The 65,905-nt window shown below is 43.8% G+C and overlaps 1 protein-coding gene across 1 annotated transcript; it reads left to right on the forward strand.

The window, feature by feature from the left end:
- The first annotated feature begins 33,143 nt into the window (after positions 1-33,143).
- Positions 33,144-36,728, forward strand: LOC306943214 (sialic acid-binding Ig-like lectin 5). Its single transcript, XM_079529423.1, has 8 exons — positions 33,144-33,243; positions 33,461-33,868; positions 34,163-34,495; positions 34,738-34,998; positions 35,094-35,381; positions 35,538-35,649; positions 35,796-35,862; positions 36,039-36,728. Exons 1-8 carry the CDS (start codon positions 33,168-33,170, stop codon positions 36,384-36,386), a joined length of 1,893 nt encoding a protein of 630 aa, XP_079385549.1. The 5' UTR covers positions 33,144-33,167; the 3' UTR covers positions 36,387-36,728.
- The last annotated feature ends 29,177 nt before the right edge of the window (positions 36,729-65,905 follow it).

The following is a 65,905-nucleotide window of genomic DNA, read 5'->3' on the forward strand; positions in this document are numbered from 1 at the left end:
GGCCCGGGACTCCAGGGGCCCGGCCTTCCAGCTGTCAGATGATCACGATCACACAGAGTTACACAGTCACAGACAAGCCAGGCAGTGGGCCCATTCAAAGCAGTATCTCAGGGTGCTAAAATGGTAAATGGTAAATGGTGCATTTATATAGCGCCTTTATCCAAGGCGCTTTACATAGATTGTGCATTACATTCACCCATTCACACACACATTCATACACCGATTGTGGCGGCCGAGCCATGCAAGGTACCAACCAGCACATCGGGAGCAATTTGGGGTTCAGTGTCTTGCCCAAGGACACAGCCGGGATTCGAACCGCCGACCCATGGATCATTGGACAACCTGCTCTACCTCCTGAGCCACAGTCGCCCCAAATGTTTGTGCTACAAATGTATCTACATCCTGTAAGGAGACTTAAGAAATAAAATTTGTGTTGCTAATCATTACAAGTAGCTCTTATTTTGAAGAGGAAGAGGAAGTCCGTTTCGGTTGTAGCCAACTGCCATGACAGTTTTTTATGACGCCGGCAAGCGCTGTAGTCTAACCAAGAAGTGGATTAAACACAAGCTTTTAGCCAAAGTGCAGGCTACCGTACAGTACTGTTACTGTCACCGCTCGCAAGAAAGTACTTGGAACTGTTTGGCCGCCGAGCCAATTCCAATAAACATTTTAGTTTATTAGTTGAAGTGGGTTCGCCGTGCACTGTATGTGGTAGCCTACTGAACTCTTAACTCTCAAATTTAATTTGTGTGAGAGAAAACTGCAGTAGCCGAGACATGTAAGATCTGCAGTTGCGGGAATGTACGTGTTTGTTTAAAGTGACGTAACGTCAAGCTTTGTATTGCACCATAATGCATCATGTCGAACGGGGGGGGGGGGTCTAGGTTCGGGGGGCCTGGTCAAACAGCACAATTGCTTGGATTATGTACTGTAGCAATCATGTGTCCTCCTGATAGCATGATATTTATCATTACATTCCCAGTTTTTAGGGATACCTTCTTCTGTGTTAATGTCATTCTGAACTGTAAGTTGCACAATGTTATAGCATACCATAATTAGTTCCCTGGCCTTGTGCTTCTTTCATCTCCTTAGTTTCCAAGTTGGCTATGTGACCTTTTCTGTCTTCTACTTCATTTGTTTACTTAAAAGCAGGGGTTTGTAAGTAGAGTGCTGTAACCTATGGCCCATGTTCCCTTGAAGGAACAATGATGGATCGTTATGAAACTGCTTCAGCCCCTCAGCTTGTTGTCAGCGGTTTCAAAGCAGTGATAAAGGTGAAGGCAATTACTTTCCTCTATAACGACTTCTCAGAAATGCCCTTTTATTGTGACGATCTCTTCATTGTACACATGTATCCATTGTAGACATCCAAGGTTTTACTGTGCACTTGCAGTGCTGCTGATGCTGCTGTTTTGCTGCAAAAGTCGATTTTCTTTTTTGTTTGGACCGGAGGTGCTCTGCTAAGTACAGTAGTTGGATCAGAGACACTGGAGTTTTGCATTTAAAATATTCTGATGTGTTTCTGTTGTGATACTTGTGAAATATAATAAACAGGATGTCCAATTCCTGGCACCACTCAGTAAATTGTTGAGTTTGAGTTCCTGTAAGCAATCATTTGCGTGTCTCCTTATAGCCTGGAATGTTTGTTTTAGTTATTTTTATTTTTTCCACTTAGAATCCGCCGAACGGAGCGAATCAGTCTGGATTCCTGGCTAGTTTCCCCTTTTGAAGTGGGAAGTTTTAGGTTGAGATTTGTTTTATGATATTCATACAAGGAATTTGTTTCGGCACCATTGCAGAGACAACATATGACATAAGAAGGGCTGACACAGGACTACTGACAGCACTATAGCCTACTGTAGGACTACTGACAGCACTATAGCCTACTGTAGGACTACTGACAGCACTATAGCCTACTGTAGGACTACTGACAGCACTATAGCCTACTGTAGGACTACTGACAGCACTATAGCCTACTGTAGGACAGTGAAGGGCTGACACAGGACTACTGACAGCACTATAGCCTACTGTAGGACTACTGACAGCACTATAGCCTACTGTAGGACTACTGACAGCACTATAGCCTACTGTAGGACAGTGAAGGGCTGACACAGGACTACTGACAGCACTATAGCCTACTGTAGGACTACTGACAGCACTATAGCCTACTGTAGGACTACTGACAGCACTATAGCCTACTGTAGGACTACTGACAGCACTATAGCCTACTGTAGGACTACTGACAGCACTATAGCCTACTGTAGGACTACTGACCGCACTATAGCCTACTGTAGGACAGTGAAGGGCTGACACAGGACTACTGACAGCACTATAGCCTACTGTAGGACTACTGACAGCACTATAGCCTACTGTAGGACTACTGACCGCACTATAGCCTACTGTAGGACAGTGAAGGGCTGACACAGGACTACTGACAGCACTATAGCCTACTGTAGGACTACTGACAGCACTATAGCCTACTGTAGGACTACTGACAGCACTATAGCCTACTGTAGGACTACAGTGAAGACCTAGACCTGCGACTATACTGGCCAATCACAGCGGGCCTACGCGCAGCAGTCTGTCACTCCCAGAGCAATAGAGTATAGACAGAGTTACGCAAACTCTGTTCACTTCTTGGGGCCAGTCAAATGGCTGTAACCCGACTCCGCCAGATGGGGTAGCAGAGAGAACACTGGGTTCCCCCCCTCCTGCTCCCATCTGGGAACTCACAGGCAGACTCGATGCTCCGCCAAACGGCCTGGCCAATCAGCGGCAGCTAGAGGCGGGATCAAGGCAGGACTGTGTAGGCCGGAGTATCGAGTCTGCCTGTGAGTTCCCAGATGGGAGCAGGAGGGGGGGAACCCAGTGTACTCTCAGAGTCAGGTTACAATGGCTGCTCTTCTACATAGACTTCTATTGGTTTGTCCCTAATTGAAAGCTCCACATAGGGACAACCGGAAGTTTACGGAATGCATTGGAGTCTATGGGCTTGCGCAAGTACATGAACCATGTGACCAGGCTGTTTTCTGCCCCCTCAATATCGCAACTCTTCTATTAGATGGCTCTGGTCGCTCCTAAACAACAACACCAGGGACGCACTCGGAACAAGGGAAAGCAACAACACCACATGGAGTATCTCTGTCTCTCTCTCTTATTCACAGAGAAAAAACAACACCATGCATGTAACAACACAGTCAGTGGCCAAACACATCGCTGTCAGCCTTTGTGACGATATTCACTGTGACACACTGTGACGTACGGCGTGAGAACTGCAAAGTTCTAGTTTGGTCACATTTGTACACTGTTTCTGTGATAGATAGAGGAAAGGTCGGTTTTACATATTGGTTCAGGTGAGGCCAGGGACCTTATTTATTTTTGTGTGAAATCGTGACTTGGCAAACAAAACATCTACTAAAAGCGCCCCAATATTCATGTTTCACATGAATATTTGATATGTTTGGGGATCTTGGCTCATTTCATGCCAGGAAAGGGGAATAATAAGTCTAATAGCTATGTGAATGTATAGTACTAGTGAGACACAAGCTAGATCAATGATGAAACTCATTTTTTTCCCAGTCTGTGTTTTATTGGATAAAATCATTCTGTTATGGCTTTAAACTCATATCTGGATTCTGGATACTATATCACACACTGCCCTGTCTGGGTTTAGCTGTTTTCTGAGCTTCGAAGGGAATTGAATTGAGAGTAGGCTGTTAAAATGAAGGCACTCAGGTGGAAATTGCAGGGAGCTATATTGTATTGTGCCTCTTTTCAACCTCCTATCATGTAGTCATTTTATATGCAATTTAGCACGTATTAGAGCAGGTCTACTGCCAGCGCCCCTGTGGCTACAGAGCCACAATTTACATATGCCACAGACAGACAGACAGACAGACAGACAGACAGACAGACAGACAGACAGACAGACAGACAGACAGACAGACAGACAGACAGACAGACAGACAGACAGACAGACAGACAGACAGACATAACATATGTTCAAATTTGTAGAGCTAGCCTGGCCTCTTTGTTGCGATTACAATCGTTATTAAATCTTTTGGGGCAATGATACCAGCACTTATTAAAACATATTTTACCCATATGACAGGACTGTTCCTTTTTCCTACTCCCTCCCAAATTGATGTATACTGTATACATATTTAATATCTTGAGGAACATTGGGTTTAGTTGTGCTCCCTAATGCCTGTCAGCACGCAGGATGAAAAGCTACACTGCAGCAAACAAATCATATCAGCATATCAGTTTGGATGTCTGCTTTGCATCATTTATTCATGTGAATCGATTTCAAAGCGATTCCCATGGCGAAGCTTCAAAAGGAGCCTTCATGCTTTTAAACTTTTCTTTTCTTTTCGAGGTTTGGAACCTTTAATTAGAGTCAAGACTGTTATTATTTTTATATGTAAGTACCTCCAAATAAAAATAACATCCTGTTCCATAATGGTTATGACTCTTCTAATTGGGATTACCATGAATTCATGTATTATATTATAAACCTGCATCTCCCATCAGTCAGTCACGCCTCGTGATTCAACATGACATATGAAGCATTGACATGGTGACGTGATCTGAGAGGCTGAATGTCATAAAAAATCACACCCGTGTGAAGTAAGTGGTGCAACTCCGTGTGGGGGTCCCCGGGGAGGGGGGGGAGTTCCAGACCCACAGGAACGCACCCAGGGTGCCGGCCCGATTCCGGCACCCTTGCCGCCCCGCGTCCGAAACGGTTGAGAAATGACAGAGTTACCGTGTGGGGGTCCCTCTACTGTACCCTCTACTGTACTGTACTTACTGTCACTGTACTGTACTGTCACACCCAAAATCACCATATATACAGTTAATATGTGCGTGTGTGTTTGTGTGTGTGTTAGGTTGCGCACCATAGCCTACACACCATACAATATATTTATTAAAAATAAAGACAAAATCACAATGTAAGTCTCATCAGCTTTTTAATCAAATTTTATGTATTGCTTGAATTACTTGTGTAACTTGGGTATTCTTGTGGAGTCACACCGTTTACTTATTCTACCACTGAACAGACCACATAGTAGGGGGAATGGCATTTAAACACGTATTGTTACTAATTAAAATAATGACTTTATGTGAAAATAAATAGCCAACAAATTCACAAGATTATAAGGTGTATTACCTTGCATGATACTGTGCAGTAACTTAGTAAGGATCCTACTCCAATCCAATGTATTCTCAAAAGGTCACTTTAAAGAAGAGTGCAGCCTGAAAGTAGTAACACCTCCCCTTTGTCTTGGAGTGGTGAAAACCCTCCTCACAGCTCTCCTCCAGTTAACTGCAGTCAGGCTCCATTTCAATGTGAAAGGCTCATAAACAAAGACACCTAGATGATGATGGGCCATCATCAGAGATCTGTTCATAGACACAAGTTTCAATGTGCTTTTCTTTGCAAACCAGTAGTTAACCAGCAGTTAATTTCGAAAATGATTGATCAAGTTCTTCACTGTGCAATATAACTGTCATTAAAATTATAAAAAGGTTTAGCCCTATGTGAATGAAATAATGTTTTTGATTATTGGACATTAAACTTCTTCATAAGAAGTGTGTGTGTGTGTGTGTGTGTGTGTGTGTGTGTGTGTGTGTGTGTGTGTGTGTGTGTGTGTGTGTGTGTGTGTGTGTGTGTGTGTGTGTGTGTGTGTGTGTGTGTGTGTGTGTGTGTGTGTGTGTGTGTGTGTGTGTCCATTTGATGGACTAAAAGCTTCTCCACACACATTGCAATGAACTTCTCTCTGAATGTGAATTATCTGGTGTATTTTGGACATTATGGGAAAGTGTAGAATAAAGCTTAATGAAAAGCATATGAGCCCAAATGTTTAATGTGTAATCCTGTTGCAAACTTGCAATCAATCCAATCACAGACCTTCATGTTCAGTTTCTACAAGAACATGGAGCCTATTATTAAATGGGACCCATGTTCTCGTAGAAACTGAATTTGAACAGGATTGCTTCTTCCAAGTGTGGCCTAAAAATAAAATGTGTGTCTGAACAAGTGTGAACAAAGTTAATCTAAATCTAATTTACAGAAACTCTGCAGGTCAAATGACAGTAAAACAAAGAATAAGGTTGAGAATGAAGTTGAATATCAAGACTTTTATTTCTATCTGCAGCATAACGAAACGGACCAACTAGTCAAACTTCAAGCATGTCTTAAAGACATAAAGAGTTGGATGACCCGTAATTACCTACTCCTCAACTCTGACAAAACGGAAGTTATCATTATTGGCCCTAAGCCCCTAAGAGACAAACTAGCCGACGAGAACTTTTCCCTAGATGGCATTACCTTGGCCTCCAAGGCCACTGTAAAGAATCTGGGAGTTATCTTTGATCAAGATATGTCCTTCAAATCTCACATCAAACAAATCTCAAAGACTGCCTTTTTTCACCTGCGTAATATTGCAAAGGTTAGGCACATCCTGTCCAAAAATGACGCAGAAAAACTTGTCCACGCATTTGTTACCTCAAGTCTGGACTACTGCAACTCGCTATTGTCAGGCTGCCCAAGTAAGTCTCTGAAAAGCCTACAGCTAGTTCAAAATGCTGCGGCGCGTGTGCTGACAGGTACCAGAAGAAGAGACCATATCACTCCTTCACTGGCCTCTCTACACTGGCTCCCGGTTAAATACAGAATAGAGTTCAAAATTCTTCTCCTCACCTACAAAGCTCTCAATGGTCAGGCACCACAATATCTCAAAGAACTCATCGATCCCTACAAACCAAATAGAACAACAGTGCGTTTACAGTATGCAAAAATGCTTACTGTCCCAAAAATATCAAAAGTTACAATAGGAGGCAGGGCGTTTAGGTCCCAGGCACCTCAGCTGTGGAACCTTCTCCCGGCTTCGGTCCGTGGGGCTGACACGCTCTGCACATTCAAGACCTTTCTCTACGACAAAGCCTATAGCTAGACCAATAAAGTCATAAGGGTGAGAACTGAGGGGAACCTCCCACCAAACCCCGCACCTGTGTTGTGTGTCTGCTAAATACCATAATTGTACATTGTTTGTGTGGGAATTGTCTCCCAGCAGTGCTTATAATATAGCCTGGCTAATAAGCCAGACTAATATCACACAACACTGTCGCGGTATATCAGTCTGGGCTGGCTCCACTTGGATTTCATTTCCCGGGGAACATTTTCTCTTTGACGCAATTGGTCAGAGCTACTGTCAGTCAAAAGTCTCAAGCATTGAACGTCACTGTACCAAAGCCCGCCCATATTGCATACCGTGTCCCGATTGGTCCGACCTGTTCTCGGTTGTAGGAAAGAGGCGTGCTACTGAGCCTCGCCAGACCGTAATCCGCTGGTAGGCAACTTTTTTTTGCCAACGGCTGATTCGGTCTGGTTTATTAACCAGGCTACTTGTAATATACACCGTATAGGCTCCATTAAGGCCTGCCACTAACCCAACTCCTTCCCCGGAGTCTCTTTTTGTCCTCCACTTCGAAGTTCCGTGGACCTCTAATATTAACCCCCAACTGACTGCCGAGTGTGACCGTGGACCAGGCCACTTCATGGAGCCCAGCAGTCTCCCAGCAGTGCTTGTAATATACACTGTATAGGCTCCAGTAAGGCCTGCCACTAACCCAACATCCGGGGAATCCTTCCCCGGAGTCTCTTTTTGTCCTCCACTTCGCAGTTCCGTGGACCTCTAATATTAACCCCTAACTGACTGCCGAGTGTGACCGTGGACCAGGCCACTTCATGGAGCCCACCAGAAGTGTGACCGTGGACCCGGCCTCACAGTGCACGACCTGGACCAGATGTGGACCAGGCCCCTCCATGGAGCCCACCCTGTCTATCTTTCTTCTATTCTTTCTTCCTATTCCCCTCTACCCCCCCCCCCCCCCGACACGGTCGAGGCAGATGGCCGCCCACCCTAGAGTCGGGTTCTGCCTGACGTTTCTTCCTAAAGGGGAGTTTTTCGTTACCATTGTCGTAATATTGCTTGCTCTGGGTGGATCTTTGTTGGTTGTAAAGTGTCTTGAGACAACTTGTTGTGATTTGACACTTTAATAAAATTGAATTGAATTGAATTGAATGTTGGTGTGACATGTTCAGTATACAGTATAACAGCAGTATCATAATAATGAAACATGTAGGGTCATATGTAATGAAGCAAAAATAAATTGTCAGAAATAATGTAGATATATTGATGCAATGGGTGGAAAAAAGATGCTCTAACAGACGCACCCACCCACCCACCCAGCCAGCCACCCACCCACCCACTTAAGGAAGTGGTTGCACCACTTAAAAATCACACCCGTGACCTGTGTGAAGTGAGCGGTGAAACTGTACCGCGTGGAGCTAGCCTGTTCTGACATAACAATGATGACTCGACCAGCTCAACAGAATGATTGATCTCCAGAATGATATTTCTATTAAACTATGTTCCCTTTAGTCTGAAAATAGCTAATTATGTTGTTGTTGTTTTTTATCTCATATTACCAGTATCTTCCCCTGCTTAATTAGTCAGTAGGCTGCTGATCTCGACTGTAAAACACATTCTTGAGGGACTGCTTCTTCTGGGAGATGACCTTGATTCTCTTGCTGAGGAAGACGCCTATGTCGGAGCTGTTCCCATAGAACATCTTCACTGTCAACATGAAGTGTTTCCTTTTGTCCGAGTCACTGATATACAGCGTCTTAGCTGTAAAGAAGTGCTTCCCTTCCAGGTTGAGTTGTTGCATCTCCTGTTCGCTTCTACTGCCCTCTATTTGTCATTTTTGTTACATTATCACCACAACAGAACCATAATCATACTTTCCACTTATGCCGTATATTGTACTTCATTGTACAATGAATATAGCAATATAATAGTCTTATCTACAAACTTGCACTCTACGAATTTGGAATGTAACACATTGTGACCTTGAAGATTGGCAATTTTTTCTATTTCTTTTCATATTTGTCCAAAATGTAGGGACATCAAGCTTACTGTCAGAGCTATGCATGGAATTAACAGCTGTGATTTGCTCCTGAACTAAACTCCATTCAGGATAGTTGGATAATGTGAACTGAACATGGTAGTTGTTCCAACATGATGAACATGCAGCATTATGCTGATGTCATCTCTGTTCCAATGGTCATGGCGAACAGCAATATGTTGATGTCATCTCTGTCTCTTTCTGCTAAAATGTTCTGCTAAAATGCTGCTAAAATGTGTTCCTACGGAAGGGATCAATGTTACTTATCTCCACTTAGGATACATTTTCCCATATCATGCATAGGCCTATCTGTATTTACTCTGCAGTGCTAGATGGATATTGATGGGTATACAATGACTGTAAAATGTATCTCCTATAGCTGTCTTCTCAGTTTGCTATAGCTACAGGTCCATGTTGCTCAATTTGTAGGCCTACAGTAAAAAAAAAAAAGAAAAAAAGAAGGAAAATAAAAGTACTAAAAATGAATTAAACCTAAACTAAACATTGGTAAACATTGATAATTAAACAGAAATGAGCAAAGCCACTGTGGAAACTAACTGAAACTGAACAAGATTGAATACAAATGAATACCAATACTAAACATACTTGGATGTGAGTACTGCATTAAGGTGTGGGTAAATCTCCCTCTTAGTCTGAAGAGAGGCAGGTATCTCAGCGGCTGCGAGGTGTGGAGGGAGACTATTGTTGGGGTTCTATCAGGATTCTGTCAGAAATGTCCTTCAGGTCCTTTCCTTTGATTAGCACAGGTAGCACTAGCAACCAGGACAAAGCAGTTTCAGCAATCAGCACAAAGCCTTCCTCACTACTAGTACCATAACTACCATTACACCAATACCATGGAATTATAACATCTGAAACCTTCTTCACTACCGTTATAGGCCATTCCATTCCATTTAAAACACCTGGAACCCATGCTCAATTTCTGTGAGTGCTGACAGATCATCTTGACTGTAAAATAACTTTTCTAGACCATGTCCATGCTATACAAATAAAGTTGTATTATTATTATTATTATTATGTCAAGCAGTCTGGGTAGTGTTCACATCCCCTTAATCCATTAGGACGTTCCCTACCAAATCCATAGCAAAACATTGAATTTCACCCAAATGTGTAGGAGACGGCGCATTTGTCCGACATCCCGTTAGTCCGACTATGTGGCTGGTTAAGACTCACCCCATGGCTTCCGCGTGCGGTTATGGTTAGGATTTAGGATAGGGTTAGTATGGGTCGGACTAATGAGCGGTCGGAAAAAATGAAACATTACCAATGTGTAGCCTATAAGTAACTTGAACTTTAGAAGTGAATGCACAGATCTACAGTATAACTATGATCTACAATGACTCAAATAACCAATAGCATTCATGTAGGCCTACTGTACCTATACAAACTGCAGCGATGTTGGTTCAACTTACTGTAGACAACGATATAGTACGTATACATTTTTAATTCAATTGCACAAACTGGTCTGTGTTTCAGGAGTGTTTAAGGTGTTTCTTATATTGTTGAACTTACAGATGTTTGCAGTTAAAGAACATCTCCTTTTTACAGCACATTATTGTCGCATATTCTTAGTAAAGGAGTCAGGATCTTTCCTAATAACAAACCATGGGTTTCCAAATACATTAAATGGTCTGATATGTAAAAGGGGAAATGATTTTAATGAAAGTGATGTCACTACAGAGAGAGAATTAAATGAGGCGGTTAGGGCTAAAATAGAAAAGGCTAAACTATACCATTACGGCAGAGATCATCAATAGATCCTCAAGAATGACATGATTACAAGATAAGGGCAGAAGTGGGGTCGCTCTGGATGGCTTTTTGAGTGGTGTAAACCACTCCTACAACTGGCTTTTGTGTGCAGAAAAAAATGAGCATGGTTGCTATGTTCAAAATAATTTCTGACGTAATTAAATCACACCCGGGTGAACTGGATGACCGTAGCAACCATGCTCATTTTTTCTGCACAAAAAAGCCAGTTGTGAAATCACATCCGGGTGTGATTTCATTACGTCAGATCAGAGCTGATCAGGCTATATAATACCTTACACCACTCAGTTCACACGGGTGTGATTTTATTATTTTATTAACACATGATGAATTAAATGGTTTTCATCTAAGATTTGATCATTTTGAGCTTACTGCACTGATGCACAAGATAAGACCACAGCCTCCCCACATCATTAAGTAATTTGAGAAGCTCATAAAGAATGATGTTTCCAGTCTGGGCCATGGCTCAGTGGTCCAGGTACCTTGGCTGGTAATCCGGGTTCGACTCCCGATCCCAACGGCCTTTACTGCATGTCTTCCCCCCATCTCTCTCCCCATTTCCTGTCAGCCTACTGTCTGTCCCTCCATAAAAAATATTAAAAAAAAGGCGAAAGCCACAAAAAAAAAACATATATATAATAAAAAATCACACCCGTGTGAACTGAGTGGTGTAAGGTCTTATATAGACTGATCAGCTGTGGTCTGACGTAATGTCTGACGTAATGAAATCACACCCGTGTTAACTGGGTGACCATAGCAACCATGCTCATTTTTTGGTACGAACAGACAGACAGACAGACAAACTAACAAAGCCAGTTGTAGGAGTGGTTTACACCACTCAAAAAAAGAAAAAAAAAGAATGATGTTTCCATGTGCAGGTCGAGGACAGCTTGATCCATGGCCTGGAAGAGGTGTGGAGGACGCAGACTCTTATAGTATCTTATTTGGCATTCAGTACCAGCCATTAAATCTTGCTTGCAGAGACGTTAAGTAATTTTTAACTTGATTGATTGATTGATTGATTGATTGATTGATTGAAATATTTATTAACAGTTTGCAGAATTACAGTACATTTCAAGCACAAACTCAATACAAAGCCTGTTAACTGTGAGTGGACAACCCAATTAAGCATTACACTTGTTTACAAGAGGGTCCACCTTGTTCAATTCATCAAAACATTTAGAGACGTACAAATAGACACTTCTATATAGTCAAAGAACAGAACAGGAATTCATCATAAAGGAGGTAAAAAGGGAAAAGAAACATATTGTAATCATATACATATACAGTGAGGGGAAAAAAGGGTGGGCGGTGGGGGGGATTCAGATTTTAACGGGGGCCAGTTTCGAATTGCAGCCGTCCGTAGGTGCCCTTTGACAACGGCTTTGAAGGAGTCAAGGGATTCGCATGTCTTAATGACTGTTGGTAGGGCGTTCCACATTTTGGTGGCATAGGAGCGAAAATAATTTAGTCCCTTGTTTGTGCCGAATCTGGGTTGTACATGGTTCGTTGCACTTCCTCTGATGTTGTGGGTGTGGACTTCGTTAACATTAAGGAAGTATCTAGACAGGTACATGGGTATCTTGGTGTTGTATCGAATCTTGTGGACCAGACCCATTGCAAGATGCTGTACTCTGTCGTCGACCCTAAGCCATTCCAGCCTGTCAAAGTGGGCAGGGGTGAGGTGGGTTCGAGGGGTGAGGCCAAGTAGGAGCCTGACCAGTTTGTTTTGGGAAGTCTGGAGCCTAGTTTTGAGGGCCTTTGAGGTGCTGTGGTACCAGGAGGTGCACACACCAGTAATTAGCCACCACCATGTCAGCAAATTTGCTAATGAGTAATAATTAGTAAGAGAAGAAGAGTTGTTAGACATACATTAATGAGGCACGTGTGTGTGTGTGTGTGTGTGTGTGTGTGCGTGCGTGCGTGCGTGCGTGCGTGCGTGCGTGCGTGCGTGCGTGCGTGCGTGCGTGCGTGCGTGCGTGCGTGCGTGCGTGCGTGCGTGCGTGCGTGTGTGTGTGTGCGTGGGTGTGTGTACTAACTAAATAAAGGGGATAGAAATCATTGAACTGTGGAACAAAGATGGAAATACTACAAAGAGATATGAGCTACAGTAGCATAAGCGATGGAGAGAGTCATACTGACTAAAAGAGGACAAAAGAGAGATGAGGATTGCAAATGAGGCGAGTTGTTTCAGAAGGCAGTGACACATTGAAATAGTGAATGTTGATAGCTGAAACTTTTTTCCACAGTGTATGATCTCTCTATTATGTTACTATTATGGCAAAAGGACAGAGATTAGAATGGTCTAAATAAAAGAGTAAAGGACAAGTGGAGACAGATAAAAAAAAGAATGAGGAGCGATCAGTGAAACACAAAGTGTGATTAAGGAAGAAAGGGATTGAGAGACATGCAGAGAATGTGGGCAAGTCAGACAGGATGGAGTTGGAGAATACTCTGACTCTAATCTGGCTCTGACCATTCCTTTTCAGAATGGTGCAAGGGCCGAAAAAAGCTTCCTGACATTTGTGTCACTCGGTGGTGAGTGTGTGTGTGTGTGTGTGTGTGTGTGTGTGTGTGTGTGTGTGTGTGTGTGTGTGTGTGTGTGTGTGTGTGTGTGTGTGTGTGTGTGTGTGTGTGTGTGCGCGCGCTAGTGCATGACACGTGTGTGTGTGCACATGCATAAGGGAAGTTAGTAGACAGAACATTTAACACTTACAACCTGCAAAACATACTAGTAAGTGCATGCAGTACAGGTACCTATCCTCACCGGATGCTATGGTATGTACTTTGTACCCTTGGCCGTCAGTACTCATTTGCGGGTGCCTGTCTGTATGGACTGTGCTCAATGGTTCCTGTCTGTATGGACTGTGCTCAATGGTTCTGTCTGTATGGACTGTGCTCAATGGTTCCGACACAAATCTTAAACCAGGAAACATATCCCTCTTTAATCCCATTCGAATGTCAATGCTTTATTTTAAGATATTCTTAAATTGCACTATAAATAAAGTGTGGAGTCGGCCAGAGATCAGAGAACCTGGTATTGGTTTGCTAATATGTGGGTAATTTGGGCATATTGGTTGGATCGGCGGTTCTGGCCTACTGGATACCCATTATGTCCATATACACCAGCTTTGAATGTTATAATAGTATAAGATTTAGACTCGTAGATGTAGATGTATTTATCGATTCTGACATTTTTATTCATTACCCATGAATGCATGGTTCAGAGGATCGGTTATTAGTCATAGAGACGTGGTCCGTAGTCCCCTTTATAATATGTTTTTAAAGACTGCTTTTTGCGTGCGTGCGTGCGTGCGTGCGTGCGTGCGTGCGTGCGTGCGTGCGTGCGTGTTATTTGTGGAAGAGTGCATACAGCTGTCAGCGAGTTTGTTTATATGGTTGATGAATAGACATAGAACACATAAATGTTCCTAGCTCTTTCAAGGCAGAGTGAATGTTGTGCTTTAATAGTTCCCATCAGACGTAATGGAAGCAGCATCCTCTAATGGTGTGGTGTCACATTAAGGCCCCTCCTCACAAAGCTAAAGTACACAACAAACATGTGTACACTCATATCTCACAATAAAGACGTTCTGCATATTCCATTAGTATTGTGTTGCGCTTTGCACACAAGTTGACCATGAATGGCCTACTTGTGCACGAGCAGAGCGCGCAACTTATCTCTGACTCTTGTCAACTTACGTCATCAGCCAATACCTGATTGGCTGAGCGACGCCATTAACATACGGAGCCAATATAATTGGTCGAGGGGCACCGGCATACGCAGCAAGCTACCAACTTGCGCTCTCATTGGTCTGACATTGGTCTGACGTAATGTCTGACGTAATGAAATCACACCCGTGTGAACTGGGTGACCATAGCAACCATGCTCATTTTTTGGTACGAACAGACAGACAGACAAACTAACAAAGCCAGTTGTAGGAGTGGTTTACACCACTCAAAAAAGGAAAAAAAAGAATGATGTTTCCATGTGCAGGTCGAGGGACAGCTTGATCCATGGCCTGGAAGAGGTGTGGAGGACGCAGACTCTTATAGTATCTTATTTGGCATTCAGTACCAGCCATTAAATCTTGCTTGCAGAGACGTTAAGTCATATTTAACTTGATCGTTTTAAACTTGATCCTTACATAAATGCATATATACAGTATATATATAATTAAATAACAGCAGACATTCGGGAGTAGGACCACACCTTAATCACGCTACTTCCATTTCCATATAATGTATACCTATATCCCTCTCTCTTCCCTTAATTACGCACGCACGCACGCACGCACGCACGCACGCACGCACGCACGCACACACACACACACACACACACATACACACACACACACACACACATACACACATACACACACACACCAGTAATTAGCCACCACCATGTCAGCAAGTTTGCTAATGAGTAATAATTAGTAAGAGAAGAAGAGTTGTTAGACATACATTAATGAGGCACGTGTGTGTGTGTGTGTGTGTGTGTGTGTGTGTGTGTGTGTGTGTGTGTGTGTGTGTGTGTGTGTGTGTGTGTGTGTGTGTGTGTGTGTGTGTGTGTGTGTGTGTGTGTGTGCGCGCCGCATAAATTGTTCCGTAAAAAGTCCATAGACTTGGCTGCCACATGACGTCACGCAGGGGGGGCACACACAAAACCACCTAATTTTAAAGAATAATGGCACACTCCATGTCTCAGAGGGAAAGAGTGTAGGAGATGCAAGGAAAGGTTGGTCACGACGCATAATATTTACAACCAAAATAATATCTTATTTCCATTGAGATGGAATTACATTTTGAGATATTAGAAAATGTAATGTCAAAGGGAGATTTCAAGATGTATTTTTATAATGTGTATGTTTTCTTCCAGATAGGTCAGTGTCAGTGTGTGGAGGTTGGTCACGACGCACAATATTTACAACAAGAAAATGATCTCTTACTTCCACTGAGATCTTTCTCTGAGATTACATCCAGAGATCTGAGGAATGAAGGTGGTAGAGAAAGTGGAATGGAGAGGAATGGAATGGAAAGTGCAGTCGACTCGTTAGTGTGTTGAGAGCATAGAGAAGAGGGGAGACTGAGCATGCAGTGTAAAGGTTAGTGTGTTGAGAGCATAGAGAAGAGGGGAGAGCATGCAGTGTAAAGGTTAGTGTGTTGAGAGCATATAGAAGAGGGGAGAGCATGCAGTGTAAAGGTTAGTGTGTTGAGAGCATAGAGAAGAGGGGAGACTGAGCATGCAGTGTAAAGGTTAGTGTGTTGAGAGCATAGAGAAGAGGGGAGAGCATGCAGTGTAAAGGTTAGTGTGTTGAGAGCATAGAGAAGAGGGGAGACTGAGCATGCAGTGTAAAGGTTAGTGTGTTGAGAGCATAGAGAAGAGGGGAGAGCATGCAGTGTAAAGGTTAGTGTGTTGAGAGCATATAGAAGAGGGGAGAGCATGCTGTGTAAAGGTTAGTGTGTTGAGAGAGAGCATAGAGAAGAGGGGAGAGCATGCAGTGTAAAGGTTAGTGTGTTGAGAGCTTATAGAAGAGGGGAGAGCATGCAGTGTAAAGGTTAGTGTGTTGAGAGCATAGAGAAGAGGGGAGAGCATGCAGTGTAAAGGTTAGTGTGTTGAGAGCATATAGAAGAGGGGAGAGCATGCAGTGTAAAGGTTAGTGTGTTGAGAGCATAGAGAAGAGGGGAGAGCATGCAGTGTAAAGGTTAGTGTGTTGAGAGCATAGAGAAGAGGGGAGAGCATGCAGTGTAAAGGTTAGTGTGTTGAGAGCATATAGAGAAGAGGGGAGAGCATGCAGTGTAAAGGTTCACTGGTAGAAATAATTGTCGTTGAGTGAAAGTACAATATACTCCAGTAAAGTGGCCTACAGTATACCAATACCACAAAATTGTACTTAAGTGCAGTACTTGAGTACATGTACCTAGAGACTTTCCACCTCTGTAGCAGTTCCCCTTGTGCGAAGTGTCAGTGGGCAACGAGATGTGTTTTAACAGCCTCACATACTGATTCCTGTCCATCAGGAAGCTGGTGATCCACTGACAGAGGGGTATCAGGCTGGAGTGCAGGTGCTCTCTGTGTCTACAATAAATGTTTGGCTTTGGCAGCTACGAGTGTGCGGCTATACATTTTGTCATTATCTGTGTCCAAAATAAACATTGGCAGTTAGAAGTGTGTGGCTATAATTTTTATCATTACTAGTATTTTTCCCGTTGGCTGGCACCTCACCGGTGTGCTGTGCACCTTTTGCTCATAGTGGAGTGCAGGTGCTATAGCAGGAATTAATATTTGGGAGCTCGACTCATTTAGCAGAATGTTCCCCCCAGAATAGGGATGCTATATGGTTCAGAAACAAATGTTTCAATCCACACAGAACAAAATGCTGACACACACAGACACACACACACACACACACACACACACACACACACACACACACACACACACACACACACACACACACACACACACACACACTCAGCTCTTACATCACAGTCTCATCACAAGCTGCAAGCCGGAGGCGCGTGCGTGCGTGCGTGTGTGTGTGTGTGTGTGTGTGTGTGTACATGATGTTTGTAAATGCATTAATGTGCTGGGGGTTTACTGCATATAAAAGCTCACAGCTGCCTGTTTGCATCAGAGTCCTTATCTGCAAGCTACAGTAGAGTTATATAAAGCCGGTTTATATGATACTACAGTATGGGCATGTTGCTTGCCAAAAATAAGGGGTTTTGTGTTAGCAACACAGCCATTTTGGTTAGCAACACGGGCATGCAACAAACAGCTAATGGCGAATGGCATTACTTAGTAAATGGATCTCTCTCTCTCTTGTGCTCTCTCTCTCTCTCTCTCTCTCTTTCTCAAATCAATACAATTTCAATGCAGTGCATTTTGAACAATATTGCCAACACTTCCATGATAATGCAATTCAATAATCAAATGTAGATAGATTAAATTAATTACTTACTTAATTAATTAACTGCTGTCCGTGTGTGCGACTGTGCGTGCGTGCATGTGTGTGCATGTCAAATGTGAAATGAGTGCCCACAAAGTAGGCTACATATTGATAGTAAAAAACAATGTTTTAAATCGGTAACTCACTGGGACTTGTCTTACTGCGCGCGCGCACACACACACACGCACGCACGCACGCACGCACGCACGCACGCACACACACACACACACACACACACACACACACACACACACACACACACACACTGTACACAGTTTGGGAACCACTCGACAAAACACACGACAGGTGTATACCGGAGAGGTATGTGGACATGGACATTGATGTACAAAAAGTAACAATCTGAAAAATGATGTCTCTAACAATCACCCAGACACCCACCATGAGCTACACAATTCATCACCAAACCCGATTGTGAATGTTGCATGTTGTTTTTCACTAAGCAGTAGCAAGATATCTCTCAAAGACCTCCCTCAGGGAGGGATCAGACTGCTGCAGACAAAATAACAGGTTCTGAGTCATCATCCATTAGTTAAGCTCCAATGCACACAGTTCATGGCATGTGCATCGGAGCAGGGCCATCTTTTAAATCACTTCTGTCAACATATCATCTGAAGGCCTTTTCTTAGATTGTATTTCCTCTTTTATGGTTTATCCAACGAAAAAGATCTTATAGTGAGGAAGGCAAGGAGGGCCCTGAGCAGCATGACCACCGTATGGAAGCCGACCCTGCAGAAGTCTCTAGATGGGTGCTACACCAGAATATTGCAAGTGTACACATGTTGCCAACAAGAATCTGTACGATGTAATGCCCAGGGTGAGCCAGAAAATAGCAGCCAGGAGAATGGGATTAGCAGGACACCAAAGACACCAAGAGCTGCCAGCCAGCAAAATTAGTGCTGTGGAACCAACACACGAGCACCGGTCACGAGGACGTCCCACATTAACATGTGGATGTACTCAAGAAAGATGCATGCAGGAGCGCAAAGCACCAACGAGCTGGCCAGATGTACGGAGAACCGGGATGACTGGATGCGACGACGGAGGGCTCGCCTGAGGCCGAGCTAGAGAGAGATGACAGAGAGGCGCTGAGTTTTTCATCCTCATCAACAGACCAGGTACCCCAGTCCCAGCTATCCGCCACTGAGGTCAAGAGGGCCTTTTCCAGCGTTGACCCTCGAAAGGCTATACTGGACCAGTCTAATATCACAAGACAATCTACCAGGCCGTGTGCTGAAAGACTGTGTAGAGCAGCTAAAATATGTTTTCACAGACATTTTCAACATCTTTCTCAGACAAGCCAGCTGCAGTACCTGCCTGTTGGAGCGCCACCATCATACCTGTGCCCAAAAAAACCCAGCCCAGCCTGCATGAACGATTACCGCCCTGTGGCATTATGAAATGCTTGGGGAGGCTTGTCATGGAGCGCATAAAAGCAGGCCTTAGTGTGGCCCTGGATCCATACAAGTTTACTTACAGACCTAACAGAACCATGCTCCACTTCACTCTGTCACATCTGGAAATATGCCACCTAAGACAGCATCCTATTCATAGACTTCAGCTATGCTTCCAATACTATCATACAAGCTGGTGGAGCTGAAGGTGTTGAATGTGGATACTGACACCTGTAATTGGATCGTGGACTTCCTGACACAGAGGAGTCAAAGTTGGCAACAACACATCTAAACCTGTTGAAGTGCGTTTTTTCCCCCATTCTGAATTCCCATCTAGACTTTTTATATCATGTCAAATAAGAACTGTGTTCCAAAAATAAACAAATGATTCTTCATATGGATATGAAGAATCAACTGTCGGCGAGAAAACGTTAATGTTACTGCCACCAAATGAGTAAAATACGTGCGTACAATGCATGTACGCATGCACGCACGTAGCGATGAGATTGCTATTATGGTGAGAGGGACACAGAGAAAGAGAGAGCAAGGTGGACCACACTCACTGCAGGCTTATTAATCAAAGTGTAATTGCATCTGGACCAGGTCAGACTGGTCTTACATCGACCTCCCATCTGAACGCTAGCTGATTCAGCACTGCTCACGGGAGACCTGAGCTCCATCTGGTGCACGACGGGTGGGGTTGAACGGGTTATGATCTTAGGACCTGAGCTTTGACCATTCCGTGTCAGTGTTCAGTCCTTTAAGACATACGGAGAAGGAGATGTAGAGAGAGAGTGAAAGATGAATTGGGCAAAGAGAGAAAGACAAAGTCTAGGGGTTTTACTGCCCGTAACATGTATGAAAGAACAACAGGCTCATAAAAGAGTATCTGCTTTAATAAATACAAAGTGGCTTAAGTGCATAACGAATGACGATGACAGAGTGGCTCTGTGAGCCCAGAATTATGGAATGACTTACATTACATGGAGGTTCAGGCATCTGTCTAACAAAATCAAAAGGGTGATGCCGGAAAACACCAACCCAACCTAACAGACAGACAAATAGGACTACAACTGAAACCTAACACGCAGGACAAACACTCCTTCCCGAATGGAGTGAACTTAAAGACAATTAGAAAGAAACACATACATGGACGGCTGGAGGGAAGGCCACACAGCAGTGTTCCCACCCCGAAGTCCAGGCAGAGAATGTATTTTATGGCAGACGCACTGAGGCCTCCAGTGCGTCCCATGACCGGCTTGGCCAATGAGGGCTGAGCAGGTTCCACACTAGGCCCTCATCAAGGCGGCGTCACTGGACGTGTACTGAAGGACTGCGCGGACCAGCTGGCTGGGGTCTTCACCAGGATTTTAAACCAGTCCCTCGCCCAGTCCACTGTCCCAGTCTGTCTAAAATCCTCCACCATAGTCCCCCTGCCCAAGAAACGCCACATCTCCAGTCTAAACGACTACGGACCAGTCGCACTCACCCCAGTGGTGATGAAGTGCTTTGAGAAGCTGGTCCGGGGTCACATCACATCACTACTGCCCCTTGGCTTTGACCCCCACCAGTTCGCTAATAGATCCACAGAGGACGCCGTAGCCACAGCCCTCCATGCTGTCCCACCTGGAGCAGCCGGGGAGCTATGTACGGATGCTCTTTGTGGATTTTAGCTCTGCATTCAACACCATCCTCCCCCACAGACTGGTGGACATACTGGGGGAACTGGGTTTTCCACACAACACCGGCATTTGGATTAAGAGCTCCTTTTTTTTTTCTTTTTTTTTAATTACTATCTTTTATTTACTTTTAACATTTCATTTACATACAGTTATAAAATGCAACCTATAAATAAATACATTTCCTAACTAAACAACCCCAACCCTTCCCCGACCCTTCCTAGTACAAGAAACTATCAAATGCATGATTTTCTTTTGACCATGATCATCTGTGCTACAAACATAAATAATAAACATGACAACAACAAGGATGACAAGTAGACAATTGTAACAACAATGACATCATCAACAATCTCCATTATGCTTCAATTAGCCCTCTCCAGTTCGCGTCCCATATTTGGGATGTAATCCATTGCCCGACCCCAGATCTTCTGAAAGTGCGATATTGTCTTAGCGATAGCTTCTTGTCTGGTCGCAGCCAGAGGGTGAGAGTGGGCGATCACACATCCACGTCCCTCAGCCTCAGTACCGGCTCCCCACAGGGCTGTGTACTGAGCCCGCTGCTCTACACCCTCTACACACACAAATGCACTTCCGCCCAGCGCAGCAACACCATGGTGAAGTTCGCGGATGACACCACAGTAGTAGGGCTCATCTCCAAGGGGGATGAGTCTGCCTACAGGTATGAGGTGGTGCAGTTGACTGACTGGTGCAGAGAAAACATTAAACGTGCTCAATCCAGTTTTTGTCTCTTTATCACTGTGGTGAGAGGTTATTGTGTTGTTGTTCTCATCTTGCCCATGTGTGTGTGTGTGTGTGTGCGTGTGTGTCTGCTAAATGCCTAAATTGTATTATAGAATTGTTCTTCATGAATAGACAATATTTAATTAAGCTGTCGGGCTCTTGAAATATTTTTCGGGACGGACTCGGAACTGACTTTTGTCGGGCTATGCCACGTCGGTCTCACATTTTTTAAGCCTGATTAAAGCTAGCTAGTAATTGAAGAGCTAGCTCGCCATGCCCCTATAATTTCATGAAGAATGAGTGGCACTGTCACTGGTCCCACATAGCCAAAATGCTTAAACATTTGCTGACAGAATGTGACAATACAATATTTTGACTGCGTCAGGAAAACACTCTGGCTGTAGACATTTCCTCTACCGTCTACTACTCAGCAATTGTCTTTTCTTCTTATTCTTATTTCTTGTCCTGGGAAATTTAGTTTTGCAGTCTAATATCACATGAATTACCCAGCAAACAGGGCTTAATCTGTATTTGTGCTTTTTGCAAGTCAGTCTAAACATAATGACGAGAGGGAAGTGAAGGGAAGGGAAGGGAAGTGAAGCTAATGCTGGCCCTTGCTCCAAATGTCTCCTCAGACAAAGCCTCAAAATGACTTTGTCAAAACACCAGCTGGGAGGAAAATGACTTAAATTCAACACATCAAAGCACCCCTATAATACCATTCGGTGATCTAAAGTCAGCCGGTAGTTGTATGTGCTGAACACAGCCAGTGACATTAAGCCCATACTGAGCTATTGAGCCACTCTGCAGGTGGTCTCTGCATGAAGAGGAGATTATAATGTGGAACAACTGATGACCTGAAGAGAACATAATAATCTCTGTTGTTCTTTTGTAGAGATTAATTCCTCGGGAGGTCTGGACTCGGGACAGAGGGAGACAAAAGGAGAGAGGGAGGGAGATAAAGGAATATAAGAAGGAGAAAAAGTAATCTGAATCCTTCCTGGGAGAGATGAGAACCACCTCTCCCTCACGCATACACATATGTCTCTTGTCTCAGTCACATATTTGATCCGAATAAGTGCAGCCCTACAAGGAATCAGGTCGGACACATCTATAGACATTAGACAAGATACCTCAACACCTTAAAGTCTCACATTACTACATTATACACTCACTACACCCTCTTATAGTCACAAACTAACGTAAAGCTGCAATCTGTAACTTTCATGTCCTATACCCAGGATTTGAACATATGGGTCTCCCACGTAAGTGGCCAAATGTCTCCTGTTGAACTATAGCGGAGAGCTTGTGGTAAATTAACCCATTTTGGGCGGGAACCCCTTTTGGTGTTTTAAACATTATTTTATAATTTAGCTATTGAAAAATAGCAGATCTACAAGCTCATAGCGTGCCACCGAGTGGCGCGCTATGAACTTGTAGGTCTGCTATTTTTGAAAAATTGTTAAAATGTGCCTCAAATCTTTAAGAAAATTTTCATGATTTAGAAAACTTTTTTTTAAAATTTCGACGTCAGGCCTGAATTTGGAAAGTTGCTGTGATTGGCCAGTAGCCACTTTGAGTGGCAAGCGGGGCAAACGCTCTCAACAGAACATGATTTACTATTCTGTGTGTTGCACCTCGAACGGGGCTGAGTCGGCTAAGAGAACTTCGCAACATTCGACACTGCAACTTGGTGGTGTCTCTCGTGGCTCAAGCTCACTTGAGATGATGCCTGTCCGTCATGGTCTAAAACTGTACTTTATCCCGTACTATTAGTAGTAGGGGGGCTTGACCATGTACGCAAACCCACCACCATTTATCCCGTACTATTAGTAGTAGGGGGGCTTGACCATGCACGCAAACCCACCACCATTTATCCCATACTATTAGTAGTAGGGGGGCTTGATCATGCACGCAAACCCACCACCATGTCCATGCTCGCAGCTCAGACTGGCAGCCTAAATAATTGTCTGAACGGCGCAAAACCACATGGAATTGGATTATTACAAATCAGACTTGACTTGACTACATTCCTTAGCTTTGTACAGACGGCATAAAACCAATCCGACTCCATCGGGATAGGAACTCAGATTTGGGCTGGATTAGGGCTGACAGTCTCCTTGTACTTATTTTTCCCATGGCTGCCAGCCAGAAAGCTGTGGGCATACACGGTCAAATTCAGGACACACATGCACAAACTGCAACTGTGCCTATCCCTTATAAGATCTCCAATATAGACATGATCACCCCAAATGTTTTAACACACCACAAAATAATGGTCTCCTCAATGAGCTGTACAAGAACACAATAAGATTATAAAAGCCATGGTGCAATGAAAGGGCCCAGTTGTATGTGTGTGCGTGCGTGCATGTATGTGTGTGAATCTAAATCCAAAGACTTAAAGGACAACTTTAGTTTTTTTCCACCAAGGTTCATGTTTTAGGTTGTCATTAGAGAAAGTAAAAGATGAGTGTTATTTTTATTTATTTATTTTTCATTTGCTGCTTTCTTTCGTTTTAGCGATATTTTAGCAATTTTTTGACAGGTGGGCGGGGGCATTCGAACATGGGGCTGTATGTTTTCACAAAATGTTACGGCGATTTCTTTATCAATATTTGCTATAGTCCTATACTCCTATTAGACCCCAGGAAATTACATCTGGCCACAAAAGATCACAGGATCTACTGAATGTGAAGGGGGTACTATATAGGGGCTACCATAGTGTGTATCATAGGCTCAATATGTCAGTTTGTCACCTCCCCCTTCACATTTAATAGATCCCGTGATATTTTGTGGCCAGATGTAATTTCCTGGGGTCTAGTAGGACTATAGTAAATAATAAAAAGGAAATCACTATAACATGTTGTGGAAACAAAATAAAAAAATATATATTTAGCCTCATGTTCGAATGCCCCCACCCCCCTGTAAACGAAAGAAAGCAGCAAAGGAAATAAAATGAACACTCACCATTTACTTTCTCTAATGACAACCTAAAACATGAACCTTAGTTAAAAAAAACTAAAGTTGTCCTTTAGCACAATCAGCGCCGGGATTCCTTCAAAATAGGAGCTCTGGGGCTCTGGAAAGACAATGCCGCTTTTACTCTGAAACCCACCCCCCGGAAACAATCCAGAAAAAAAATCGTTTTAATTTATACGATATATGATCCAAAAAGAGTTTATATTTTGAACGAGAGGCAGATGAGGAGCAGAAATGAAGCGCTAGTATATCCATCAGATCAAAACCACAGCGCCCTGGATTAGGAGAGACTAGGCATTCTTTCTGCCGCACTAACAGCTAAGTCAACGGGAAGCTAATATGGCCGTAGAGCGTGAAGGACGGTGGCCGAGTGTACGACTGAAAAATTAAAAAAAGGGAAAAATTCAGAATATTCTCCCCTCGCCTGATATCATTGAGGATGCGCTAGGACGTGTACACACGACCACACGTCCTATACGGACGGAAACGGTTAATGGCAATGCTGCACGATTGCATTTCTATGTGTATACTGTACAGTATTATGTACAATGTATACAGTTGCTGTGTGTTTCTGTGTTTGTGTTTACATGCATGTGGAAGTACAGTACGTGCCCTTTAGGCCTATATGTGTAAATACACACAGCCTCTCCTGTATATTGCTGCGTGAACTTGCTTGCCAAAGAGTTGCAGAAACACAGTTTTAACTAAGAGCAGATGGCTTTGTAGTGACACTTTTGGTGATGCTCCCCACGATGTCAGGGACACATGTAAGATTTATACCACAGTTTAACACATTCTCACATACGTAGGTATAGACGAATCTATGGAGCGGTGCCCTGTAGGCCAGGTGGAACCGTGGAAGCAATCAATGCTGCGATGTCGAGCTGTGCTTAATTTGTGACACACACAGCAGCTATGATTGCGCCCAGGGCACTGAGGGCAGCCTGCCTGGATACATTTATGTCTATAGATTAATATTCAAGATTCAAGGTTGTACTTTATTGTTACATCTTGTGTACAGGTATACATAATAGTAAAATATATCTTTGTTTAGCTTCCTTCAGACACTGCAGCAGCATACAGTAGATAACATAACATCATTCATAACATCATATGCGTCTATTCACACACATGTAATGTATATCTCATCATTACTACACAATTATACACGCACGCACGCACGCACGCACGCACGCACACACACACACACACACACACACACACACACACACACACACACACACACACACACACACACACACACACACACACACACACACACACACACACACACACACACACACACACACACAAACAAACAAACAAACAAACAAACACACACACACACACACACACACACATACATGCACATGTCATTATCATGGAGCACAGACAAGACTCCTTGGTGAGGATATCGTACAATCGTCGTCGAAATGTAAAACGCAAAATGATGAAAATAACAATAGACAAGTGTGTGCCATAGTGTCACGGTTGAGACTTTGTGCCTCATTCATTGTCTTGTCTAGGTTTTGTAATTCTATGTGTATTATGTTCCCTGGTCTAGATATATATGTTCCTGTCTCAGCTGTCTTCTGCAGCTGTATCTTATTTGTTACCAGCCATCATGTGTATAATCAGTCTTCTTCTCCAATCAGTCCTGTTGGAGAGATCTTTTATATTTGTTACCTGTGCCAGCCTATCTTGGAATTTGGTTCACTTATCTCACCACCACACCAGCATGGCAACAGTAGCTTAGACACTAGTTGACCTGGTCCCAGAAGGTGAGCATAGCGATGCAGTGTTATGATCAAACTGCACTCCTGATGTTCAGACGTTATCCTGCTGCACCTCTCCTCCCACAGCAGTTCACACCAGTCCGTCCTGCCAAACACATGGCAGGAAGGACAAGAAAAACTCACAGCCAGTCCCCAAAATACCAAATACATAGCATTAGCAGGAGGGAGAAGACAAACTTGCCACTATGCTGTCAGAAATTGTCTATTCGTCTGTCAGTTGTGCCTTCCCAAAATAGCTAGAGCCCAGAGACTGATTTATAAAAAGTATCGTCGGTTGCAGTTTCGGCAGATTTTTTGTGCAGATTGTCAAAGTCCTTATTACTGTAAATGATGTGTCCTGTCTGTCTATTGTGTGTGTGCCTTTGTTCGTGTGTGCACCTGGGTGCGTGCATGTAGGAAATTACTTTGTTTAGACTATAGAGTATTATGGTATGGTGAGGCAGAGAGGTTTAATTGAATACATTTGAATAAAAACGATGTGTTTAGTATGGAGCCCCTGAGATATATAGGCCTTGAACCTTGATAATAATAACGTCATGATAAACACAGTGGGGGTTCTAATTTATACCTGGCAGTGGGGTGATGGGAGACAGGTGTGCAATGGGTAAGGCCACACAGTTTTTGACTGTCATGGCCTGGTTGCTGGCAGTGTTCAATGTTTTTGTTCAATTGGGTTTTTATCATCTTTATGATTTTGAATGGTGGAATTAAACAACTTTTGGAACAGCTTTATTTGAAGATAGCCAATAAATTCATTGACATATCCATTCCAAAGATACAAGCTACACGTCTAACTAAAAGTCAACTGCGCAAAAAGCATGGAATGCGGATGTGTATATTACAGGAAACTCCCGTTAAACTTTCCAACAAACTCCGGTAAAGTCCCGAATTGTACCATCACACCTGTATATTACTGTATATTAACTGTGTATGCCCGCTAAACTTAAAATACAGTGCCCATAATTGCCCGTTAACTCCTCTTTTCACGCAGTGGGCCAGTGGCCCCTCGCAGTAGTCTACTACAGGTAAAGTCACTACACTGACTATGAATCTCATACACTGAATGGTCAAAGCTCAGCTAGGTCCTGAGATTATAACACGCCTCAACCCCACCCATCCTGCATAAGATATAGAGCTCGGGTCTCCAGTGAGCAGTGCTGAATCACAGCTAGTGTTCAGACGGGAGGTCGATGTAAGACCAGCCTAACCTGGATTCAATTACACTTTGATTAATATGCCTGCTGTGAGTGCGGTCCACCTTTCTCTCTCTTTCTCTGTCCCTCTCTCCTCCTCTCTCCATTACTCACACACTCTCTCTCTCTCTCTCTCTCTCTCTCTCTCTCTCTCTCTCTCTCTCTCTCTCTCTCTCCCTCATGTTCACCTCCCTCAGGAGAGAGAGGTTGTTGTTTGGATACTGTACTGTGTGCGCAATCTGTGCATGCATGCATGCGTGCTTGTGCTTCAATTCAATTCAATTCACTGTCAAATCACAACAAGTTGTCTCAAGACACTTTACATATAAAGCAGAAAACCAACAAAGATCCACCCAGTGCAAACAATATTGTGACAGTGGTAACGAAAAACTCCCCTTTAGGTTTGCTTGTGCTGCTATCTTCTTTGAGTGAAATTAATTACAGAAAACTACACAAAGTGTTGCTGTTTTGCAGTTTTCAAGATGTTTTAATACTGAAAAGGACAGGCAGTCTTATAGGGATAGCAGGTAGGCCTACAATGAAATCTTTATGTGAGCTGTATCATAGCCATATATTCCTGAATGCAATCTGTGAGCCCATTGGTAAAAATGGGGATATTATTGTCCTCTTTTTCTTTTGCCTCTGGGGTCAGCTTCTTATGTAGGAACAGGACTCTGGCTCGTTCTAAACTTAGGATAGTTAATATTCCAGCTTTGGCAGCGTCACTTAAAAATCACCCTCATTCACTCAGCCTTGATCGTTCAGTTCCTCATCAATGGTTTCAGAGAAGGTTTTCACCCCGGAGGCCGGAACCACAACAGTACCATTATGCAACAGTCGGTCATACGTGAACCAGAATTAGTAGGAAGGCTTTATGATAGGACCTTTTGAACATCCTCCATTTCCCACCTTTCGCATCAGTCCTCTTGTCATACTCTAACAGAAAATACTTGGGCAAAAGACGTACTGTATTAATATAGTCGACCTCTCAGCACCACACGGCAGCTCTATTCTGAGCATCAGCAGCTTAATCCCAACCGAAGACTTTTCCTCTGTTGCGTCTTATAGTTGCGTCTTATAGATTCTAAGAAAATAGGGAGCCAACACATTATTAAACATTTTATATTCAGTATCTCATTGCACAACCTATCTGAGCCTGGGGCTTAGATCTGATCATCCAAGCACTTAATTACTAAACACTTTTACATAATCATTGTCATCTCAGGAATTAGGCCCCATTCACACTGGTCAGTTTTAACTAAAGGATTTTGTTGTGTAGTTTTGGAGTATGAATGTACTTTGACATTGATGTCATGACATTAACATCCCCTGTCTTTCTCTCCATAACATTTTCTCTCCAATATCCCTCTCCTTCTCAGGGTTACTTCTACATTTCATTATACTTGTTTCAGAATATCTCCTTTTCTCTTTCAATACACTAGTCGCCTAGCTGCTCTGTCTGTTATCACTTAAACATCAGACCTTGAAGTTGATCTGAAGGTGTTTCATTACATTTTTATCATGCCCCTCCTTACTCTGCTTTTATCGTTGCTCTACATCATTATCATTTTATTTCTTCCCATCTTTTAATTTCCGCTCTTTTGTTTGCTCTCCATCCCTGCCACTTACCCTTTCACTCTCTCCATCTCCTCTCCCATTAGGGTTCGGCTGTTTCCTTTGTTCTTTCATTTATCTTTTAATTGTCTCCACCAGGCCGAAGGCATGGGGAGAGACGAGAGAGTATGTTTTGCACTCCGTCCGTGTGTGCGTCCGTCTGTCCGTCTGTTACCAGCTAATCTCCGGCACCGTTAACCTGGTCGATACCAAATTTTGCACGCACACCCCCTGGATGCCAACGATGAAACTCTGCCCCAAATTTTCCAGAACGGGCTGTTATAGCGCCATCATGGGGCCGACTTTGGAAAAACACATTTTTTTTGCTATCACTCCTCCAGATTCTGGCCAAAAATCCCGCAAATCGTTACACACTATCTCTAGTCATGTGTTCAAAACGGATCCGTCCGATATTTCATATTCCATCCTAATTGGCTAACATTGGCATTCAAAGTTTGCAGGATTGGCCCGTTTTGAACAAAAAGCCTCAAATCATGAACACAGCGTGAAATTTATGTGAAATCTTTCACAGACTTTCCTACTAGGCTGAGGGATATATCCCACCCTTTTCACATTGGCCTGTTATAGCGCCACCAACAGGTGGATTTTTGCAAAACACATTTTTGGAACAAAATGCCTCAAATCATCCAATTGCCATTCAAGGCGTAAGAAGAAATGGCACCCTTTTCACATTGGCCTATTATAGCACCACCAGGAGGCCACAACCTGACCTGCCCTGGTGGAGACATGTGCCCCGAGGGGCACTTTATCTAGTTAGCATTCATTTATTTTGTGGTTCACTTCTCTCCCTTCACTTTGCATTTCTCTCTCCCCCTCTCTCCCTCCCCCTCCTTCCTTGAGTCTCTCCCTCGCGCTTTTCACACATCTCATCCTCCAACCGAGGAGCTTCTCAGTTATCTATTGCTCTCTCTGTCAGTGAGATGAGCCAGCCTGGACTATCCCTATACCACTGTGTATTCTAAATCCAAGCATACAATAATTGGAGCACAATATACATACATAAACTAGAAAAAGTGCCCCTCGGGGCACAGGTCTCCACCAGGCCAGGTCAGGTTGTGGCCTCCTGGTGGCGCTATAATAGGTCAATGTGAAAAGGGTGCCATTTGTTCTTACGCCGTTGATGGCATGATTTGAGGCATTTTGTTCCAAAAGTTTTGCAAAAATCCACCTGTTGGTGGCACTATAACAGGCCAATGTGAAAAGGGTGGGATATATTCCTCAGCCTAGTAGGAAAGTGCATGAAAGATTTCACCTAAATTGCACGCTGCGTTCATGTTTTGATGCTTTTTGTTCAAAACGGGCTAATGTTAGCCAATTAGCCCTTCACTAAATCCCACCCCAAAAAGCGATTGTCCAATGCCAATCCAAATAGTTTAGCAACGGTTGCTATGCAGGTCAAGCTTTCTTCGCTGCTAACGTGCATATTGGACAAGGATGGGTTGGGGAGGGACTTAGTGAAGGGCTAATTGGGATGGAATATGAAATATCAGACAGATCTATCTTGAACACATGACTATAGAGATAGTGTGTAACGGATTTGCGGGATTTAGTATCATTTTAAAGGTAGACTGTAAGCTGTCTTCATTATGAGTCCATAGGGAGATATAGCTTTATCTTCTCATACCTCACCAAAGTCATCATCCCAGATAAATCATGCATTAGGTCTGCATGCTCACTTCTATCAGGTGCAGGTGCAGGTGTATGTGTGCGTGCGTGCGTGCGTGAATACCGAAGATAGAGGAAGATGTAATTGAGATTCACCATGTTGTGCCAATCTCTCCCCTTTGTAACCTCAATTTATCCAGGGAGGAGCTTTGCAGAGCACAATTCTTTGACAAGACTTCACAATTTTAGTTGCTGGCTGTTGCTCTCAGCACCTCCACGTGACTAAAGGGTAGAGTTTTGTGATCCATGGTACCTTAACAGCTATTGATGAATGTGAGAAACATCAGTTTGTGAGATATAGACAAACACAGTTTCACAGACAAAATTGTCCAATTATGCCCCCACCCCCTGTGTTGTGCCACAAAAGTTCACAAATGATGCAATCATCATGTGGAAAAACCCACTGAAAAACTCTCCCTGTGCTAGCTGAAACAAACCAATTTAGCAATGCTATTTACTCTCTTCCTGGAGTAAATGTCACTTCCCCCTAGATGTTAATGCAGTGTGATTTTAGTTTTACATTTTTGTTATAGTTTTAGAATAATGGGTTGATTACTAAATTTAAAAGTAAAAGATAACTAGAAATTCTGTTCTGTCTTTGTGTTTATTATTTACATGAACATTGTGTGTTTTATTTGCTCCGGATCTTTGAGCTAACGTCTCGCATTAAAGTGTTGCTGGAGTTTTAACCTCTTTGGGTTTATGAGAAAGACAGGGAAGGGATGATACTTCCCTTTATTAAATTACTCAATACAGCAAGAAAGCAAGAAATTATTGTGACAGCAGCAGTTAGAATTCGATTTCAGCAGCTTGGCTGAAATGGTGTGGAACTGTAGATTGATCCGGTTTATGTTGTCAAATTATGATTAATAACTGCCAGAATTTGAGAATTATCTTATCTGACAGATGTAACTTCTGTCAGAAAATGGACACTGTTTATTTGCAAGATGTCAATGCAGATGTGTCTGTTTGAGTTGTCTATAATTCTATTACATTTTCCAGTAAAAGACCAAAATAGGCAAACCTAACCCGATATTGTATTGCGACCATATGTCGCAGATTACTATGAAAACATGCAAAACCAGACTGTCAGTCCCTCACGCCTCGTGACACGTCACGCCACCACGCCTTGTGACACGCTCCATATACAGTATGGCCGTCTCCATATATGAAGATCACGACAATGACCTCATCAAACCCTAGATAGACATACATGGAAAAGACTGGATCAGCACTTAGATCTGCATTTAAGGAGCCGGCCAGCAACTCTACATCTGACCTCCAACCTCAAACCCATAGATCTCCATATGTGAAGCTGACCTGTTCTTACATTCCATATGTTAATCCTTCCCCACCCGTTCTTCCTCTTCGATGTCTCCCTTTTGACTGAAATACCTGTCCATTAAAACTTTAGACGGGCCCGCCCCATAGTTATTGCAGCCGGCACGGCAGCCGGTGGAAACTAGAGTTCTCAACAGCCCCAAAATCAAACCCTGTACACTCAAAACACTGCCTCCGCTGCCACCCTTAGATCTCTATATATGGAGCTGACCTGTTCTGACATTCCATATGTTGATCTGACCCCATCAAACCCTGTACACTCAAGACACGCTCCATATGCCCAGACCTCATCAAACCTTGTACACTCAAGACACGCTCGGACGCTCCATATATGGCCAGTACAGAATTCATTCCATATGTTGATCTAACCCCCCCACCCCCCACCCCCATGCCAAAGCGCCAGCGCTCGCCCAGCAGTCTGCCGTCACCTGCAGGCGGATGCATGCATGCTTTTCGCCCTCAGGGTGTCTTACAGGTTGAGTAGTACTATAAACTCTTTACTTGAGAGGTTTATGGAGAAGAGGGCAGGACGTACGTCAGGCCATTTTAGTTTGAAGAAATGTCCTGCATTGTAGAAGTGAAAAGAGGGAAGAGGTAAATGAGGAAAGTGACTCAGAGTTCACAGCACTGTGACTTACACCATCAAGAGACACCAAACAGGAAGACACAGAAAGAGGTAAAATACACACATTTTATAACGCCCTATTAAAGGAATGAGTTAAAGAGATAATTCTACCAAAAATATGATTACAACAATGTTTTTGTAAAATAATACATTCATACAGAACTTATATGCATTGCCTTGATTACTGAGATGAAGCTTTAGAGGCTTGTACAAATTATCCTAATGAGGAAGTGTCATATTGCTTACAGTGTGTCAGTACTCTCCCAAGTTGCTATGATGACTGAGCTGTTCGTTTCCCAGGTTCTTCCAACACGTCTGATTTTGAAAGGTCCTCTGTGAAGACAGACTGATTGTTTGAGGAGCTTTGAAGTAGTTGAAAGGATGCTGGCTGTCATCTGGATGACACTGTCCTTCTCTATGATGGGCAGCGTCCAAACCAACAGATCTCACACAATCGGTATGGCTTCTTTTTAATGCGTAATCTGTGTTTGTTAGGCATTTTTGTAATGCTATTGTGTAATATGTTGTCCATATATGTACATGAATGTATTTTCTGTACAAGCACACATCACATATTTACTTGTAATGTATCTTACAGTAAATATAGTTAGACAATAAGAAAATAATGAGATATTTTACTTTTATTTATTTATAGTTTATTTTACTTTAAACAGGTGCTGTTCTGAAATCAGAAAAACACTTTGCTAATGGGTGGAGTATCACCTTCAACGGAGGTCTCACATCAACATCTGAGGCTGGACTCTGTGTTATCATCCAGTGTTCTTTCACTCATGATGCTGAATTCAAACCCACATCTGCAATATGGTTTAAATGTACACCACAAGGTAAATGTGATCGTGACATAATATTCCATTCCGTGGATGACATGAAAGCTCAGGCACCATTCAGAGGACGAGTGGCCCTGTTAGAACCAAATACAACACGGAAGAGCTGCAGCATCACCATCAATGACCTTACAGAGTCTGATAGTGGATCTTATCGATTTAGAGTTGAAGGTCAACTAAATGGACTAGATGGAGTTGGATATAACTTCAATCATAAAAAGCTCCTCAGAGTTACAGGTATGAAGTAATGATAATGATATGACCTACAGCTTATTTATATTATTTGTTAGACCTCAATAAATCTATTGGAAAGGGGGGAGTGTTTCGTGTTTCCCGTATCACTACTGAATGATTTACTAATTACGGTGATCTTACAAATTATTAATAAAACATGACTCTGATGAGTGACAGTTGTCTGAATAATGTAATGAATTTTAATATTGTAATGAATTATGGCATTTGTGGCTGTATAGTTGAGTACGCTTATTGGTTTTTGTCTCTCTGTTTGCTGTCCCACTACCTGTACTGGAGGTCTGAGACAGAAACCCCAAATAGAGCTTCCTCCTGCCCTGACAGAGGGACTGCAGACCACACTGACCTGCACTGCCCCGGGGCTCTGCTCTGGAACCCCTCCCAACATCACCTGGACTTGGAGAAAGACAGGACAATCTGCTTTGGATATATCTCTCATCCAAAGCGATGCCACGATATTCCAAATGGTGAATCTTACTGGTATCGACCAGAGACACAGCTCAAATTTGACCTTTACTCCTTCATCTGAACACGATGGCAGTGAAGTCGCTTGTCAGGTGACCTTTGAGCGAAACATTAAATCAGTGGCGACTGTGACCCTGAATGTTACCTGTGAGTATTACATACCATATCGTCTTTGACTTCTACTCTCTTTCTTTACAGTGCCCCTTTCATCGCATTAACCCTACCCTAGTCATAATTGCTAAACATTTGACAAAAATAGCCAAACAGTTGGTGAAAATATCAGATCTACAACTACAACAAAGGGTGGTTGAACTTTAAAAATAATGGTAATACAACTATATTATATATATATGATATTAAAGTGTACAAATTGTAAATTTGTGTCCAAGACCTGAAGATGCCCATAATCAAAGGGAATAGCACAGTGGAAGAAGGTGGTACTCTGAATCTGACCTGTGATGCTGAACATTCCCCTCCATCTACTATCATCACATGGACTGAACTCAGCTCTAACAAGAAACTTCAAAATGGTACACAGAGGGCTTCTCTAGTCATTCCTATGGTGACAGGAGAACAGTCTGGAAGATACAGCTGTACAGCACAACATCTGAACAAGACTCTGACTACATTTACAGATATAACTGTGATGAGTAAGTACTTTGAGAGGGAACATGTTATTTCACATTCTACATACCGGTACACATTTATTAGATCTTTATTCTACATTATGCTTGTTTTCCCGCAGCATTTCCAACTATCCTTATTGGATCTGAATGTGCGCTCCAGTTGAGAACCCTGATCTGTGTGTGTATCAGTGAGGGGTTTCCCTTACCTACAATCAGATGGCCACTACTGAAGAATAGAAGTGTGTATTCTGTCGTGACCACAGTGGTGAACTCCACCGTCAACAGTACCTTGTCCCTGACCGTTGAAGACCACTACAACACTTCTGTTAAGTGTTTAAGTCAAAATAATGTGAAAACAGTAAATAAGAGACTTCTTATCATCAAAAAAGATGAGCCAAAGCACAAAGGTAATTACATTACATTTATAACATTTGTATATGACTGTCAACCGTCAACACTGTACCACATAGTCCCCGATAAACCCTGAATAACAAACAGCACGTGCTATGATAAAGAACACACGTCTCACAATCCTCACACAATGTTCCCCCTTTCCTCTACAGTAGTTCAAAATGAAGGATTCTTCAGTAGTATTGCAGAAGTGAAAACTGTCATTGCATTTCTCATTGGCTTTACACTTCCAACCATTTGCTATTTGGCGTGGACATTCCATAGGTGGAGTATTACATTTTCTGTTTTTTTCTATTTTTATTTTAATGGATAAATATGAAAAAACAAACAAACAAAAACATACTTCTTCTTCTTCTTCTTCTTCTTCTTCTTCTTCTTCTTCTTCATTTTCTCTCAAAATGTCTACACAGATGCAGAGAGAGAAACTCTGGGTACCAGTCTGAGACCATGCAGATGGTCACTTGTCAAAATCATCAGGTATTTGTGTTTCTAGTTTGTATCTAGGTGATCAATACTGGTCCTACAGTGCAAATGTTATGCACAACACAAATGCCACTTTGTATAACTTTGATAATTGATTTGTTTCTGAAAGGGTTTGGCATCTTTATAACTGACTTGCTCATATCAAAATCACGTTGCTCATACACTCACAGACAGGAGGAGGACAAGGAGTAGATGGAGGTGAGCAGACCCCACTGGGAGAGGCTCTGCAGGGAGTAGGTGATGCAGAAGGAGACCAGAAGGAAGTTGAGTACGCCAGTATTGACTACTCCCAGCTGAAGAGGAGAAGTCCCTGCAAGGAAGCAGAGCACAAACAACAGACAACAGAAACAGAGTATGCTGAAGTCAAGAGGGAGGAGAGGAACAGGGACCAGGACAGTGGCACAGAGTACAGTGGGATGTTGAAGAGGGAAGAGGAGGAGGAAGCTGTGGAGTGTGAGGACAGTAAGACTGAGGAAGAAGATAGAGAGGATACGGCTCTGTATTCCAATGTTATGTAAAGCCATTATGGCTGAGGGATGATGACACACTGGATAGGCTATTTGTCTGGGATGTGGTTATAACCACTTGGACCTGACAACAACGTCTATGGTTTAGGTGGTTAAGTTGCTTAACCAATGCTTTATGCTGTCAGCTTGGATTGCTTGTTAGAATGTATTATTTGAGTTAAGATGTACTTTGCTTACAAAGTTTTGACGCGTAAAAGAACTATGCTTGCTTTGTATTGAAGCTCAAAATTGACTTTAGTCATTGTTTCTGTAAGCTGATCACTAATATAATTATTAAATGCATATAATGTTATATAGGCCTGGCCTACTGCCCATACCAGTACACAAGGAGAATTACCCTGGGAGACACATTTTATACACTTATACACTTCATTACTGCTAAAGATTTCTGAATAATAATAAAATTGTATAATTTTGAGATCTCTTATTTAATGTGTGTTTAATGTTTCCATCAGTGCAACCCAGTGATGTCTCATTTGATGTCTCCCCGGGACCCAAACTAGTGAAAATAGCAGATCTACAAGCTCACCACACGTGTGGTGAGCTCGGACTAGCGCTCGAACATGCGCTGCTCCCGTGCTTGCGGTTATGGTTAGGTTAGGGATAGAGATAGGTTGTCGGTCTAATGACCGTCGGACCAAAACACGTATTGGAACTTAATTTGTCAAGTCAAATCAAGCCACACACAGGAATATTGTCTTTGTGAGACGAGGCACATGTTTATTCGCTTATTTGTCTCCTCAGCAGCTGGTTTGCTTGGAAGGAGTATTGTTCGTGTAAAACGAATGCTTGCAATTGATTCAGAATCATGAATAACCCCTAGTTTGACACGTCGCATATGCTACTTAAAGCATAATTCAAATTTGAAATGTTTGCCTATAGGTTTTCAGTGGTACTGTACCACAACTTTCAATCCATGATCCACAAAGTGTCAATACAACAATGTTTTATATTATTTGGATGACCCTAAGGATCATGAACCTTGAACGATTACTATTGCAATTTATTTTGGGTCAAACCTTAGATTGACGAGCCTACGGCCCCAGGCTTACTCATCTGCGAAGAGAAAAGCCTGGTCACAACCTAAGGCAAGTGTCAGTCCGGAACATCGGTCAGATGTATTTCCCCCGGATACTTTATCTATAATTAATATAATGTAATTTATTTTTCGACCAATCACAACACTTATTTCATTCACAGAGAATATAAACAGATTTGTTAGGTAGGTCTCGCCCAGCGTGATTCACTTGAAGTTTTGTGTTTTTGTGCATGTGTGTCTGTGTATGGGTTGAGAGATACCAGTGTCATGTTGGAAAATTAATGAGTCAATTTAGCTAGTTATTGATCGCTGTGGACTGGGAATTTATAAATTGTGAGACACTGTTCTATGTCTGTAGTGAATGCACGCATGCACCCACACACACGCGCATACTCACACACACACACACACACACACACACACACACACACACACACACACACACACACACACACACACACACACACACTTACTTGCTTATGGTTGTCCATCGAATCCGATGATAACGTCCACTTATGTCCTTAACGGTGAGTTCTTTGGTGGCTAAAGAGTCCAATCCTGGAACCACATGTTTTATTGCAGGTGGGGCATGGGTAGGTTGTAGTGGTGGTAGTGGTACTGGCAGCCATGGGTGTGTTCCTCCTGTGTCTCTGTTGCCTCTGTTGCTGTCTTCTGACAGTCCTGTCCTCCTCCAGCCTCTGAGTTCCATCGTGACAGCGCTGCCGCCATGCGTCACGGTCAGCAGCAGCAGCCTCCAGGTCCTCAGGCCTGATGTTACATTTCCTCAGTGAGGTCTTCAGCTGGTCCTTGTAGCGCTTCTTTGGTCCTCCTGCCAGGCGCTGGCCATGGTGGAGCTGGCCATACAGCACTCTACGGGGCAGCCGATCTTGGGGCATCCGTATCACGTGTCCGAGCCAGCGCAGTTGGTGCTGGGTGATCATGGCCTCAATACTCCTGCAGTTGGTCTTAGCAAGTATTTCAGTTTGAGGTACATGATCACGCCAGGTGAGGCCAAGGATGCGCTGCAGGCATCCAACATGGAAACGCTCCAGGGCCTTGATGTGGCGGCTATATGTGGTCCATGCTTCACAGCTGTAGAGGAGGGTGGTGATACAGACAGCCTGGTAGACAGAAACCTTGGTGTGCAGATGCAGGTTGTTGTTCTGGAAGACCCGTCGCCGTAGTCTCCCAAAGGCAGCTGATGCCTGCTTGATCCGGTTTTGGATTTCACTGTCAATGCTGCAGTCTTCAGAGAGGATACTGCCCAGGTATTTAAATGATGGAGTTATTGTCAGTGGCTTGTGGTCAATGGTGAAGGCAGGCAGGGTGTGTGGGGTACTGGAGCTCCATTGGCAGACCACTTCTGTCTTGGTGGTGTTAACAGACAGCCCCATCCTGCTGTAGGCCTTGACAACCACAGCAAGGATGGACTGGAGGTCCTGTGGAGAGTGTGCCACAAGAGCACAGTCATCGGCATACTGCAACTCAAGGACCTGCTCTGTGGACAGTTTGGTCTTTGCCTGTAGCCTCCTGATATTAAAGAGGTTTCCGTCCAGTCTGAAATCCACTAAAACACCACTGCTGGACTCAAGCTCCTTATGGAGAAGGTGGGTAACACACAGGAGGAAGACATTGAAGAGCACAGGTGCCAGCACACACCCCTGTCTTACCCCTGTGCGTACAGGGAAAGATTCAGACTCTAGTCCTCCAATGGTCACACGGGCCATCATCCCGTCGTGGAACTGTCGGAGGATGCTGACAAACTTGGCTGGGCAGCCAAACTTGCTAAGCACGCTCCAGAGGAGCTCCCTGTTGACAGTATCGAAGGCCTTGGAGAGATCGATAAAGGCCATGAATAGGTCCTGGTGTTGTTCCCGACACTTCTCCTGGAGTTGCCGTGTTGTAAATATCATGTCAACCGTACTCCTATTCTTCCGAAACCCACACTGTGACTCAGGTAGCATTACCTCTGTGATGGTATTAATGAGCCTCTGCAGCATCACCTTGGCCAGTACCTTGCCAGCGACAGAAAGGAGTGATATCCCCCTGCTGTTGCCACAGATAGACTTGTCACCCTTATTCTTATAGATGGCGACAATGTTTGCGTCCCTCCACTGTTGGGGGATACTCTCATCTTCCCAGGCCCTCAGTATACACTGATGGAGAGCCCTGGTGCAGAGGTACCCTCCCTCCTTCAGGAGTTCAGCCGGAATGTTGTCAGCGCCAGGAGACTTGTTGTTCTTTAATGCACGAACAGCTGCTCGAACCTCCATGAAGGTCGGTGGCTGACTGAGGTCATTGATGGGTGGGTGTTCAGGTAGTTCTTCCAGTATGGTTTGGTCTGTAGAAGAGTGTTGGTTGAGTAGGGCATTGAAGTGTTCAGCCCACCTCAGCAAGATCCGGTTTTGGTCCTTCAAGAGTGTGAGGCCATCTGCGGTTTTCAATGGGGTAACTGAGCAGTTTTTTGGGCCGTATATGTTTTTTATAGAGTTGTAGAAATTGTGCATGTCGTTTTTATCTGCAAACAGTTGTATTTCATGGGCCTTACTTGTCCACCATTCATTTTGCAGTGCCCGCAGGGTTTTTTGAGCTTCCCTGCGAGCTGCCTGCCACTGTTGCTTGAGTGTGATGGATGAGGGGTTGTTTAAGGTCGCCTTATGTGCTTTATGCATCTTGTCCAGTAAGTTCCTGATGGAGTCTGAGTTCTCATCAAACCAGTCTTGATGTTTTCTGACTTTGTAGCCAATGGTTTGAGCTGCTGCCTCATATAGTGAGGAGCTGATCGAGGCCCAATCCGAGCTCAGGCCTGGTTCAGTCTCCCTTAGCTTCTCAGCTAGGGAGCAGCGGAAATCATTTCGCACCTCAGCCTTCCTCAGCCGAGTGCAGTGTAGGCGTTTCTTACTGGATCGTTGCAGCCGCAAGGGGGGGCGCACCGAGATGTGGAGTTTGGCAACAATCATACGGTGGTCCGTCCAGCATTCTGCTCCTCTCATGGCCCGAGTTATACGAACATCTCTGATGTCACTATGTCTCACAATGACGTAATCGATCAGGTGCCAATGTTTGGAGCGGGGATGCATCCACGATGTTTTGTATTTGTTTTTCTGCTGGAACAGTGTATTTGTTAGGGTCAGGTCATGCTCAGCACAGAGAGTCAGTAGTCTCATGCCATTTGCATTGACTTGACCAACACCATGTCCACCAAGTACTCCACTCCATATCCTGTTGTTTTGGCCTACACGAGCATTGAAGTCGCCAAGCAGTAAGATCTTATCAGTCTTGGGGATCTGGCGGAGTGCCTCATCCAGAGACTGATAGAAACTGTCCTTCACCTCGTTCTCTGATGGCATGGTTGGTGCGTACGCACTGAGAAGGGTGGCAAAGCGCTTCTTTGCAAGGGGGATACGGAGGGACATCAGCCGTTCACTGATTCCGACAGGAGCTTCAGTCAGGCTTGGTAGAAGAGTGTTCTTGACTGCCAGTCCCACACCATGCAGGTGTTTTCCACCAGGAGGGAAGCCTTTCCAGAAGAAAGTATAGCCCATTCCTTCTTCCTTCAGGGATCCCTCATCCAGCATCCTGGTTTCACTCAAGGCAGCGATATCGATGTTATAACGCCTCAGTTCGGCAGCAACTAGTGCTGTCCTGCGATGAGGTCTGTCACACACACACACACACACACACACACACACAATCACACACACCAAATCACGAGCCCAAAATGACACATGCTCCAATGCACCTCATCCTTCCTCAGTGCATTACCAGATATAATTTTCATGATACAGAGCTACTAATTGGTTCGTACATGGAATGCACTTCATTTGTTACATTAATAGGTTATTCCCTCCCTCTAATGAATCATGGGCAAAAATGGATTCAAGCAGATGTTGAGCCATTAGATCAATATATATAAAATTTTCATCATGCATTTCCCATTGTCCCAGACGTTGCACCTAGCATGAAAATCTGAGAAAATTACAGCTTTTATAGATGCCCATAAAACCACTAGAAAAACAAGTGTGATTGTCCCCAACCTCCTTCGACTCTCTTCTCCCTCCCTCCCTCCCTCCCCTCCCCGCTCCCTCACTTCTGTTATTGTTGCCTTATGTCTGTGACCTACTATACTGTATATCTCTCTTTCCCTCAATCGTTCTTTGTCTTGCTTTATATTGTTCTCTCTTGTCCCTGATTTGTTTTTACTCATCTCTCAGAATCCCATACGGCCTCTCTCTCTCTCTCTCTCTCTCTCTCATTCACTCTCTCTCTCTCTCTCTCTCTCTCTCTCTCTCTGTCTCTCTCTCTCTCTCTGTCTCTCTCTCTCTGTCTCTCTCATTCACTCTCTCGCTCTGTAATTCTATTTAGTATTCCTCTCAGTCACATCTGTCATTTCACTCTCAATCACACCAACCCACCCACCCACGTCACGTCACGTCACACACACATGCACGAGCACGCGCACGCACGCATGCACGCACGCACGCACGCACGCACGCACGCACGCATGCACGCACATACACAGACAGACATAGACACACACACAGACAGACATAGACACACTCACACATGCATCGTTGTGCTTTCCTTGTCAGTCCCAAATGTGCTCGGTGTCATAGTCAGTTCATGCTCCAGGGGACACATTTCATGGTCACACCAGCTTAGTGTCTCGGTCACTCTGCATTCAACAGGGAAATCATTTTGACCGTGGCAACCGAGCACAAAGTCAGGGTCATTTATAACAGGGGAGCCTGATACCTGCATCAGCGGTCCTATATGGAGGCTGAATTTGACAAACAGGGATTTTAATCATTCACTCAATCAAATAAGTCATTGCTAAATATGTATTGTGTGCATGCGCATGCACACACCATTAAAGGTTAAAGCTGAGCTAATATGGCCACTCAGCTTTATGGCAGGCCCCCGGGACCATGCCATTGTTCCGACAACCCATTACTAACACGGAAGCCACGTAGTCGGAGTAATGGGATGTCGGAATTATGGGCAGTCCCCACTGCCCCCAGTCACTCCTGGCTGTGAGCTCTGCTAACATGCATCTTGTGAGTGGCATGCTCCACGTGTTCGTATCCCTGGCCCAACTCCTAATTATATTACTAGACCGGTGCCCGTTGGGTACCGCCCTATACTCCGGAGCAATGCAAATACTGTAGGTAATGCATTGCATGCCCCACCCTGTTATGCGATACCCATTATACCCGTTGTCAGAGTAGCCTAGCAGGGGGTCTCAACGTTTTTGGCTGGGGACCCCCAAAAATGCTTTGGCCATGTCTTGCGACTTCCGCCCCGCCCCATTCCCCACCACCAATACAAATTGACCGCTACGATAACCTTAACAATAGAGAGAATACATCATATATACTGAAACCAGATATAATCATTAAGGAAAGTTTATCCATGCATACTGTATGTGTACTGTAAACTCTAAATTTCCATTTTCCAGCCATTCAGTTGAAAAAACAAACCTTTTTTTTTAAAATATATATAAAATTTGGGTAACCCCCAAAATAATTCAGGGACCCCCCGAGGGGTCGCGACCCCCAGGTTGAGAACCCCTGTAGTGTATAACCGTTTGTGTCTCTTTTGTGCCCATATGGAAAGGTCCTTAAGCAGTGCTAAACGTCTGTGGAGAGGGCAAACTGACAGTGGAAAGTGGACTAATCAAATGGCAGGTGTGGGGAATGCGACAGCTGTGGCGAATTTAACAAATCAATTAAGCTTAGGCTGGGGTTGCCATGGCAATCAATTGGCTAATTTGGGCCATTTTCTGGCGGTTCTGGACAATCGCCTATCCGACCAACTCGACGTCGGGCACTGCACTGTCCCCTGGGCGTCTGCGACACGCGTGAGGAGTTTGAAGTCGGCCGGTCGAACGGTTCTCGAGATATGTAATTTACAGACATACGTACATAGACTACGTACAGAGATTCCGTGCATTTATTGTAAGATTAACATGAATTGTATCTTTTTGTATCATTTTTTGTTGTCCTGTTTGAGTGTTGAATGTTTAATGGGCCATAATGGAGACAAGCCTTTGGCTTTTTTTGTGTCTCATGCATTTGGCATTTTCAAGTTTTTGATGTACTGCTGTAATTTACACGTCATTAAAGCATTCCATAAATCAAAGTCATTTACGTGGTCCATTAAGGCTGGGTTATTGGTTTTTGATTGACAGACTACATCATCAACAGTAATTACCTTCCTGACTCTGAGGAATAAGTGTTAAATAGCTCTATGCAGTTGTGATAGAAATACCAGGATACCAATTTGATCTAATCAGGAGAGAGAACTACAGAATAAACAAGTGAAATTGGAAATGATCAATCGATGATTCCAATCACTTAGTGATGATATAAAGAAGTGAGGAGACAAAATTGGATCTGGAACACAACAATTTGAAGCTGATAAACGGATAACCGATTGGCTGAAATTGACAAAGTAACTATACACTGACACCACGGCGCGTAAACAGCGCCTCAAACTGTGACTCCGCCCACAAACGGGGGAAGTTGTGATTTTCGCTCGTTCACTGCAATGCAATTTGCGGCATTTTCAAAACAATATTGAGCAGAGTAGCGATTATCAAACGTATTTGCAATGCCATACGTTGAAAGATCTGTTGCCCGTGGACAAGGCACGCTACCTCCGCAAGTTAGATAGCATCGGCATAGATGTTTGTCCGTATGTGATTAAGGATTGGACCAAGTTGCATTGGCAGCCATAGAAAATTCCGGGGTAAATTCTTACCCCGGATGTGACGTTTTTGGGCGTTCCTGTCTAGCGTGGTGTCAGTGTATTGAGAGCTGGAGAGACGGGGAGACCACTAGTATAAATACTATAGCAATGATTACTTTCAGAATGAGAAAATGTAAGACTCCGAACTAGGGATGCACCGAAAGGGAAATTCTTGGCCGAAACAGAATACCGAATATCCGAATAAGATTAATATTATATATCTTTTTTCCTACCATTGCTGTCATGGCCGTGCCTTAAAGATACCTGATTATGGCAAAAGACATGATTATGGCAAAACTTAACTTAAATAATAATCACTATTATGGGTCCATAATACATTTATTCAGCACATTTGAATGCATTAATTGCATACACTATATATTTCTGCCTATTCGGGCCGAAACCGAAAACCGAAAAACCAAAAATGATTTTTTTTTTAGCCAATTTCTGCCGAATATTTTCTGAGGCCGAATATTCGGTGCATCATCGATGAGCAGGTTGGTGCCTTGTATGTTTTCCTCCGCCATCGGGGTATGTGAATGGGTGAATATAATGCACAATAGCCCTTTGGATAAAAGCGCTACATAAATGCACCATTTACCATTTATAGTGATTTCACTTTCAGAATGACTGTGTGTGTGTGTGTGTGTGTGTGCGTGCGTGCGTGCGTGCGTGCGTGCGTGCGTGCGTGCGTGCGTGCTTGCATTTGTGTTTATAACTTGCCTCTTTCATTGCACTGTTGATGTGATGGGGGTAAATTGGTTTTTAAAGAAACCGATTTAAAAATCCAGAAGATTATGCACAAGGGCACATTGATTCTCCTCCCATCTGTTGCACTGAAAGTCCTGAGTGATTTGTAAAACAAAGAAAGTTATATGTTTTGCAGTGATATGAAATGCATGCGTGTGTGTGTGTGTGTGTGTGTGTGTGTGTGTGTGTGTGTGTGTGTGTGTGTGTGTGTGTGTGTGTGTGTGTGTGTGTGTGTGTGTGTATGGGGGCATACGACATACAACATAAACCATTGCAACATGTCATTGGTTCGACCTCCCGTTAAATCGACCATTACAACTCCTATCTGTAACTCTAGTCTCTAACCTAAACATAACCACAAGCACAGGGACAAAGCATCCCTCACCAACCTTAATACGGTCGTTTTAACGCATCCCTCACCAACCTTAATCCAGTCGAACTAATGGGAGATCGAACCTTAGGGTAGCCCTGCATAATCATAGAAAACTAGAAAAAGTGCCCTTCTGGGCACAGGTCTCCACCAGGAGGATAGGAGTGTGTGTGATGTTTGGCAAAATGTTTAGGAGTGATATAAACATGTTTGTTTGTTTTTTGCAACAATTTTCTTCATTGTGTTGAGGAAATGCAGAGTCAGATCACTCATAGCATCTCTGAGGATAGAATTCTGGATGAGCAGGACATGTGCAGCATTTTGTACAAAACAGGCCACTCCTGAAGACTTTGGAAGGCAATCTTAGCCAATCAGTGTAGAATCTGAGAAATCAAAAAGACTCGTCTTGATCACATGACTACAGAGATCATGTATACCGATTTGCATGAGATTTGGATGAAATCTGTGCGACTAATATAAACAATGTGTTTTGCAGAAATCGGCCTCATGGTGGCGCTATAACCGGCAGATGTGGAGGGATGCAGGGAAAATGTTTTTCCATGCCTCTAGGGAGTGCGCATACAAAGTTGTACACAGAACGATGCAGTTATAGGTAAAAACAGGAATTGCCCTGTTATAGCGCCACCATGAGGCTGGTTTGGAAAATAAATTGTGTCATGTCGTCCTCAGCCTAGTGGAAATGTGCGTGAAATTGCACACTGTGTTTGTGATTTGTGGCATTTTGTTCGAAACGGACCAATCATGTGAGCTTTGGAAGCGAATCTTAGCCAATCAGGAAGGAAGATGGGAAATGGTGCAGATCCGTGTTGATCACATGACTATGGAGATAGTGTATACCGAATTGTGTGATGTATGGATAAAATGTGTACGAGTAATCTACAGAAATGTGTTTTGCCTAAATCGGCCTCATGGTGGCGCTATAACAGGCCGTTGAGGAATATTTGGGGCAGAGGTTCGTCGTTGGCATCCAGGGAGTGTGTGTGCAAAGTTTGGCATGAATCGGGCCAACGGTGCCGGAGATTAGCTGGTAACAGACGGACGGAAGGAAGGACGCACACACGCACACACACACGGACGGAGTGCAAAACATACTCTCTCCCCATGCCTTCGGCCTGGTGGAGACAATAACCATTAAGATCCAAAGGAGCTTGCAGCCCTGGAACACAGGCAGATATACAGTATGTCTGTGTTAGCAAAAAATATTAGATCAGGATTTTCACGGGTTCTTTCTCCTATTCACATTTATTGCTGATGCCTGTCTGTTTTCCAGCAGTTTGGGGCCTGTCAGTGATGTTTGCCAGCCCATCTGAGGATGTTTTGCCCTCCATCCGTGTGTGCGTCTGTCCGTCCGTCAGTCCGTCTGTGTACAGCTATAATCTCCGGCACCGTTGGCCCGGTCCAATGCGGTCCATACCAAACTGTGCACACACACTCCCTGGGTGCCAATGACAAACCTCTGCCCCAAATTCTCCACAACGCCCTGTTATAGCGCCACTATGAGGCAGAGTTTTGCAAAACACATTTCTTTATATTACTCGTACACCGTACATCACGCAAATCGGTATACACTATCTCTATAGTCATGTGATCAACACAGACCTTCACCATATTCAAGATTCAAGATTCAATACATTATTGCCATGTCAACAGAGTTGATTGGAATTTGTTTCAGTGCAAAGCTCTAAAAACAGACATACACATGACATAGACATCATATATTCAGACATAGAGAGTAGAAAAAGATACAATACATTCATCTACATTCTGTAGATGAATGTATTGTGAAACGAATTTGCTCCTGAATATTCTTAACGAATGTTATCGGAAGCTATTTTCTGATAACACAGACCTACATTCTCGACCAGTCTGCAGTCACGGCCTGTTGCTGGCTCACAACAATTACGTGGGTATACACATTGCAGACCAATTAATTCTAATTAGGTGTAATTAGTTATATTATAAGTTAGCAAGAACCTCATACTTTATGTGGGTATGCTTGCATGAGATACACTGTGTGTGTGTGTGTGTGCGTGCGTGCGTGCGTGCGTGCGTGCGTGCGTGCGTGCGTGCGTGCGTGCGTGCGTGCATGCGTGCGTGTGTGTGTGTGCGTGTGCGTGTGTGTGACTGTGCATGTGTGTCCCAATCCATTGTCTTCTCAATAATGTCAGTTTGATTGATGTTAATTAGACAGTATGTCTGTCCACGCTCCACAGAGGCATGAATTGGCTTACTGTCGCACAGCCTCTACTCTATAGCTGAATATAGGAGGTACCGCGCACCTCAAAATATACTAAAACCTCAGCTGCTGCTGCAGAGGAAAGGAAGAGAAGACTTATAGTTCCTATTGAGTGAAAAGACGAATCGACCTTTCCTGTCATCTCTAACCAGCGAGTGAATAATGACAGGAACCAATGCTCTCGCTCGATTGCTTCTCCAGATGACATCATCACTCAGCAAAATCAACAGGTCCCCTGTCAAATTCAGACACACTTGTCTTCTCCTGAGGGGAGGGGAGAGGGATACACTTGTATTCCTCCCCTTCACACCCACATACATGCAGACACACACACACACACACACACACACACACACACACACACACACACACACACACACACACACACACACACACACACACACACAAGGTATTGCTGGATACCACAGACATACACAAACCGCATTTGTAAATTACGATATGATTTATGAGTCGTAAATCATATCATAAAACTTTTCACATATAGTCTTTGATTTGATTTCAGTGGATCTTAATTAATATGATTTGATTTTTTTGGTGTTTGGTTCAACGAAAACATATGAAATCCAGAGGGTGCCAGCCCAGCTGCTGGAAGCTGCTGTTGTTTACCAACATGGTACCTCGTGACTATCCCCAAAGCAACCCTGACAATTTCATTCTGAGAAACCTGCAACTTGTCTTTTTCTAGAACTTTATTCACGAAGAGCAGAAAAGGGGGGAGTCCCACACGCTGTCTTCACTTACAAGCATATGTATTGATATATATGATATGATATATATGTATTGAAACAACATTTCGGTCACTCTGACCTTCATCAGGCATCTGACGAAAGAGTGACTGTAACACTGTAACACTGTATCCATAAGACATGCAGTGTGCGGGACTCCCTCTTTTTATGATCTTCAAGTTCATTACACCGACGCATCTGTCTGTCTCCGTAGGTTTGGAAAAGGACTTTTTCTTCCAAGGACATCAGTTTGTACTATAGTCTATTCATGCCATGAGCATATGGCATAATCAAAACAACGTAAAACAGGCAAGTTGGCTAGTAGACAGAGTTCTGGGCCGCTTGCTCACCTTACTCATGGTCTTTAATGCTGTTTTTTTCACCACCCAGGGCACAATCTAACATGCACCTGAGGGAGGTAGCTACCTGATAATTCTCCGGGAAAGGTCTGGCCCCGCGAGGTCAATTCAATTTCGGGCGAGGCCAGTTTGAGTTGGGAACCAAATAAAATGTATTCCGTTTTCAACCTGCCAGTCTGTATCAGTCATGATGGACAAACAGTCCAACAGCAATATCTCCAAGGCCTTGCCTGCCAGTAGCAGACTGTAAACAAACACGGAAGCATTGTGTTCAGTTGCCAGGCTCAACCACACATCATTGCACATTGACATAATGTAAAAACTGATATGTGAAGAAGAAGTTAAACCATAAATGGATTCAGGTAAAGCTCCCTCTCTTTGACCTGTCTGTCTGTCTGTCTGTCTGTCTGTCTGTCTGTCTGTCTGTCTGTCTGTCTGTCTGTCTGTCTGTCTGTCTGTCTGTCTGGTCTGGTCTGGTCTGGTCTGGTCTGTCTGTCTGTCTGTCTGTCTGTCTGTCTGTCTGTCTGTCTGACAAAACACTATATTTAGTTAAATTTGCATTTATTGGCCTCCTATATACAGCTCTTTTCAAACGTATAATATAACTATTTACACCTAATTAGAATTAATTACCTTGTCCACTGTTGGACCAGGATATTAAATGTGATGCAGAGCAGCAAGTTGGGTATTTAGGACTTGGGGTCTTCTGCAGTTTTGTTTGGCCTCCGAAGGGCAGCGAATGACAGTACCCATGCAGGTCTTGGGTAGTTTGGACCTCCGGAGGCAAGACGAAAAGATGTGCAGAGCCAGGCAGATGTTATTGCACTCTAGTGGATCACAAACTCTGGGAGGATGTTATCACGTCCTGATGACATGCCTTGCTTCAGTCTCCTGATGGCCTCACTCAATTCAGCTGTTGTGAAGTCTCCCGATAGGTTGTCATTGGCACTGCAGGCTGTGGGGAGAGAGGGGAAGAAACTATGCTGGGAGTCCCAGTCCTACAGGATGTTATAGTGTGTTTAAAGGAATGGATCCCATGCAGTCCAGTCATACAGGGTCGTATACATCTTTTACATTTTCATCTTTTATGTTAGGGTATAAATACATCCATTACTAATGCATATGGCATTAGCTATATGACTGTGACTGTGTATCCGACAAGTTTTGGTTTAATTGACTTGACCACTTTTCAACTCTTCTCTTGATAATTGGTCCTCGCTAGCCTGACACTCGGTCTGAATTTTCATTTCGTTTCACTTCATTATTCAGACTGAATACACGGCAGCAGTTTATGGGATGGGTGTCGTCAAAGCGGCAGTCTTCGGTGATTGGTTCATACCAACCAATCAGAATAGTAGGAAAGCAGATGACGTTGTTGTCAATCATGAGGCTATGGCTAACCCATTTGCTAACCAAACAAACACAGCCAACGAGCGCTACTAGCATGTAAACAAAATTATATTCTACTTGGTCTGTGTCTCATAGGAGGGCTGTGGGCAGTTCAGAAACCCGTCCACCAGTGACATAATTGTTAGGCAGATTTCTTCTTCAAATATATATTTTTTTCAAAAAATATTTAGATTTATTATCGTGAGTTAACGATGGCTTCCATTTTCGCATTGCAACTTTTCAGGAATAGAAAGCATGCCGTTTCTATTAGCTTGCATTCCCCATCGATGATCTCACTGGTGGACGGGTTTGTGAACTGCCCATAGCCCTCCTATCAGACACTGAGTAGAAAAGAATCGTGGCATCTTATCATGAACATTAGTGAGGATCAATTATATGACGGTAGGTTGAAAAGTGGTGAAGTGGTCCTTTAACAACTTAAACATTTTCTTCCAACTTTAGAGAGCGACCAAGTCGAGAAGCTCATGGCTCTACTGAAGGAGAGAGCGCGAGAACTGCAGAACACCATCAAAGAGATGGAGGAGAGCAACAAAAACTGACCCAGGACCAGAGGGACCACGCAGAGAAGCTCGCAGTTCAAATGAAAGAAGTGAAGAGTGAATTGGAGAAGATCCACCAGAGACAGATGGAGGCAGACGAGAAACGTGAGCGAAGAATTAATTGCTGTATAGTCAGCCTAAAGGTCCTTTCAAACGGGGAGCGGGTGATGCAGGCATTGTCGCCTGTGTCTGCTCAAGGTCTGCTCATGAGAGGCGTGGGACGCATAGCGTAATAAAAAGCTCAACACAATCCAGGTCTAGTCAGCCTCGGACGTGTGCACGAAACGAGCATGTGCGCGACAATTTCACGGGCCGTGCCTCTGAAAATATGCTTGCGTAATCTCCCCTCAACTTCTCCACAGATTACTGTACAATGAAGTCATTGGGTGCATGTGGATTTGCTATAGTTACATATTTGAAAGGATGCACCACCAAGTATTTAGTCTGTGGAGCTAAACCAAATTCACATACTGTAGTTCCGATGTTGAACACCCAAAGTTAAAAGGCATTGACTTACATTGTATGATACATTGTAGCTTATAAACGCATGCAATACAAAGATATTGTTGCGACCGGTCACACACAAAATACTAAACCCTGACACACTTTTGCAGCCATATTTTCAAACAGACATTTTGACACACATATACCATTCATTTAGTAGTAGTAGTAGTAGTAGTAGTAGTAGCTTGAATTTATATAGCGCCTTTCATGAACCCAAGGACGCTTTACAAAATTACCAACAACAATCAAAGACTATATGCCATAAGCCTGAGAAAATAAGTGTCTTTTCAAGGCAGCCACACAACTAAGCATTTGCTGCACACTACGAAGCATTTACAGCACAATGAAGTGCAAAATTGAACACACACCAAATGGAACACACCATATGAATGACAACTAGAAATGCACTCTGTCGAGGTGCCAACTTGCGCCAACTTGCCAACTGCTGCTCTGAGTCCAAGAGCTCTCTGCTCTCTGTCTGGGTACGACTGCTGCTCTGAGTCCTAGAGCTCTCTGCTCTCTGTCTGGGAACGACTGCTGCTCTGAGTCCTAGAGCTCTCTGCTCTCTGTCTGGGTACGACTGCTGCTCTGAGTCCTAGAGCTCTCTGCTCTCTGTCTGGGTACGACTGCTGCTCTGAGTCCTAGAGCTCTCTGCTGTCTGGGTACGGCTGCTGCTCTGAGTCCCTACTGTACAGTATATAAGCTACTTTGAAGTACAGTCTACTAAAACTGCTGGTCTAAATCCTCTGTAAATCCTCTCTACTTCTACTAACTAATATCTAATACAACTGCCGTTTTAAATCCTACCCGTTATTGACCTTATACCAACCTTGAAACGTACCTTAGTTACGTCAATAAGAATGGTGATCCCTTATTGGCCGTTGGAGTACACCGACATACATACTCAGCCGATCGCAAGACTTGTAATGACTCTGGAGAATGAGCCATTTCTCCTTTTTTGATATTATTTGTTACTTGAGGCTGTATGTCTTTTTCTGTACCTGTGTTTCATAACTGCTGTGCTGTCATGACAACTGCATTTTTTTTTAAAGTTTAGTATACGTTTTGAATTTTGATTCCAAAATTACCAACATTACAATTGATCAAACAAATGAGTTGAGAGTTAGGGCCTGCTCATATATAGCCCTGACAGGCCTCAACAGTCAACACTCATGTTGCTAAAAGCCTCCTCCATGGCCTTGTTCCGTTTACGGTTCATATAACTCCAAGCTGAAAAGAACTCCTCAATGGAATTCAGGAAAGGAGAATGTGTTCCTGGAAGCACTCACGCACTTGAGCAGCCCAGTGGAAGCTCACATTGTCCCACTACACTATAGACTGTAGCTGTTGTATGGGTTTTTAACGCACAATGAATTTCACATGCCTTTTACTGCAGATACAGGAGTGTGCTGATTGTGTCGAGCGTTAAGGTAAATGAAGTGAAAGTTGTGCAAATTGTGCCAAATTTTCAACAATCGTGAAAAACTGTAATACATTATCTTTGTCGTTTTATAATTACACCACTAATGATGAAACAAATCCCCCTTCAAGGTGATGAAGAAATGGACACCGCCATGGCGGAAAGACTCACACAAGATAAAGCATGCCAAGTCATGCCAAGTCAATTGACATGATCAATCAGGTGGATCATAACCTTAGTGAAGTGCTGCACCTGAATTAAGCCGCCGCCTACCGATTAGCCTGACACACTAACCTACGTCTTAGCCTGACATGCTAACCCTACGGTTTAGCCTGATATGCTAACAGTGTGTAAACAATGACGTTTCCAGAGCTTTCCCATTTATGCAACTAGTTTCAGGGAGATGAGGGGAGAGCAGAGTGTGTCAATAGACCATATAATAAGATAGATAGACAACACTATTATACTGTAAGCCTGTAAGAACACAGAAATGGGAGTTAAACAACAACTCAAAAGCATTTGAATTTTATGTAACATTAAAATATTGTAAAAGCTACACTATATGCAACCATAATGTCCTATCTGAGAAGTATTGTATTTGTCTGTTTTTTTCTTCTTCTCCTTCCGTCAAAAATTGCAGTTCTGGCTTAACCGTGCAGACGGTTTTCGCGGAACTTGGCAATATGGTAGAGGGAAGACAAGAGGAGAAAGCCAGATAATTTGACTGTAGGTCAGCGGAAGGCCTACATAAAGCAGACCTACCAGGCTGTACGGGTGAGCAGAGCATTCTGTGGCTTTTACTTTATCGTGTTTGAATATGAATCGCTTCAGTATGTTCATGTTGGCTACAGGGAAAGAACTTTAGAATAAGACCCAGGGTTGGGTTTTATTGATTGATATTGATTACCTCTCCGTCTAGTAATTGCTGTCTGACTGCAGCAGAATAGCACTCGCCCAATTTGGCAAACAGATGAAGTATTCCAGTCCTAATAAACCGAGCAGACAGAATCTCTTGCACTTCACCAGAATTGGAGGTTGATGCAAATAAAAAAGACCAATATGAGGTTCCAGTCGCACACCTGTTACATGCTGGGTACAGATATCTACACTGTTTAATATAGCCTGATTTCTTTTGTCTACTGAACACGATACTCAAGGGCCGGATTACTGGCGTGCCATATCTCACATTTGCCTGACTGAACAGTCATTGTCACTTTCAGAGACGGAAATTATTCAGACATTGTCACTTGTGTATAGGCAGGTTAAGACAAGCAGTTTTTCCTCTAATGCATATGTCATCTTATCAATTTGGTGCGTCATGCGAAAATAACTGCATAGAGAGAATGACTGCGTCTGGCAGAGCACATGTGTGCATATGAGTTGAGCACATATAGATAGTCTCTCAACAATAGAGAGAATGGAGGATACATAATGCATATTGCTGTCAGAGATCCCATTGTGGTGTGAGCGCAACATCCCTTTCTCTTTTATTTTTCCTTGAATACAGTGTAAATTAATATTACCCAGGTTAAATGGCATTGTCTTAATTTCTTTTTCCTTTTTTTTTTTTAAATTATTATTATTTGTATTGTATTGTATTGTATTGTATTGTATTGTATTGTATTGTATTGTATTGTATTGTATTGTATTCAATTCAATTCAATTCAATTTTATTAAAGTGTCAAATCACAACAAGTTGTCTCAAGACACTTTACAACCAACAAAGATCCACCCAGAGCAAGCAATATTACGACAATGGTAACGAAAAACTTCCCTTTAGGAAGAAACGTCAGGCAGAACCCGACTCTAGGGTGGGCGGCCATCTGCCTCGACCGTGTCGGGGGGGGGGGGGGGGGGGTAGAGGGGAATAGGAAGAAAGAATAGAAGAGAGATAGACAGGGTGGGCTCCATGGAGGGGCCTGGTCCACATCTGGTCCAGGTTGTGCACTGTGAGGCCGGGTCCACGGTCACACTTCTGGTGGGCTCCATGAAGTGGCCTGGTCCACGGTCACACTCGGCAGTCAGTTAGGGGTTAATATTAGAGGTCCACGGAACTGCGAAGTGGAGGACAAAAAGAGACTCCGGGGAAGGATTCCCCGGATGTTGGGTTAGTGGCAGGCCTTACTAGAGCCTATACAGTGTATATTACAAGCACTGCTGGGAGACTGCTGGGCTCCGTGAAGTGGCCTGGTCCATGGTCACACTCGGCAGTCAGTTGGGGGTTAATATTAGAGGTCCACGGAACTGCGAAGTGGAGGACAAAAAGAGACTCCGGGGAAGGATTCCCCGGATGTTGGGTTAGTGGCAGGCCTTACTGGAGCCTATACAGTGTATATTACAAGCACTGCTGGGAGACTGCTGGGCTCCGTGAAGTGGCCTGGTCCACGGTCACACTCGGCAGTCAGTTGGGGGTTAAATATTAGAGGTCCACGGAACTGCGAAGTGGAGGACAAAAAGAGACTCCGGGGAAGGAGTTGGATTAGTGGCAGGCCTTACTGGAGCCTATACGGTGTATATTACAAGCACTGCTGGGAGACAAACCCACACAAACAATGTACAATCATGGTATTTAGCAGACACACACAGCACAGGTGCGGGGTTTGGTGGGAGGTTCCCCTTACTCAGTTCTCACCCTTATGACTTTATCGGGTGAGCGAGTACTGGAGACAAGTCTAGCTATAGGCTTTGTCATAGAGAAAGGTTTTCAACCTAGTCTTGAATGTGCAGAGCGTGTCAGCCCCACGGACCGAAGCCGGGAGAAGGTTCCACAGCTGAGGTGCCTGGGACCTAAACGCCCTGCCTCCTATTGTAACTTTTGATATTTTTGGGACAGTAAGCATATTTGCATACTGTAAACGCACTGTTGTTCTATTTGGTTTGTAGGGATCGATGAGTTCTTTGAGATATTGTGGTGCCTGACCATTGAGAGCTTTGTAGGTGAGGAGAAGAATTTTGAACTCTATTCTGTATTTAACCGGGAGCCAGTGTAGAGAGGCCAGTGAAGGAGTGATATGGTCTCTTCTTCTGGTACCTGTTAGCACACGCGCCGCAGCATTTTGAACTAGCTGTAGGCTTTTCAGAGACTTACTTGGGCAGCCTGACAATAGCGAGTTGCAGTAGTCCAGCCTTGAGGTAACAAATGCGTGGACAAGTTTTTCTGCGTCATTTTTGGACAGGATGTGCCTAACCTTTGCAATATTACGCAGGTGAAAAAAGGCAGTCTTTGAGATTTGTTTGATGTGAGATTTGAAGGACATATCTTGATCAAAGACAACTCCCAGATTCTTTACAGTGGCCTTGGAGGCCAAGGTAATGCCATCTAGGAAAAAGTTCTCGTCGGCTAGTTTGTCTCTTAGGGGCTTAGGGCCAATAATGATAACTTCCGTTTTGTCAGAGTTGAGGAGTAGGTAATTACGGGTCATCCAACTCTTTATGTCTTTAAGACATGCTTGAAGTTTGACTAGTTGGTCCGTTTCGTTCGGTTTCATCGATAGATATAGTTGAGTGTCGTCCGCGTAACAGTGGAAATCTATAGAGTGTTCCCTGATGATGTTACCCAGAGGGAGCATATATAAAGAGAAAAGTATTGGTCCAAGCACAGAGCCTTGTGGAACTCCGTATTTTACCTTTTCACGTGTTGAGGATCCGTCATTGACATTAACAAACTGAAATCGGTCAGACAGATAGGACTCGAACCATTTCAGTGCGACATCCTTGATGCCAACCAGGTGCTCCAGTCTCTGTAGCAGGATGTGGTGGTCAATAGTGTCGAATGCAGCACTAAGGTCCAGTAATACCAGTACAGAGAGGAGGTTATTATCTGCTGCAGTCAGGAGGTCATTTGAAACTCTCAGCAATGCCGTCTCAGTGCTGTGGTTAGCTCTGAAGCCTGACTGAAAGCCTTCGAATATATTGTTGTTATGTAGAAAGTCACATAACTGTTTGGAGACTGCTTTCTCGAGGATTTTGGAGAGAAATGGAAGGTTTGATATGGGTCTATAGTTAGCTAGAATGCCTGAGTCAAGAGTAGGCTTTTTGAGAAGTGGTTTGATTACAGCTACCTTAAAGGATTGTGGCACGTAGCCTGTCACCAGGGACATATTGATCATATTGAGCAGGGATGTACCAACCGGGGGCAGGACCTCTTTGAGTAATCTAGTTGGAACTGGATCCAGGGGACATGTCGTTGATTTTGAGGAGGTTATCATTGAAGTGAACTCAGAGAGCTCGATTGGGGAGAACCTGTCCATATATATATTTGGGTGTGCAGCCATCTCTGGGACCACCATATTTGGGGGCAGTCCAGTGGGGGCTGAGAGTAGTTGTAGATCAATTTGATCTCTGATAGTTCCTATTTTGCCATTGAAGAAACTCATGAAATCGTTACTATTGAGAGTTGTAGGGATACGTGGATCAGTGGAATCATTACTTTTTGTCAGTTTCGCCAGAGTGTCAAAAAGGAACTTGGGGTTACTTTTGTTTTCCTCTATTAGGGATGAATAATAGGTGGCTCTGGCATTGTCGAGGGCCTTTTTGTATATTTTGAGGCTGTTCTGCCAGGCTATACACGATTCTTTCCGTTTGGTTGAGCGCCATATTTTTTCAAGTTTGCGAGACGTTCGCTTGAGATTTCTAGTTTCCGAGTTGTACCATGGGGCTAGCCTTTGTTGCTTTATTACTTTCCTTTTCAGGGGAGCGACAGAGTCAAGTGTCATTTGAAATGAGCTTGTGACACTATCAACAAGGTGATCGATTTGAGAAGGACTATAGGTGTGCGGGTCTTCTATTTTGTTGAAATATACCGAGTTGATGGCTGATGGAATTGTTTCCTTGAACTTATTTACAGCGCTCTCGGATATACTTCTGCCGAGGACATTTTTGTCCAGTGGTGTATAATCCATTAATGTAAAATCGAAAGTTATCAGATAATGGTCAGAGAGGTCACGATTTTGTGGGAAAACTATGAGGTGCTCTATTGTAATACCATAGACCAGAATGAGGTCAAGGGTATGGTTGAGAATGTGGGTAGGTTTATCTACACACTGAGAGAAACCGATTGAGTCAATCAATGAGATGAATGCTCTATTTAGGCTATCAGTTCCTATGTCCGCGTGAATATTTAGATCACCGATTACGATGATTTTATTAGACTCAAGGACTAGACTTGATAAAAGTTCAGAGAACTCAGATAAAAATAGTGTGTAAGCGCCGGGAGGGCGGTACACTGTAATGACTATTAGGGGCTGTATTGATTTCCAGCTTGGGTGTGAAAGGTTGAGAGTCAAGCTTTCAAATGATTTGTAGGTGGCTTTGGCTCTAGGACTAATTGTTAGGCTTGAATTGAAGATGGCAGCAACTCCACCTCCAATTTTACCATTGTCTCTGGGGATATGGGCATTGGTGTGACTTGGTGGGGTGGCTGTATTTAAACTGACATATTCTTGCTCACCCAGCCACGTTTCAGTCAGACAAAATAAGTCAAGACTATTGTCTGATATGATTTCATTTACCAGTGTTCCTTTTTTGCGTAGAGATCTAATATTTAGAAATCCACATTTGATATTTGTATTTTGTGGTACTACTGTATTGGTCTTGATTTGTATCAAGTTTGTGTGTACAGCTCCTATTTCCTTTGGTTTGTTCAGCCTATATGGTTTGTTCAGCCTGTACAGAGACTGTATAGTTTGTATAGACTGTATAGTTTGTATAGACTGTATAGTTTGTATAGTTCTATTTTGTATAGTTTGAATAGTTCTATTTTGTAGGATAGGTGGGGTAGGTGGCTGCACTGGAGGAAGCACAGAGAGCTGTGTAGGACTGCAACTCTGCTTCCTGGTCCCAACTCTGGGTGGTCATAATGAATCTATAAAATAGTCCATATTTCTAGAGATAAGCTTTGCACCGTCCCAAGTTGGATGTATGCCGTCTCTCTCTATCAGACCAGTATTCCCCTCAAAGGTTTCCCAATGATTTATAAAGCTCACGTTATTATCTGGACACCACCTAGACAACCAGCGGTTGAGTTGTCTCATACGGCTAAACATGTCATCATTAATCATGTTTGGCAGGGGACCAGAGAAAATTACGGAGTCCGACATTGTATTGTATTGTATTGTATTGTATTGTATTGTATTGTCTGTATTGTATTATCTTTTCTGTAAAGGTTTCGTAGTGTAATGTATTTATTCTTTTCTTGTCTAGTTTTGTTTCATTTGTTGTCTTCATTGTATGATTATTTTATGTACATTCTCAGTTATTCTCTTGTGACTAAACTGAAAAATCAATACAAATTTGAATAATAAAAAAACAATAGAGAGAATGACGTCTGGCAGAGCACTCATATTATGAGTTGAGCACATATAGAGCACTGGTGTGTGAGTCGCAGACACATTTTTTATGGGTCATGACTCGAGTAAAAAGTCTAGAGCCTGCTTATTTGCCAATGGGTCGACTCGTTGTGTGTGGAATGTATAACTTCCTACACTTGGTTTCAAATAGCGACACATTGGTTTCAAATAGCGACACTAATATGAGGAATGCTAAGTAGCCCACATTGCTGCGCATTTGTTGTTTTGCCCAGAGCACCAGATTGTCTCTGTGTGTGCTTCATAACTAGCAACTAACTAGCGTGCACTGGGGGTGGGGGTGGGGGGGATCTGGGGGTGGGGGCGGGGGGACCTGGGGGTGGGGGTGGGGGCTTGAGGGTTGAACATCATTACCGGGACTCATTGTATAACTACATTATGCCACTGACGTCAGAGAAAACCACTGCCTGTTGTTAGGCAACTAACTGTTTCTGCTGTGTGTGTGTGTGTGTGTGTGTGTGTGTGTGTGTGTGTGTGTGTGTGTGTGTGTGTGTGTGTGTGTGTGCGTGTGCGTGTGCGTGTGCGTGTGTCAGACCAGAGCTCGATCAGTGACAGAGAGAAAGGGGGGGCAGGGGTACTGTAGGGATGTGGAGAGAGAGGGAGAGAGGTAGATGGGGAGAGCGCAGTCAGCGAGAGGGGGGGCAGGGGGGGGGGGGATCCTGGCTACCACTACTATAGGGTCTGACACATTTATTGATGCATCACGCAATAGCCTATAACATATACTGCATCTAATTTCTCCCACATGTGTGCGTTTGCGCGTGCGTGTTTGTGTGTGTGCGGCGCACGTGTGTGTCACAGTGTGTATCACTGTGTGTGTGTGTGTGTGTGTGTGTGTGTGTGTGTGTGTGTGTGTGTGTGTGTGTGTGTGTGTGTGTGTGTGTGTGTGTGTGTGTGTGTGCGTGCGTGCGTGTGTGTGTGTGTGTGTGTGCTTGTACGTGCGTGTACATGTACGTGCATGTATGTGTACGTACGTGTATGTGTATGTGTGTGTACGTACGTGTATGTGTATGTGTACGTACGTGTACGTACGTGTACGTGTACGTGTGTGTACGTGTACGTGCGTGTAGTGCTGAAGTCAAGTTGATGATAGCGTGTCAGAGCAGTGATAGCGTGTCAGAGCAGTGATAGCGTGTCAGAGCAGTGATAGCATGTCAGAGCAGTGATAGCGTGTCAGAGCAGTGATAGCGTGTCAGAGCAGTGATGGTAGCGTGTCAGAGCAGTGATAGCGTGTCAGAGCAGTGATAGCGTGTCAGAGCAGTGATGGTAGCGTGTCAGAGCAGTGATGATAGCGTGTCAGAGCACTGATGATAGCGTGTCAGAGCAGTGATGGTAGCGTGTCAGAGCAGTGATAGCGTGTCAGAGCAGTGATGATAGCGTGTCAGAGCAGTGATGGTAGCGTGTCAGAGCAGTGATGATATCGTGTCAGAGCAGTGATAGCGTGTCAGAGCAGTGATGATAGCGTGTCAGCAGTGATGGTAGCGTGTCAGAGCAGTGATGATAGCGTGTCAGAGCAGTGATGGTAGCGTGTCAGAGCAGTGATGATAGCGTGTCAGAGCAGTGATAGCGTGTTAGAGCAGTGATGGTAGCGTGTCAGAGCAGTGATGGTAGCGTGTCAGAGCAGTGATAGCGTGTCAGAGCAGTGATGGTAGCGTGTCAGAGCAGTGATGATAGCGTGTCAGAGCAGTGATAGCGTGTCAGAGCAGTGATGATAGCGTGTCAGAGCAGTGATAGCGTGTCAGAGCAGTGATGGTAGCGTGTCAGAGCAGTGATGATAGCGTGTCAGAGCAGTGATAGCGTGTCAGAGCAGTGATGATAGCGTGTCAGAGCAGTGATGATAGCGTGTCAGAGCAGTGATGGTAGCGTGTCAGAGCAGTGATAGCGTGTCAGAGCAGTGATGGTAGCGTGTCAGAGCAGTGATGATAGCGTGTCAGAGCAGTGATAGCGTGTCAGAGCAGTGATGATAGCGTGTCAGAGCAGTGATAGCGTGTCAGAGCAGTGATAGCGTGTCAGAGCAGTGATGATAGCGTGTCAGAGCAGTGATAGCGTGTCAGAGCAGTGATAGCGTGTCAGAGCAGTGATAGCGTGTCAGAGCAGTGATGATAGCGTGTCAGAGCAGTGATAGCGTGTCAGAGCAGTGATGATAGCGTGTCAGAGCAGTGATAGCGTGTCAGAGCAGTGATAGCGTGTCAGAGCAGTGATGATAGCGTGTCAGAGCAGTGATAGCGTGTCAGAACAGTGATGATCAGAGCAGTGCTCAAGCAGCCATTCGAGAGACTTCTGCTCATGGGAGAGACAAGAAGATGCACTGTAGACGGTCTGGACCGCACCCAGGTGACACACAACATCATGTAGAGAAAAACATTCTTCTTCTTTTAAATATATTTTTTGGGGATTTTAGCCTCACTTAGGAAGACAATACGCAATAAAGGTCATCGGGATCGGGACTCAAACCTGTGACACGTTGTCAGTCTGGATTACCAGCCTAGGTGCCCGGACCTCTAGGCCGAACAGGGCCATGTAGAACTTCTTTTCCATTTGTTACGATTTTTGTGCATCTTTTGGGTGCACATTGAAGATTTATTTGGTGTTTGATTGGCAGGTAAAATGCTCTGTTTTCACTTTTCACTGGAAAGGCCAGGCTAAGTTATTGCATGCGGCTGCCTGCATCAAACTGAGACAATATTGATCTTGCTTAGTCGCTATATTAACAATCGTCGAGGAGTTTTTTTTTCCGATTACATCCCATACATTTTTCCTTCTGTCTGGCCTCTCCCTTTTCCATAATGCTGATTTCATACTTCAACTTGGAGCACTGGGGGGGGGGGGGGGGGGGTCACAGGCAGTTACCAAGTATAACCGAGTGGTTATAGTTCTGTAAACTCCTTCCCTGCCAAGGACTACATTGGACGACCTGAATTTATGGTCACAGTATGCCAAGGACGACATTGGACAACATGGACTTTTATACTGGAAAAAAATATATGCATTGGAATTGAGCTCAAATTGAGTTGATCATACAAAACATTGATGTTTTTGGAGCTCAATAAAAAACATTGGCGACTGCGCTGGATCGTTTCAGCTGTTGTGATCACTGACCATGTATCTATTCTAGGGTGCACCACTGAAATGCTTCCGTGTTTCCGGATGTCGCATGTCGGGAGCCACGGGTGATTTTTATCTGGCAGAAGAACGCATGTAGGATCGTTGGTATATGTATTAAAGGGACACTTCACCCTTTTTGCAAAAACAGATATGTTGAAGAAGATTTAGAACACTTTCCTGGGGACTTTATGTGTGTAATATGTGGTTTTAGATACACTTATTTTAGATTTTAGCAGTGTCCATGATGACACTGTAGGGCTCACTTACTTCCTGGACTACATGTTGTCTCAGTAAGACAGCCCTCCCCTATGTGTGTGTGTGTGTGTGTGTGTGTGTGTGTGTGTGTGTGTGTGTGTGTGTGTGTGTGTGTGTGTGTGTGTGTGTGTGTGTGTGTGTGTGTGTGTGTGTGCGCGTGCACGTGCACGGGCACGGGCATGTGATTGTATTTTTGCTGTAGCCTACAGTACATGCATTTACGTGTGTAATCATGTTTGTGCAAATATACTAGCATCTCATGCATGCTGAGTGCCTTCTGTGTGGGCGGTGGAGGCCATTACAGGCTCTCTTGCTGTGTAAAGGGCAGATTCATATTAACTATATTAACGTAGTCTTATATAGGTGAGTGGTGACAGGTGAGAGCCAGGACACATGCATCTTCCATTAGCACTCGAGGAGGGATGGGTGACGCACTGAAGGGCAGGTCCACTTTAACTTACCGATCATTCTGTCTGTCATTGTGATTTAAATGGCAGGTGAGCTACCTTTAAAATGATATAATGAAAAAACTAGATACCCTGGCCTATATTGTGATTCAAGCAGATCGGTTTATGACAGGAGAGGTTGTGACATCATGTTACATGTCAATCCTACTGTCAGAAAGACGTGTTCCACTCTGATAAGCACCAGCAAGACCAGCTGCAGTCTGCCCGGCGACAGTCTTCTGCATTTCTCTATAGAACAGTGTGGAGGCCGCCTCCATCCGCTGCAGCTTGTGCTAGTTAGTTTTGACCCATTGATTGACAGCACATGAAAGTACAGTTCAATACAAGGTCTGCTAAGAGGATTTAAAACCCAAGAAAGCCTATGGGCTTCTTTACATTGGGGTCCTTCATATAATGGGGAAAAAAGTGAATTGTATTAACATAGATTGTTTAACATTTAGCCTGTAATTTAGTTTTTTGTGTTTACATAACAAAACAATATCCATCCATCCATCCATCTTCAACCGCTTATCCGTAGTCGGGTCGCAGGGGCAACAGCTCCACCAGAGAGCTCCAGAATTCCCTCTCCAGAACAACATTTAAGTGACTTCCTCCTGGGGGATCCCGAGACATTCCAAGGCCAGTGAGAGTCGACGTGTTTCCTCCAACTGCACCTTGGTCTGCCTTGAGGTCTCCTCCCAGTGGGACGTGCCTCGAGGAGCTCCCTAGGGAGACGCCCCAGAGAGGCATCCTAACCAGATGCCCGAACCACCTAGGCTCTTTTCCAGGCGAGTCTCTCTCGCGTGACTGAACTTACAATATAAGCTCATTTACCAGTAGTTATCAGCCAGTGGAGTAGTGTGGTGGTGTTTACCTGCCAAAACAGTAACACTCAACACTGGCGCTTTCACAGTTTGTTTAGTCGGGCAAGTTTCGGGGCTACAGTAAAATGCAGCGATATAGCCGGGAGGGCAGTGTGTTTCTGCAGATAAACACCACGCCACTACTTCGGTGGCTGATAACAGGTATATATTGTTTTGCTATGTAAACAGCAATGTTACATACAGTAGTAGGAAATCAATTAAAATAAGTTCTGGATTGTTTAAGTACACAATTGTCAAACTGGAAACAAATGTGTGTTTGGCCCAACCCTGACATGCACATTGGAGCTGTTTGACCTCAGCTCTAAGATCAGTTCTGATAATACATTGTCTAGACATTCATTAGCCACATTCCAATTAAGCACGTCTCTATCCATGACGGTCCATATACCCACTTATCCAAGCTAATTAACTTGGACTGTATCTCTCTCTCTCTCTCTCTCTCTCCCCCCCAGAGACAGATACTGGAGGATGACAGAGGAGTGAGGACTGACCGTATATAGCAGCCTGAGAGTACACAAGCATGCTTGCGTGCAAGATTTATTTTTACTCTATTAAACAATCACACTTGTGTGAAGTGAGGGGCACTGAAAATACATCATCATACACATCACATTCCAAGCTCAGCCAATTAAATCATCGCTATGGGTTACACACATTGCTCAGCCAATCAAATCATCGTTATGGGTGTATATCAAATATGTATACGCTGTTATTCTGCAATCCATCTAAAACCCTGCACATCCGGAACAATAGCGCAAAGGTGCAGAGGTGCTATGTAGCTACAATGGAAGAAGGCTGAATTCAAGTTGATATGCATGTTGTACCCAATCATAAAGTGAGTGCACACAACACAGGGAAATACTTAAACCATGGACCTATATACAGTATACTTACCAGTAGTCAATGTTTGACATGTAGACCTGCCCTGTGTCTTATGTGGTGGCATGCAGATGTATTGCCCCCTTGTGGGCATGAGGTGCATAGCAGAGGGCATTCAACAAGTTTGCTATAGTTTTACATGGGCAAATGAAATGCACTGCATATGCAAAACACACACGTGTACACACACACACACACACACACACACACATCTAACATCCCTTGCTCTTTCCATTTCTTCTCCTCTTCCTCTGTAGTTACCAATCCCTCTTATCTTTTCATCTCTCATTCATTTTGCACCCTCTCTTCGGTACCACTCTTCCCTTCATCCCCTCTCATTCATTCTTCCTTCCCTGGCTGTAACCCTTAGAGTATACTCTAAGCTGTAACCCCACTCTCTCTCTCTCTCCCTCAATCCACATTTCCGCTCTCATTCTCTCAGCCTGTGGTATCTGGCGCCCCCTGCTGTAAGTATGTCTGGGGTTTTTAACCAGGAAATAGCTCTGGGTGAAACATGATACTTAATCACTTTTAAGTTTTAACCATGAGGAAAGTTGACTAAGAACACGAGCTCCTCTTACAGTACATACATGAAATACATTTGGGAGTATTTGCACAGGAGCGCTCTCTCTCTCTCTCTCTCTCTCTCTCTCTCTCTCTCTCTCTCTCTCTCTCTCTCTCTCTCTCTCTCTCTCTCTCTCACACAGACACACACACACACACACACACACACACACACACACACACTGTCCAGTACAACTAGAGTCTTGTACAGTTGGCCACTGGGTTTCTCAGAGAGCATTGGTGAATGACTGAATTGTCCGCTCTCTGCTTCATGCCTCTTTAAAGTCTGTAGGCCTATTTAAGGTGACATTTTAATGTTTCAGTTGCGTGTATTTCTCCAACGAACACTCATAACATTGTGGTGGCCGAAGACCTCCATTTCCCTCCCTCTCTATAAAAAAAAGGCTGGCATTCCTCATTGAAGTCCATTTCTGAATGGCTTCGAACATGTTTGTGGAAACATTTTGGGGAAGCAAATCAAGATAGGCCTATATAGGGAGGGAGAAACAGAGAGGAAGAGAGGCGAAACGATGGGAAGGTAAGTAAGAGACAAATGGAGAGGGACAAGAGAGAATAAAGGGGGGCTACAGATGCCTAACAGCATTCTGGTGGTTGTGGTTTATCATTGATAACAACCCACAAGGTTGTTTATCACTTTTTTTTTAAATTGTATAAATCAATACAATACTTGCATAAAATGTAATAATAATCAATACTGTGTGTGTGTGTGTGTGTGTGTGTGTGTGTGTGTGTGTGTGTGTGTGTGTGTGTGTGTGTGTGTGTGTGTGTGTGTGTGTGCGTGTGCGTGTGTGCACGCGCGCGTGTGTGAATTCCTAATTCTCTCTCTGTGCTTGAATAAAAAGTCAGA

This window comes from Electrona antarctica (genome assembly GCF_951216825.1).
Source record: "Electrona antarctica genome assembly, chromosome: 2".
NCBI lineage: Eukaryota > Metazoa > Chordata > Actinopteri > Myctophiformes > Myctophidae > Electrona > Electrona antarctica.

Bases quoted from the DNA above. Each gene is read 5' to 3' on its own strand.
- LOC306943214 (XM_079529423.1), top strand. From the start codon at position 33,168: ATGCTGGCTGTCATCTGGATGACACTGTCCTTCTCTATGATGGGCAGC. The intron at 35,382-35,537 runs GTAATTACATTA...TTTCCTCTACAG, and splicing joins AGATGAGCCAAAGCACAAAG to TAGTTCAAAATGAAGGATTC. The intron at 35,863-36,038 runs GTATTTGTGTTT...ATACACTCACAG, and splicing joins TCACTTGTCAAAATCATCAG to ACAGGAGGAGGACAAGGAGT.